Below are 70,697 nucleotides of genomic sequence, written 5' to 3'. Positions count from 1 at the left end.
TGATGCCTGTAGGTCAGCACAGTAGTTCCATACATTCCCGCAGAACATGCCACTAATCCCATCTCCAGCTGATGGGTTTAGTCAGTCTGTGCGGGGTTGGTCTTTCTCAAGGCCGTGATAACGTCTATATCTGCTATCCCTTTCATTGCCAAAAGTCTGAGGTATCATATACCTAGCGTAGAAGATTAAACCGTATATTTGTAGACCGGGGTCCCCCAGGGCCGCCTCATTTTCTCTGTCTAGTCTAATCTCTACAATTTACAATTAGAATTGAGGCATTCTGAAGACGCTCTTATCCAGATCGAGCGACTTACAATAAACAAGGTAATTAATCACATAAATAGAATGCATAGAAAACTGTTCAATGCCTCAAGAAAGTAGGATACCAGATAAGCAATGAATCAAAAGTCTGTCAAACTCTAAACAACCTCTTATCTAAATAACATTCTGGACATCAAAATGATAAGATACCAGGCAAACATGAACCTAGCATCAGTCTAAATAGCATGCTATCTCACGTTCTTGATGCCATCTCTAAATCACATTTCTTTGGTCGAGAAAAAACAGATCTAAGAAGCAAAAGACGAAAAGTGAGTGACCACTGAGGGTTAATTGTTTTCTGCTTGTTTCCTGTTATGTGGTCAGGTTCAGTGGTGCAAAAGTATTAATACTGAAATGTAAACAACTCTGGAATTGAAAATATATTTGAGAAAAAATACAAAAGTATTGGCATCAAAATGTACATAGAAAAAATAAAAGTAGAATCAGTGGTTTGTTCTACCATTATGTAGTATTCTGACTGCAAAAATAACCTTAATAATAGAGAAAATATATCATAAATAAATACTGAAACCAGATATAATCATTAAGGAAAGTGTATGCATGTACTCTGTGTACTATGAAAACTCTTAATTTCCATTTTCCAGCCATTCACTTGCAAGAAATAATAATATTTGGCTCTGAGATGTAATGGCGTAGAAGTAAAAGTACAGAAAATTGGAAAGTAAAAAATACCTTAAAGCTGTACTTAAGTATAGTACTTGAGTAAATGTACTTTACTGGTGGTGTCTCTGCCAGTGAACTGGACAGGGGAGGAAGGAAGTGATCCCACCAAGATGGTCATCTCAATCCAAGCTCCTTCACTGTCTCACGCTTCAAAATGACAGAACGTCCAGCCATAAGAACACTCCCAGGTGGTGGTGGGTGGATAGGCAATTTCTCATAAACTATTTGTTTTTGTGTTTGTGACAGAGAAACGTGTGCATCTTTCCTTGGAATATTCAACCCTTGATAAATAAAATGAGCATCATTCTCATCTCCAGGCTAGTGGGTGAGTTTACAATTTAGGTTTTTAGCAGACTGATGCTCTCTAGATCAGGGTTTCTCAAAGTAGGTGGTGTAACTGTTTTTGGGAGCAACACTCCAGGCTGCTGCCGTGACACCAGTCCAGTGGTGTAAAGGAATAATTTGATAATATTTAGCTTTTTCCAACATCACTTATTCAATTATTTTATATTACGTTTAGTGTGAAATGTATGCTTTCAAATGTGCATTTTCAGTTCAATGTGGTCAACATCATCATCTTATAACAATACATGTAGTAAACAATACTAATGATACAAATAAGTATAGTAAAGTAGAGCTAGTAGTTCCATGCTGTTTTTTATTACAGTAGTTGCTGATGATTGACTGAAGTCAGACCTGGTTTGGCATTTGTTTACACACGAAAATCAGTTCAGTGTGGTTTGTTTTACCCCAAGACTTAAGTTTCAGTTCACACGAGAAGTGCTGAGTCAAAACTGAAGCCATTTTATCTAATTTGCAGATAGCAAACTGCTATCCAGGGAAACCTTATTTTTTTATTAGTTCTCAGAAGTATTTTTACCTAAATTCTAAATTTTTGTAAAGCCATCAAAATAGTTGTTCCAATGGTTTTCAATTTGCCAAAATCTTAGCGAAATAGCAGATCTACAAGCTCCACAATACGTCACGATGCAAAACGTTGTGAGCTTGTAGATTGACTAGCCAATGTCTGAAATGGCGCTTAATTTGTTAATGTATGTTTGTGTTAATAATCTAAAAGGAAAGGAAGGGAAGTTTTCACACTGTAGGTCAGAATTCATCTTTATTGTCACATCACAGATTTACTCAAAAAAATGGGTGAAATTTGTTTTTTTGTGCATATCTCCTATCGTTTGTTTTTCTCCAAGAAAATTGCCTGAGTCTGAGATAATACATATTACAGTGTATATAAGGACACACACACACACACACACACACACACACACACACACGCACGCACGCACACACACACACACACACACACACACACACACACACACACACACACACACACACACACACACACACACACACACACACACACACACACACACACACAGCACTAGTGTATTTATTGTATATTCCTCCAATGTATGTATTGTTGTTCAGCACTTTTTTGGGGGGATGTCCGTGCTTCCTTGATGGAGCAGAAGATTATTGAACACTCAAGTGAATTGAAAGTACCTCAAAATTGTACTTGCAGATGCATATATCTGCCATTTTTACACAATCTTGAAAGTGTCTGAACTAATGATATAAGAATTAAAATTTGATACTAATAATTAGAAGGCATTTGTAGAATCTGCCTCTATGGTCTTAAGTACTTGAGTAAATCTACTTAGTTACCACCGGAGCTGTCAGACAGGAAGTAGATCACACATGTTTACATTCCTGCTTAGACCCACAGGACAGACAGACAGCCATCTCAAGTCTCATCAAAACACTGAATGACTTCCTCTGACGTAGTGCATGGCAGTGCTGTCACTCTGTGTGTGTGTGTGTGTGTGTGTGTGTGTGTGTGTGTGTGTGTGTGTCAATAGTTCAATGTAAAAAAACAGATGTTTTATGAGTTTGGTGGAAATAGGGGGGTTTGTGTTGAATGTTGTGTGTGTTCTTTTATATTGCAGGTCTAACAACATTTGTTATCCAAGTTGCTTCATCTAAAGGTAGTATGGCACACACACGCTGCGCACACACGTACAATCATTGCACATGCATACATGCGCACGCACGCACGCACAAACACGCACGCTCACAAAAACGCACGCACGCAGTTTATTAGAATTTGTTTGTGTGAATTCATTGATATATAAAAGAAAACTTGTGTTTCACTATTAGATTAACCTCAATGAGCATGAGTTGGTTATTGGTTCTAACTGTGTTTTCGGTTAATTTTCCCCAATAAGTGGTTAATGAGTTTCCCTTCTGTTGCAGAGTCTCCCAAGGCCATTCTATCAGTATGGCCTCCAGGGACGACCGTTTATGTGGGAGAGTCCGTGTTCCTTCAGTGCAGAGTGGAGCGGGGGGGCACCGCCGCCTGGACATACCGCTGGTCCCGAAAACAACCCCACGTCCCTCTGACCACGGGCCGAGGCCTCTTGGTCTCCGGTGACAGCCTCTCCATCACAGGGGTGAGCAGGGAGGACAGCGGGCTGTACTGGTGCCAGGCGGAGACGGAGCGCAACAACGTCACTGTGCTGGTGCAGAGCGACCCGGCCCACATGACTGTGTCAGGTGAGCCAACACCAGGGGTTTAGTAACTACTAACTACAGTGTATAGTACTTTAGTAAGTAAGTACAGTACATTAATCGAGTACTGTGCTTAAGTACAATTGTTTGGTACTTTGCTTGAGTATCTCCTTTTTCCATATTTTATACTCCACTACCACTACATCTCAGAGACAATTAAATGTTACTATTTACTACACTATAATTATTTGAAAACTTTAGTAGTTACTGTGCAGAATATTGCTACTTTGTGGTAGCCTATTGATTATTTTACTTAAGTGAAAACTCTGAGTATGCTGGAAAATACATAATTTCCACCTCTCTGCAGTGGTGTCATGTTTTGTGGAGGTGCACAGTGTAGAGTAAGCTACAGTAGTACTGTGCAAGGTTGGACAAGGTTACTCCTACAAAATGGGTTTGATTGATTGAATAGCGCCTTTCTCCAAAGAACATTTACCCATACATTCACACACCGATGGCACAGGAAATCGTGCCGACACCAACCTGCTCATCAGGAGCAGTTAGGGGTTCAGTTCAGTGTCGTGCTCAAGGACACTTAAGCCAGGAGGAGCTGGCGATCGAACCGGAAACCTTCAGATTTCAAGATGTCTCTGTCTCTCTCTCTCTCTCTCTCTCTCTCTCAGATCTGGCCCATTCCATGCTTACAGTCACTCCCAGTAGCAGACAGTTCTACAGAGGGGACCGTTTCGCAGTGCAATGTCCCATGTCTGAGTCTAACAACTCTACAGGCTGGGTACTCCAACAACTGACCAAGGACTTTGGACTGAGAACTGCTGACTTCCAGAATGGATCGTGTTCGCCACTGGAGGGCACCGTTATCCCGAAGACCAGGGAGACGTGCATCTTCTCCAGTGTGTACAGTGGTAATGGTGGGCTGTACTGGTGTGAGAGGGCCGGGGTCCGCAGCAATGCGGTCAATATCTCAGTAAGCTGTGAGCCTCCTGGATGCTTAATCTACTGTATTATCTAAATCTTTTTTCATTTCAAGGACTCCCGTTTTGATATGCGTTTGGCCACGACCCCCATTTGGTACAGTTTAATGTTTTGTTTGCTCTTTTCTTTGCTATGCATATGTTTTATTTATATGCATAGCACTTTTCAAAAACACCTGTAAAATCTGAAAATACACCTTGGTATAAACATGACCAAACTGGGTAATGATTATTTATCGTTTGATTAACTTATCGATTACATTATCTGATTAGTTCGATTGACTGAATGATCCTTTTCCGACAGATGGAAGCATCATTCTTGAGAGCCCCGTCCACGCTGTCTCAGAGGGAGACGTGGTGGTCCTGTCCTGCATTTACTGGAATAAGAGCCGCAGTGAGACCACCTTCTTCAGGAACGGAGTGGAAGTTGTCACTCTGAGCTCCTACAAGACAGACAAAGTCATAAAGATGACTATTGACAATGTGACGAGCGCCCACCAAGGCTTTTACAAATGTGCGTCCAGGGATCGACAGATGGAGAGTTCAGAAAGCTGGCTGGCTGTGAGAAGTAAGAATGGTTAGTTGGTGGGAGCTGGATTATTGGATACCATAAGAATTCATTATGGATACCACTTGTCCTATACCACAGTGCTAACACACTGTAAACGATGCATCTACAAGTTGTACAATTGTGCAATGAGCAATGTGATTGTTATGTCCATATCAAATAAATAAACATAAACATAAGAATTCATTATGGATTGCCGAAAATGAGCCATTGATATGATATGAGTTTTTTTACGCCCTCATTTTAGGTAACTCAACATCGACAGATGGGTCGACAGATGCCACTCGTGATGGTAAAGTGATATCAGAGAGTTTTCAGAGCATGTACCAAAAGATGTCTTAGATGTAAAATGCTGTCAGTGTAATCAGCGGATGTAATATGGGACAGTTTCCCCCTTGTATGAAAGGCAATCTGTTTCTGAAATATGCCTTGCCATCATACATGGTTTTCTTGTAGTTTTGTATAATTGGCTAATAATGTTCATATTTAAAAGATCAGTATAGGCCTATTTGGTGTTTACATAATAAGTTATCAATGGTGTCGTATTAACCTCAGCATACAAAACATGACGAAAAATAATAGGAATAGTAAAGTCTTAACCTGTTAAAACTGGGAAAGCATCTATGTCATTTTAGAACGATCCTATCGGCGGGGCAGATTGTTTAATGCTGCGATGGCTGAGGGAGGGGACAAAACTCCTACTCCCTTTTCCACGCTAAGGTTCTGTATCTTTGTCCTGATGGCATCAGGTTGAAAAAGCGATACAGGGGATGATCAGTGTCATTTGATATTGAAAGTACTAACCGTGTGATGGCCTTATTGTTCATATCAAGTGTTCATCTGATGATCTTGGAAGCAATAGGCATAATACTGAAAAATTTGTTTCTGTAGGCATGGACAGTATGTTGTAGAAACATGCGGACAGTACAACAGAACCGGTTGAATAATGTAGACATACTGCAACGTGATTTGTCATTTCCTTGTTCAGGTGTGTGGAAATGGGCCTCCCTCACGTGTTTTATTGTGCTACTCCTGCTCCTCATTCCACTGACTATCTGGCTTGTTTATCGCCACAGGTTAGTTCCACTCTCTATGATATAATATATCATAGTACTTTGGTTTACCTATTCTACAAAATTCATAATTCAATGCGTTTTTATTAGTCACTGACTTATACAGGTAAGCTGTGAAATGTAGCTGGGACTTTGTGCCACGTATATGTGCTGCAAAATATTTTTTGTTAAATTAAAACAAAATGAAAAGGCAACTGACACACCTACACGGAGCCTGCCAGAAGCGTAGAAAGTGTAGATTAACTTTTGTCTGGCAGCCCGCCAACAGCCTAGCCTACGTTTTATACGCTTTATGTTCTTTAATCCATGTTTTGATCGGATCGCATCGATAGCTGTCTCTCGTTAGCATCCCAGTGTAAAGTGTGACAGTGGACACGGTCATTTTGAAGATGCGCGCCATCCACAGTTTGCACTCTATGTGCAAGTGGTGAAAGTGTGGTGAAAACAACGGCCGACAGCAGCCGCTGTGATACTCGTGGTCGGGTTTTTCCTGCACCGAGCGAGAGAACAACAACCGGTCAAGACACCACACACAGCATTACGTCATCGTAACACCCGGTTACGGATATTTGGCTCTTCAAAATAAGGGTTGAAAGGCGAAAAACCGTGGCAATGCGCGATAAATAGATTAATGAATCCTGGCGGTCAAACGGCTAAGAGACAGCTGTATCCTCTGTGTCTATGTGTCTTCTGTGTGTCACAAGCTCGCAATTCATTTCCAATTGGAGTCACGTGGTTTGACGAGACAACCTTGTTCCATGGGGGGTGGGGGGGGGCAAAAGACAGCCAGGGAGCAAGCTTGTCTCGTCAACGTGACTCCCATTTGGAAATGAATTGCGAGCTTGCAACACACAGAAGACACAGGAGACATCAAGGAGACAGCTGTCAGGCGCCTAAGGTGTGTCAGGTGCCTTAGACAGGTATGTAGAGCAGAGGATGCCAAAGCAACAGGGTCAATAAAATGTGCAAGTCTCACGTATACATAGCATGATTGAGCAGCATTTCCTAGCTTAACCACATGAACCTATTCTGGTTCATGGGTGAACATTCGATCTACAAGCTCACTGGTATGTGAATTGTGATAGATCTGCTATGTTCTGCAAAGAGATTTGGTGCAGCAGGCATTGGGAAGTAGTTACTGTAAGTGCATTGAGCTCACTGAATGCATGTTATTCTGCTGGGCCAAAGGTACCAAATGAGCTGCACTTGTGGCTGTTGTCCGAGCACCAAGGAAGGAGCAGCGATGGCTCTGCCCAAGACCAAGCAAGATGTGTCCGAAGTGCAGTGGGATCTGTCCTGGATGGAGATGTCAAACCTGCTAGATAAACAATTATATCCTGGGAGCAGTGGTGGAAAGTAACTGGAGTATTTCCAATATTCAGTACTTTTACTTCTACTCCACTACATCTCAGAGGCAAATATTATACTTTTACTCTACTAAAATCATTTGACAAATGTAGTTACTAGTTACTTTAGATTTTGATTATTATTACAAAACATACATTAACCACTTCAGCTCTGTATACATTTTGGTCATTTGAAAATAAACCATTGCGAGTCGTGACACAATTTACTATTTACAATTTAGGCATTTAGCAGACGCTCTTAATCCAGAGCGATTTACATTAAGCAAGAACAAAAAACATGGTAATACAGCACATACATAAAAAGTAGTTATCATGAATCATATACCTAAGCTAAGAACGTAACAGGGAATATTTATATAATGGAACTATGCATGTATACTTTATAGTGCTAAGTCTACATAAAAAATTCAGGGCTAGGGCAAGTGCCCTCCATGGGTTTCTTTTCTCACTTGCACATAGTTCTCTTTTATTGATACTCTTTTTATTGTGCGAATAAACTAAACTAAACTTAACTAAACGTGTGGAGCGTTAATTACCTTTGGTTGCTTTGAATGCCAGCATCAGAATGTTTTATTCTGTGCGGGCAGCGACCGGGAACCAACGGAGGGACCAATCGAGCTGTGGCATGACACAATGTGAGCTTGTGCATAATCTATTTTCAAAAGATTTTAATTTTATACATTTATACATCGATAACTTTTCCGTTGTTTAAAAAAATATTCAACACAAAAAATTTCCCCGCCTGTTTGGATTAAAGATCTTTGAAGTACATTGACTTATGTAAGGTCATATCACACTCCCAAACCCAAACCACCTCCCAGTATTCAGATGAGTCTCTTTGTAAAAACAAATCATGTGATATAAGAAGAGCACCTGATATATAATGCACTGCAGTAGGTTAGGCTGTAGTTTGAGACAGTCGAGCTATACAGTCAGATCAGCACAATGACTGGGAGAGTAATATTCTGTAAAGTTTAATGGTGACGAAGAAGATCTAAACTGTTTTGACACTGAGGCTTAGCTGACGGGAGAGGCTGAAATCAATAGAGCTCTGGGAGACAAACCTTAACAGCGCCTCGGGTTAGGAAAGAAAATGATCACAGAAATGGAAGACGATCTTGGTGAGTCTTTCAAGATGGATTATGATATACTATAATATACTAGTACAGTATAGTAGAATTGTTGAAGTTTAAACATTTCCAAGATATTTGTGGAATTAAGGTACAGTCAAAAGCTTTGTAATAATAAAGATGCTTTGTGAAGACACGCTTTTAGTGCATGAATCCTATTATGGGGTGACATTGGGGAAATATTAGATCTACAAGCTCACAATGCACTGTGTAGCAATAAATATCTGTGCCGAAAGAGCACTAGTGGTAAAATAAGTATTGGGTTTAGCATGCAGGGCTGATTATTTTCCCATTTCTGTAGATAATGCTTATAAAGTTCTGGGAGGTTAGAGGCTGCGTATCTCTATAGGAATGCTTGCAAGAAAAGTCTTTCAGGGATAATGTTAAAGGTTAGGGCACTGCCACACACGAATGGCACACTTTGGCACACAGAACCCTTCCTACTTCCACACCTAAGTTCCACACCCCTTCCCTACTTCCTTCACAGGTGTTCCTGATTATACTAATGAAGGATATGTTCCATTCTGTTCAAACAGAGTCAGGGTGCTACTGTGCTGCTATTGTTGTGCATGTTGGCTCACTGGAAGAACTCTGCTAAACAGTGCAGCGGGTCTCAAAGTGTCCTTAGAGTGGGTTCCACATGGATGTGTAAATCTGAGAGTGTATAGTGGTTCCATTTGTACACTTAAGCAATATTACACGAGAGGGTGTGGTTTAACGTGATTATTGCCACGACGGTGATGCGGTCAGGAACGAGATATAGTAGAGTTCCGCAAGCATAATTGAAGTGGCAATAATCACGTTAAACCACACCCTTGAGTGTAATATTGCAATTATACAACAGTTACCCTTAAAACTAAGAAAATCGCTGAATTCTTTGTTTTGATTAGGTGGTGAATGGTGCTGGTTTAATCCACGGCTAGAAGGCTGTTTCAACCAATCAGATTGCTTCCTCGAAACGACCTGTGGTATAATCTGAGTTATATGGGTCCTTGAAATGAAAAGGTTTGAGATCCACTAAATGGAACAGAGCCTTAGTATCATCGGTAACACCTTTGAAGGATGTACTGTAGAGTGTACAAATAGTTTCCTGACCTCCAGGAATGAGGATATTTTGATTATCGACGGCCATTCCTTACTGCTGTTATAGTAAGTATATTCTAGGAGGTAAAACATTCTCATGAATCTAAAACAAATATGACATAAGAAGGAGTGAAGTCTGTTGAAATCTATTAACAAAGGGGTCATTCACAGATGATTACTCAGAGCATTTATTTATATAACAACTGCCTTGGCTTTTAAGTCTAAGATTATATATACAGTGTAAACATATTTGTTGACATTTTTCTTCAGGAATCAATACCCTGACTGAGACACTTTGCTACATAAAAATCACACCCTTGTAAAGTGAGGGGCGCTCTTATCATACATCATCATACATCATCTCATTCCGGCCAATCAGAATCATTGGACGACCTGCTCCCTCTTGAGCCACAGTCGCCCCTCATCTTCAATGTTTGTGTTTACACAATGTTTGTGTTTACACAAATTTACCCTCAAAGCTGGACATAGGAGCTAGGGACTAGTGCCCCTCAAAAATGACTGCAGTAGTCTTCCCTGAGAGGATTTTAGAGATGGCACAAACAACATGTTATTGAGACTGCATGTCGCCGTTAGCTATGAAATCGTCCATTTCCCGTCAGTCAGTCAGTTAGTCACCGGCATGAAGATCACAACACTGACCTCATCAAACCCTGGAAACTAGATAGCCATACATGGAGAAGACTGGATCGTCACCAATGTTGATCTGACTTCATCAAACCCTTACATCTCCATATGCATGGAGCTGACCTGTTCTGACATTCCAAATGTTGATCCTCCCCACCCGTCCTTCCTTTTCGATGTCTCCCTTTTCGACTGATACCTGTCCATTCACTCTATAGACGGGCTGTCCCAAAGTCATTAGGGCTCGGCAGCCGGCAAAAACTATAGTTATATACACACACACACACACACACACACACACACACACACTCTCACTCACACACTCACACTCTCACACGCGCGCGCGCACACACACACACACACACACACACACACACACACACACACACACACACACACACACACACACACACACACACACACACACACACACACACACAGTGTATACATAAATAGTGTGTAAATGTTTTAAATGTGTTTTATATGTCTTGTTTTTGCCTTTCACCTTTTTTATTTTGTGGAATGTATGTATTTATTTTGTCTTATACAGAGACAAAAGCGAGCATCACTCTGTCCGAGGTTAGAATCATTCTGATCGGTGGGATATGGTCTGGAAAGAGCTCATCAGGAAACACCATACTGGGAAGAGAGCGGTTTGAGTGTGGCCGTACCAGAACCACCCAGTCCGAGCTGAGACACGAGATGGTGGACGGGAGAGTGCTCAGCGTGCTCGACACCCCGGGATGGTGCACCTCCCTCTTGTGTGCCGAGATCCCAGAGGAGGACAAGCAGAAGTTCAAGCTCCACGTGTCCAGGTGTCTGCCCGGCCCGCATGTTTTCCTCGTCGTTGTTCCTATCGACACGCCGTTCACCAAGGCACAGAGGAAAACCCTAGAAGAGCACATGAATCTCCTGGGCGAGAGGGTTTGGGCGAACACCCTAGTGCTGTTCACGCGTGGGGACTCCCTCGAGGGCATGAGCATAGACCGGCACCTGGAGAGTGGGGGGGAGGAGTTGTTTTGGTTAGTGGAGGAATGCAGGCACAGGTACCATGTCTTCAACAACAAGGACAAAGGTGACGTGTCCCAGGTCACCTCACTACTGGGGATGATAGATGAGATGGTGTGTTACAACGGTGGTTACTATGAGGTAGACGAGCCTCTCTTTCAGATGATTGAAATCAAGCAACGGGAAGCAGCCCAAAGAGCAGCAAAGAGATGTCAGAGGGCCCAGGAGCAGAGTTTACAGATTCCAGGTACGATGTACAACAGTCAAAATAGATGTAGGCCTTGAGGACTATAGGCGTAATTCAGACCTAATTCATTGTCTCAACAATTACATTTTTACGGTATGCTCCCGACACCCAGATTACCCAGATTAAAATGCTCCCTACACCCAGAACAGACTAGATCTACAAGCTCAGTTTCTAGATCATTTTCACGTTCTATTTTCAGCGTGTGACACCATCATACGATACGATGAAGTGCAAATCGGGCTTAAAAGTGTCATCTCGTCACAAATCTTTGGCCTGAACCAGGCATTCGTTACTGACCCCAACAATACACGTTCAACTTTTATTTTCATTCCTAATAATGAACATTCTGCATTCTTATATCACTACGTTTTGTCTAATTTGCCAGAGGTCCCGAGTCGACTCCCAGAGCTCAGACTGGTGCTGCTGGGAAGCCGACGTGTCGGGAAGACCTCCGTAGGGAACACCATCCTGGGGATCGAGGAGCAGGACGACGAGAAGAGCACGGCCCTCTCGGTGGTCCGCCAGGGTTTCGTCAACCAAACCGCTGTGATCCTGGTGGACACACCGGGCTGGTGGAAAGACTCTTCTGTCCAGGACACCCCTGGACTGATCAAACAGGCAGTCACAAGCAGCTTGTTCAAGTGTCGCCCCGGACCCCACGCGTTCCTGCTGGTAATCGATGCGGACGCGTCGTTTGACAGTAAGCACAGGGAGGTGACGCTTGGACACCTGGAGCTGCTTGGCGAGCACATGTGGAGGTATACCTTGGTGGTTTTCACCAGAGGGGACTGGCTGGGAGCCAAGACCATAGAAGAGCACATCGAGGGAGGAGGAGGAGACCTGCAGGCTCTGGTGGACAAATGTGGCAACAGATACCACGTCCTTGACAACACGAATACACACGATGGCACCCAGGTCATAGATTTGATGGAGAAAATCCACGGAATGCTTGCTACGAATGGCAACAATCCTTTTGTTCCAGATAAGATCATCTATCTGAGCATGGAGGATAAAAGAAAGGCAATGGAGGAAGGGGTGAAACTGCGGGAGGCTAAAGTCAGTACAGAAAGAGAGAATCGCAAAAGTAAGGTTTAGAATTACTTTTCAAAATTAATGTTACTTTAGTGTAAAAATAATTTGAAAATATATGAGCTTTTAAAGGAAAACTTCACCCTTTTCAACTTAATGTCCATCTATGATGGTCAATAGAGATCATGTTTATTCTGGTTCCGTGTCTCAGAGATGGCCCGTGGTAAGCTTGAAATTCCCAGCAAAGACATAATCGGCAGGTAACTGTTTGAGCTGTCCACATTCATCATCTGAGACACAGTGAACAGACAGAAAAGGTACCACTGTGCACCTTTAAGTGTTCCTTAAATATAATTTGAATTGAAACATAGAAATACCTGTATGTAACATGTCACTGTTTGGTTTCAAGTAGCTACAGCATGCACGTTTCTCAGTATATAATGGCCTAGTGTTCTTCTCTTCTCAGGATCCAGAAATGAGCTACAGGATATCAGGGTAGTGATGCTAGGCCCGAAAACAGCAGGAAAGAGTGCAACAGGAAACATCCTCCTTGGCAGGTGTGTCTTTGCCACACACAAAACCGAGCGCTGCCAGGACAAGACGTCAATAGTTGGCGGCCAACTCATAACTGTGATCGACACCCCTGGCTGGTGTAATGATATTTCACTGCGCACTCAAGAGATGGACAGAGAGATCGTCCAAGGTGTGTCTCTCAATCCTCTAGGAGTCCACGCTGTTCTGCTGGTCGTTTCCATGGACGTGACGTTCACAGAGGCTCATCGGAGGGCGGTGGAGGAACACATGGGCCTGTTCGATGACAGTGTCTGGATTCACACGCTGTTGCTGTTCACCTACGGAGACATGATGGCGGGTGTACCAGTGGAGGAGTACATAGAGAGGGAGGGCTCCTCCCTGCACTGGGTGGTAGAGAAGTGTCAGAACCAGTACCACGTCCTTGACAACACGAAAACGACAGACGAGGCCCAGGTGACCAGGCTGTTTGAGCTGATAGCGGAGATGGTGACAGTGAATGACAGCCGGCCGTTCAAGCCTGACATGAACGATGTCCACCAGAGGCTTGAGGAGAAGTTTAGAAGGAAAGAGGTGAAGAGACAGGAAGAGACGAAGGAATGTCTGGAGCAGAAGTACAGGAAGAAGGAGCTGGAGCTGATGGCAGGATTCAGGCGAACGCTTGTCAATCTGCAAAGCGAGATCAGTGGAGGAGAAACCCTGCCCACTCCACGGAAATTGTCCACAATCGGAGGGGGAGGACCAAGGCGGAAAATGTCCAGTGAGTATAGCATAGTGGGGACTGGGGGTGGTTTTTCATTATGAATAAATGTAAATTCAACTGTTTTTTAATCATTCATGTTGATGATCTGTTTGCAGTTGTTGACATGGCCAAAGCAATTGGTGGAAAGAAAAAAGAAGAAGGCACCGAGAAGAGAATTGCTGATGAAATTGAAACTTTGGACAAAGAGATGCAAAGCCTCAATACTAGTAAGTAATACCAAATGTATGTGCTGTAACATCTTGTAGATCAGCTACAGTATTTTCGGTGTAGGCCTATAGATTGTCAGACGACGAACTCTAACTCAGGCTTAAGATCACGTGTTAGTTTGTAGTATTCATGACCATGACACAAAAATACTTTACTGTGTCTGTGTGCCTTGGTTTATTTACAGTGATTGAAGCCACCACTGGATGTTGTCCGCAGGACACACCAAAGCCAGCCGTCCTACAGCAGCGCCGACTGTCGAGCATTGGAGCCATTGGACTGCTGCCACCCGCAGCCGACCCACAGCAGCGTAAAATGCCAGCCATCGGACCACCACCCCCAGTCAGCACAAAGGAGCGTCGAATATCGGCACTCATTGGACTGCTGCCACCTCAAGACAAAAACTCAAAACGTAGACCTAGTCTTTTGACTGAAGAAGTTGCAGCAATGTAAAAAAAAGTCAAATGTGATAGTTTGCCTACAGCAGTGGTTCCCAACCGGTGTGCAGAGCCAGAGGACACACTGGTGTGTGACCTGTGAGACAAGTCCAGGTGTGCCTTGGGATTTTGTGTCAAACTCATATTATTCTGCAATGTACAACTATACAAATGGTTCTGACTTATCTTTTAATTTACTATATCGGTACGTTGTGCATCATTTACCAATACAGTCTAGAGGGGAATTATATACAGTACCCCAAAATGTCAACCTATTTTTGGCATGTCATTATAGATAAATATTTATTTTAGGTTTTTGCCACCAATTTGTAAAAATACAGAAAGAAGCCGCAATTGTTGCTATACCAGTTCTTCCTTTTGACATGCCCATTAGTGTCTTAACACTGGCCAACTCATGAGTACAATTAGTACTTTATATTGTTTGTACCAGACACATAACAATAACATTACATAAATAACAAACAACATAACAATACATTAGTGTTAGCACAAATAAGAGGGAGGGAAGGGAACAGAAGTATGAGATGCTATAAAAGTTCTGTAAAAGCAGACACACATTTAGCCTACTGTGCTTTCTCACTAAACGTTTAATTCACACTGTTAACATTGAAGCTGATTTTAAACCAATGTACACTTAACTTGTGCACTCAACAATATTCAAGAGCATTACAAATGTATAAGTCTACATAGCCAACTACAAATCAATCTTTTCCCATTGCAATATAAGTTAAGGTTGGTTAATAGCTGAATACAATAAACAAATGCAACTACTCTGTCCATTGTGTTTATTACCATTCAACAGAAATATAGACAAGCTTACTGCTTACAGCTATACAAACTCTTCTTCCGGCTAATTCACATCAGGGTCACCACAGCGGATCATCTGTTTCAATCTACTTCTGTACTTCTGCATTCAGCATCTTCTTCGGACGACAACACATCCACGAACGTATACTAGGGACTTTAAGCAACGACTAGGGGTGTCAAAAAATCGCGATTCCCGTTATGAAGGATTGAAAATCGATTCATAATTTCCAAAAAAAATGTTTTGGTTACAGTTACAGGAGTTTTCACTACATGGTGTTTGTGATATGAAATGTAAGCTTACCCTAATCACAGTAAACAACATGTCTTCAGTCATTTTCAAGTTACTGTAGTATAGTCACTTCAGTTGGCTGGAGTAGATTGTGATGAAATCCTATGTATTGAATCGAGAATCCATTTGAATAGAGAATCGTTTTGAATGCTTTTGAATTTAAAATAAATCGTTTTTGGATTGAGAATCGAGTTGAATCGAATCGTGACCCCAAGAATCGGAATTGAATCGTGGGACAGTGTTCATAATGCGTTATAAACGTGGGATGCATATAGCAACTGTTACCACAATCTTTATATATATATATATATATATATATATATATATATATATATATATATAGCCAACCAGGCTGAAACGCCTGGTTATATAAATATAATATATATATATATTATATATATATATAATATATATATATATATATTTATATAACCAGGCTATATATATATAGCCAGGCTATATATATATATATATATATATATATATAGCCAACCAGGCTGAAACGCATACGTTGTCCACTCTCGTTTTGGAAAATATATATTTTGGGTTCAAGAAAATGCTTTTGATGAATTGTCTATTAAAGCCAATTGATTTCGAATGTCCAAAACATGCCCCTCAAAGTACCCCCCCTCCCTAGAACTATTAGCCTAACCAAAGTTTTCAAATAAATGTAGTGGAATAAAAGTACAATATTTGCCTCTAAAATGTAGTGGAGTAAAAGTACTGGAAATTGGAAATACTCAAGTAAAGTACAAATACCTCAAAATTGTATTTAAGTACAGAACTTAAGTAAATGTACTTAGTCAATTTCCACCACTTGTGTCTGTCATTATTACTGATTTATAACCTCAAAATCCCTTTCATATCTGTTGTTTGCTACTTTGTCCACTAGATGACGCCAGAACACCATCCTTGCCTGCTTGAACTACTTGATGACGTCTGTTTTGTGAGACGGAACACAGAGAAATTGTAGTCACATTTACTAGAGTGACACAGACAAATCTAACCGTATTACGAAATAAAACATAAACTAAACGGAGACAATTCAGCTGTGTGAATTTGCGTAAGTAATCTTACTTTCCTAGATTCGAATTAGTTTTGTTTTTCTATATGGACACATGCTAACGTTACTGTTATTGAATCTAAATGTTGTTGTGAATGAGCTGCTTGAGAGCCCAGCCCAGTGCTGTATAAATGGCTGTGGGGGGTTGTGTCATGTGCATTAAATATGTTAGACATACCTTAAGTGATTTTCTTTTTGTTCAAATAAGTGTTAATAGGTCTATATTCTGATAGTAATCATATAGTGTTTCTTCAGCTCTCCAACTCTTTAAATAGAAAATTCATTTTCAGCCTTTCTAGTCTGGCTACTAATTTGATACAATCATTTAGAGAGAACATACAGGACACAGGATAAACAAGTGAAATGACACAAATAAATTAACAGTAATTCGTATTGGAACACTAAAACTGAAGCTGATAAATGGGTACTCCATCCATCCTTATTGGGTGAAATTGGCAACCCACCTGGAAATGTATTTTCTGTTCATTAAAGAGCTGGATAGATGGGACATGGGAGACCCTAGCTTTGGTCCATAGCGTTATGGACCAGAGCTAGGGAGACCCTTAATACTGAACAAACAACTGATTACTATCAAAATATAGTGGATTTTATGTTTTAACCAAAATAGTTGCCATGCACTGTGGGTGCATCAATGTACCATCAATGTAGGCCTACACAGTTAATGCTCAGTGTTCATTTAAAGGTGACCCCCCCCCCCCCACCACCACCACCAGGAGTTCCCGGATCCCTTAACCCACAAGGATGGTAAGAGATTCATTAATTCGATTTCAGATATTCTGTATCGTGATGTTCGTCACAGTATCATATTGTGAGTTACTGTACTTGGCCCACCCCTAGTCTTGTTTCTTTGGTGTTGACATGCCTACATTTTGATTGCCCAAGACATGGCATTCATTCTATAATATTGTGCATAGATGTGTAATATAGCTCAGTTGGTAGAGCACTCGCCTTTAGACCACAAGGTTCTGAGTTTGGACTTCCAACTCAGCGTATGAGTAGCACGACTTGGGTAACAAAGTAAGTAAGTACTGGAGTGGGAGCTGATGGTAGGTGTTGTGCTCCACCTCAGCAATCCATCTCTCAGGTGTCTAGCCACAGGTGTTCACAAGCACTTGTTAATACTTTTCATTGGTTAAAACAAAAGTTTATAAAACCCGGCATAGACACAGTTATCCACTTACTTATCACCGACATGTTTCTAAAATAGTGAAAATTACTGATTAAGCTAAGCTTTCCATGACACTCTGATACAACCAAGTAGTGCCTACATTTATTTAACCAGTAAGACGCCTGAGGGCGAGAAGCGACCTCACCCTTTAAGGGTTGCGTGCACGCATCTGCCTGGGTGACAGCAGGTTGCTGGGTGAGCGCTGGTGCGTTGGAATGGGGGGGTCAGATCAACAACATATTCGCCTGGGTGACAGCAGACTGCTGGGTGAGCGCTGGTGCTTTGGCATGGGGGGTCAGATCAACATAATGGAATGAATTCCGTACTGGCCATATATGGAGCGTGTCTTGAGTCTACAGGGTTTGATGAGGTCAGATCAGCATATGGAATGTCAGAACAGGTCAGCTCCATATATGGAGATCTAAGGGTGGCAGCGTCTTGAGTGTACAGGGTTTAATTGAGGGCCCAGGTAGGGCCGGGCCTTAGTTTTCTGGCCTGTTGAGAGCAATAAATATAATAAGTTGAAACATGTACATATGGTTTCTGCCCAACAGCAACACTGTTACTACAGCGCAGTAGTGAACTGTAACCTGTGCCTTCACCCTCTCAACCCCACAGCACGGTCGAGTGAAAATCAAATCCACCGCTCAGCAAGAGGAGGAGAAGAAGAAAGAACGAGAGAAGAAATTAAAGATCTATGTGGCTGCCAGAGATGCCTGTTTTTCGAAGGTAATTTTTTAATGCCTGCATTTTAAAGCGGCAATCCGATTTGAACCTGCGTCTGGCAAAGATCTACCGTGGCTCAATGGAGAGGCAATCCTCCCTTGTTCAGGGGAGATATAGCCTGGAACTCACCTTTGCTTTCTATGGCATAGGCAGCTCCCGGCAGGATCCGCCGGGAGAAACTATGCGCAGCTGCGCAACATGAGACTTATTACTTAGAGCGACAGAGAGAGAGAGGAGTGTGTGTGTGTACATGTGTGTGTGTCAATTTAACAAAGGTGCAGATCAGAAATCAGCAGAGAGTGAGCGATGTTTGCGCTACTCTATGCCGAATTGAAGTGGACTCGGACCCAGACTTTTTTTTTCTCTCCCTGGAAATAAAAACGTCTGGGTTTCCGAGGCTAGGGGAGATATGGCACTTATGAGCTTCATGAAGTGCTACTTTTCAACCAATCAGTAGGTTTCTTACTGCAGTGGTTCTCAACGTTTTCAGGCTGTGAACACCCCCCTAAAATGAAGTTGGGAAACCCCCACCCTGACAAGCAATTTAGTTTGATTCAGTTCCACAGATAAATAATGTGAAAAATAGAAGATCTACAAGCTCACAACGACTAGTCAGTCAGACCACCTCCAACCACTGCAAATGTGATAGTTATATTGTATTTACATACTCTACCATACAGATTGGTTAAAATAATATTTTTTCCGTTAAAACAAGTTCTGTAGTGCAGCTTTAATGAATACGAGAGAATGTACTGGTTTAATCTTCTACATAAAGACAGAACAATTATTTGTCTCTTTTATAGCTTCCCATAATGCAAACCACTATCTATTTGAAATATGTTTATAGTACCCACACAAAGTATTTTCTGCTGTCTAAATGTCTTGTCTTCTCTCCTCAATTGTGTATAATTATTAGAGGAAGGAGGGTATCCTGGATGAGGCGGGTATTCAGCTGACCCAGCAGCTGCTGTCGTCCAATCCTGACTTTGCCACCCTGTGGAACTACAGGAGAGAGATCTTAACGCATCTGGAGACTGTCAGGTTAGAACTACAGGAGAGAGATCTTAACGCATCTGGAGACTGTCAGGTTAGATTCATCCTGTGGAACTACAGGAGAGAGATCTTAACGCATCTGGAGACTGTCAGGTTAGATTCACCCTGTGGAACTACAGGAGAGAGATCTTAACGCATCTGGAGACTGTCAGGTTAGAACTACAGGAGAGAGATCTTAACGCATCTGGAGACTGTCAGGTTAGAACTACAGGAGAGAGATCTTAACGCATCTGGAGACTGTCAGGTTAGATTCACCCTGTGGAACTACAGGAGAGAGATCTTAACGCATCTGCAGACTGTCAGGTTAGATTCACCCTGTGGAACTACAGGAGAGAGATCTTAACGCATCTGGAGACTGTCAGGTTAGATTCACCCTGTGGAACTACAGGAGAGAGATCTTAACGCATCTGGAGACTGTCAGGTTAGAACTACAGGAGAGAGATCTTAACGCATCTGGAGACTGTCAGGTTAGAACTACAGGAGAGAGATCTTAACGCATCTGGATACTGTCAGGTTAGATTCACCCTGTGGAACTACAGGAGAGAGATCTTAACGCATCTGCAGACTGTCAGCTTAGATTCACCCTGTGGAACTACAGGAGAGAGATCTTAACGCATCTGGAGACTGTCAGGTTAGATTCACCCTGTGGAACTACAGGAGAGAGATCTTAACGCATCTGGAGACTGTCAGGTTAGAACTACAGGAGAGAGATCTTAACGCATCTGGAGACTGTCAGGTTAGATTCATCCTGTGGAACTACAGGAGAGAGATCTTAACGCATCTGGAGACTGTCAGGTTAGATTCACCCTGTGGAACTACAGGAGAGAGATCTTAACGCATCTGGAGACTGTCAGGTTAGAACTACAGGAGAGAGATCTTAACGCATCTGGAGACTGTCAGGTTAGAACTACAGGAGAGAGATCTTAACGCATCTGGAGACTGTCAGGTTAGATTCACCCTGTGGAACTACAGGAGAGAGATCTTAACGCATCTGCAGACTGTCAGGTTAGATTCACCCTGTGGAACTACAGGAGAGAGATCTTAACGCATCTGGAGACTGTCAGGTTAGATTCACCCTGTGGAACTACAGGAGAGAGATCTTAACGCATCTGGAGACTGTCAGGTTAGAACTACAGGAGAGAGATCTTAACGCATCTGGAGACTGTCAGGTTAGAACTACAGGAGAGAGATCTTAACGCATCTGGAGACTGTCAGGTTAGATTCACCCTGTGGAACTACAGGAGAGAGATCTTAACGCATCTGCAGACTGTCAGGTTAGATTCACCCTGTGGAACTACAGGAGAGAGATCTTAACGCATCTGGAGACTGTCAGGTTAGATTCACCCTGTGGAACTACAGGAGAGAGATCTTAACGCATCTGGAGACTGTCAGGTTAGAACTACAGGAGAGAGATCTTAACGCATCTGGAGACTGTCAGGTTAGATTCGAGCCCCCGGAATTTTTCAGAGACATTCTTATTCTCCTAAACTTCATCAATGTGTTTTTTATGTTAAGGTTTGTCTTTCTGTTATGTTGGTACGGTTCAACTTTTACTACTACAATGTTACTGCAATGTTAGCTCACGTGATGTGACAAGACAACGTGAGCTTGCATATCGTCTGTTTTCAGCCTATAATGACCTAAACCTAGGGACACAAGGTTGAATGTGGTTAAATTAAAAGAAATCTCTATAAAATATTGGGATTTTTATTTAATTTTTTTCTGGATGACTGGAATAACTTTCACAATGATGCGTTGCTTCAGGGAGGAGGACGAGGTGCAGAAGATCTATGAGGCTGAGCTGTCCTTTCTGGAGTCCTGTCTGAAGGTGAACCCCAAGTCTTACGGCAGCTGGCACCACCGCGGATGGGTGTCCACCCGCCTGCCTCGACCCAACTGGGCCCGGGAGCTGAGCCTGTGCGACCTCTGCCTCAGTCAGGACGACCGCAACTGTGAGTGCTGGACTGCTGGTGGATTGAAAGGAAATGTATTTTGTGTACCTGATCTCTTGATCAGACCTGGACACCAAGTAAGCATATTAACCGTAGCGTTTCATTTTATCAGCTTGCAAAGCTGATCAATGATATCAGTAGCCATGTAGTGGCGAGATTTTCATGATTGGCTGGCCTCTAAGCCAATGGGAGACTAGCCCTATACGGCTCATGGCCAATGGGACACTAAGCCCGCTCTCCTCTCCCCCACCGCACTGAGACTAGAGACTGCAAACGCGACTACAGAAATCCCAGCTAAGAGAATGGAATGCAAGCGGATATATAATGACTTGAGTAATTTCTTTCTTTTTCTTTTTTAGAACATTTGCCCCAAAATAGTGATAGTGGTTAACACTTCCAGTGCGCCGGGAATTCTTCAAAATAAAGGTGCTAGAGGCACCATTTCCCCCCGAAACCGGGAGGTATAATTTTCCATTACTACCTCGCGATGTCACATCTGATCTCTCTTGGAGAGAAGCGTTAATATTCCAAACGAGATGCTTGGAGAAATGAGGACAGAACATTGCCATTTTGATCAAAACCATGAACAGTGACGTAGATTTAGAGAGAATAGACAGTGTTGTCGGTTTTATATCATTAAAAAAGACCCTAAATTCTAAGCTGTTAATTTAAACATGAAGCTATAAATAGGCAGCCCCTCATATCGTACCATGTTCTCTCGCCCAGTTCACTGCTGGGACTATCGGAGGATGGTGGTCAAGATGTCCGGCGTGCCCGTGGACCAGGAGCTGCAGTTCACTGATCGCCTCATAGGCTCCAACTTCTCCAACTACTCCAGCTGGCACTACCGCAGCACCCTGCTGCCCCTGCTCCACCCGGAGTCCCCTGAGCCCCCTGAGCCCTGCCGCAAGACGCCCCACGCCTCGCAGCCGCCCTCCCCGCAAACCCACTCTCACCGTGTCTGCGAGGAGCAGCTGCTCAAAGGTACGGTCGTTGAATTGAACAGAAAAACTTTACATGACACAACACTGAAATTGATGATCTTTGATGGTCAATAATAATATAGTATTTATTGTTGTTTATTTACTCATCAATTTGATCAATGACACACAATTACAATCCCACAATACAGATAAATCCAATGTGTTTTTTTTTTCCTCTTTTCAGAATATGAGCTTGTACAGAACGCCTTCTTCACCGACCCCAACGACCAGAGTGCCTGGTTCTACTACCGGTGGCTGCTGGGCAGAGGTGTGTGTGTGTGTGTGTGTGTGTGTGTGTGTGTGTGTGTGTGTGTGTGTTATCCAATTCATTACAAAATATTTAAAATACAAATTTGTTTTACAATTAATTAAAGAATATTTCAGACTTTTCTATTTTGTTCCCCAAAAAAACGTTTGGATCAGACATCAAATTTCTCTTTGAGCTCTCGAGCTGAACGAGTGTGGGAACCCCTACTTTAGCCAACACTGTGGCATCATGCTGGTTCTTTTGCACCCTGTTTCCTCCGTTCTGCAGCGGAGCGCGAGGAGATGATCAGCTGTGTGTACGTCAGCCGCGAGGAGGAGAGAGTGGCCGTGGCTTTATCCGGGCCCGTCAATGTGGGTACTAAAATGGAGATCTCTCAGACTGTACCTGATTTATTTATACCTACTGTAAAATCCTCAGTGTAAAGTTACCATCTGTACCTCTTTTGTTTCCCAAATGCCTTTCCCAGTTTAAAGTAGTGAGGCAGCTCATCTACATGCAATGCTCTAAATGTCATGCTCTAAAATGCTCTAAATGTCATGTATTGTACTGCATGTAGATGAGGCACCTCATCTACAATGCAATTCTCTACATTTCATGTCCTGTACATACCTGCTACTACATACTGTATGCTATCTGTATGTTTATTTATACTATATAGTAATACATTTATTATTATTATTATTATTATTAAATAATAATAATTACAAATGTATTTGAAATGTACATGAAAACCACACCCACTTCTTTACACCTGCAAACCTGTGATGTGGTAATCAAGATTGATTCTGATTCTCTGGGATTGTACAAATGTAATGTAACCTAATTACATTTGTACAATCCCGGTGTTAAATGTACGCTGAGGATTTTTGACCTACATTCTCTTCACCTCCTCCCGTCCGTGTCTTTGTTCCTACCAGCCGAAGTCGGTGGGGCTGCTGCTGGTGCTGGACGGCATGCCCCAGAGGGTGGAATGGAGGAGTGTCCATCCTCGCTTCAAGTACAGCCCTGTCTGGGTATCCTTCGCTTTTATCACACACTAGGTTGACGGGTTTAGTAGTTAGAGTTATGTCGCTTATAACAGTCTTAACTGTTTGAACTTAAGACACATTTCCATTATTGCCTGCATTGATGGACTACCGTATAAAGTTTTTGAACTGTGAACCTTGAAGCTATGTCCTCTTCGGAGAGTTGCAATTGCAACTGTAATACCCAGGATTCCGAACACGGAAAACCAAACATCTACTGCTCCTCCAAGAAGGAATCCCCCCCATGACCAAGGGAGATACAACAGAGGCTTATGACCTTCAGCCAGTACTACTTGTCAACCCATACTGTAGGTGTACTGTCCGACACCAGGGTCTAAATGTATCAATGGAAGAGTAGGGACACCGCCTCCAACCACTGCTGATGTGATAGTTATATTGTACTAATATACTCTACCATACAGATTGGTTAAATTAAAATATCAATTCTATCCATTCAAATAAGTCACAGATTACAGCTTTACACCAAGCCCTGGGCGTCTTTGTTTAAACCTTTTATGTTTTTAAATATTTGCGTAGCTTTCCTTGTCAAACGATATGAGGGAACTATTTCTGCTGGATGTATTAAATCTTCCGACTCACCTCAGCTGAACTTTTATGTACTGACAGCATTTAATTGGACATAATTTATGTCCAACAAAATCAAAATGCTTGTTGCATGACTCCCACGATACTGTACAAGCTACATTCTGTTAGTTATTACCTTCCTTTGTTTAATCATTCTTTGCATGCCACTTGCTCTACCTATGGAGAGTGAAATGGAGAAAGACTATGCAATGCTGATTGATTTATGCGAATTGGCATTATCATTTTCTGAAAATCTCTTCAGTTGGAAATGCATTGTGTCAAGAGGTATGTTTTACTTTACTGCAGTATTTCCAATTTTGTACTTTTCCTTCTACTCCACTACAAATTAGTGGAAATTAATATACTTTTACTCCACTACAATAATTTGACATTTTGAGTTACTAGTTACATTGTAGATTTTGATTAAAATAAAACATTTCAACACAAACAATCAACCCTATACACATTTTGGCCTTTTTAAAATAGCCGATCTGCTTGTAGATCTGCTATTTTCTAAATATTTGTATACATTTGAAAAGTTGTGAAATACAACATTCTGCACAATGAATACTATTTTCTACTTTTGGTACTATTAAGTAGATTTTATACCAATACTTTGTACTTTTACTCAAGTGAACTCTTGGGTATTCCTACATGGCAGTATTGAGTATATGAGTACCATTGAGTATATAGTATATTTCTACCACTGGTTTTGGGCCAGTCTGTTGATTCGTGAACCTTAACCTGGCCTCAGATATGTGACCTGCCCCCTGGGACCATCAGTGACCTCAACAATGAACATAACATTACTGTACACTGGACTGAAAAACATAGACATCGAGACTGTGCACTCTACATGGGTATATATATATTTGCATATTATGTATATGTACACACACACACACACACACACACACACACACACACACACACACACACACACACACACCATCTGTATGTTGTGTACTTATTGTCCTGACCTGAATCATACAATCCCACTAGCATTATCTTCAATGCTCTTAACGTCCCTAGGTCGAACTACGAGCTGGTGTCGTGATTCTGCCACTGACCAGGAACTTTTCAGGTACGTGCACATGCATGTGTTTGTCTGGTGATTCTGCACGTCATATACTTTGCTGAAATAATTTGAATTCTGTGTGTGATTTTCTTAATTTGCAGGAGTGAACTGTCAGTGGAAAAGACCTCTGTCTTACAGTCTGAGCTGCAGTCTTGTAATCAACTCCAGGAGCTGGAACCTCTCAATAAATGTAAGTACGCTACCTGCTGTCATTTAATTTGAATGAATCAGTGACGTGTTTGAAGTCGGTCGGTCGGACGGTTCTTGATATACTGTATGAACTAGTAACTACAGATGTACAAACAGACGGGCGGAGAAATGCATTTAATAATAATAATAATAATAAACTTTATTTATATAGCACCTTTCATACATAAATGCAGCTCAAAGTGCTTTACAGAAAAACAAAAACAAAACAAAAGCAAAAAAAAAAAAAAAGAACAGATATTTTAAAACTCAACTAAAAGCATGCGTGAAAAGGTGAGTCTTAAGCTGTGTCTTAAAGATGTCTATAGAGGGTGCCTGCCTGATCCGCAGTGGTAGCTTATTCCAGGCTGTTGGCCCATAAAAGCAGAATGCTGCCTCACCATATTTTTTAGTAGCCACCTTTTTGGGGAGTTCGAGTAGGCCAGCAGTGGAGGACCTGAGGGGGTGGTTAGGGACATATCTTGGCAGACAATCATGGAGATAAGAAGGTGCAAGACCATTAAGAGCTATGTTTTTTAAACATGGGAAACAAAAAAGGGAATATTGTTTACTTCCAGTGAAACCATAAACGGATCCTGTCACACTCCCTTGATGATGATGTCGTCTTTGAACCTCTCTCTCTCTCTCTCTGTCCTCTCCTCGGCAGGGTGCTTGTTGACAATCATCCTCTTGATGAGAGCGCTGGACCCGCTGGGATATGAGAAAGAGACCCTGGCTCACTTTCAAACACTCAAAGTAAGTACAGTCTCGTAAAATCTTGTGCACCCGTTGTGTGCTTGTGCAGAAAGCCCATCCAGCCCTTTTTGCCCTGTATTGTGCCTTAGGAAGTGGATTCCATGCGCTGTGCCTACTACGGTGACCTGTGCAGTAAGTTCATGATAGAAAACACCATTCTCAAAATGGAGTACGCCGAAGTACGCGTCTTCAGCATCTCTGACAAGGTTAGTGCGTTAATTATGGCAAATAGTGTTTTGTTAATCGATTGACACACAAATATTAGCACAATTTTAGAATATATATCTTTATATAATATAAATATAATATAAAAAGCAAATATTTTTGAGTAGGCCTACCACTAAGTGGTTTTATACAATTTTAAGCAACTTCAAGATATCCATTTGGACTCTGATAACTATTTACCATTTATAACTACCTTATTATTTACATTGAATTGTATCATCTAATTGAATCACATACAGTAGTTGTAAATAAGCATTGCAGCTCTAATGACAATTTTACTACTTTCACTTCTGTTGAAGTGAAAGTAGTCAAGTAGTAGTAGTAGTAGAAAGTAGTGAAAGTGAAGTGTGAGTTTTATTTGATGTAAATTGTAGTCTATTGTAAGTACTACTGTAAGTAATTTGTGTCTTGTTTATGACAGCACCTCACAACCTTATGCCACCTGGACCAGCTGCTATTGGTTACCCATATTAATCTGTCCTCCAATCAGCTCCTGAGGCTGCCTCCTCAGTTCGCCATGCTACAGTGCCTGGAGGTAAATAAGCTTTTGTTTCAACACCAATATCTGTCACACATAGAATGCTGGCAGCTCATTCCTTATCTTGTTCATCATTTCATTGTGGTCAGATTATTACAGGGAAGTTGTGTTTACATATTGATTTATTTTCTTGGGCAATAAATCGGATAACAAGTGTGTCTTCCTTTCAGGTGCTCGAGGCTAATGATAACTCCATACAGGACTTGGATGGACTTTATCACATGCCCAGACTGGAAGAAGTTGTGTTAAAAAACAACAGTATCCTTGAATTAAAATCTCACATTTTCTTGACCCAATTTAAAACATTTTCAAATATCAGATCTACTAGCTCACAGGTCACAGGTCAGGTCTGCTGCTGCAACTGGTCAGTCCAGAGCGCAAGTTGTGACTAGTTGCATTGGTGTGGACTGGCCTTGAGAGTGTACACATGACATAGAGAAGGGCTTAAATGCATTAGAGGCCTTGAGGCAGGTTCAGACCCACGATGCATAGTAATGTCATGTGAGGCTGTCATCAGGTTCAGGTGGTAGCAGTCAGCTGCATGGACAGAAGACCATAATAGAATTGTAAATGAGTGCATATAGGAGTAGGAGCAGAGGGCTGTTCTCTGTATGGTTCTGATATGGCACGTACTTTTATTTATTTATTTTATTTAGAAGGGACACCACATATGAATTAACAATGCATATAAATGTAATGTAAATACACCAGATTTAGCAAAGATGCTAATTTGCATCCAAAGTCCCCCCCGCCCCCCAATTAAAAACATAAAAACAAGCACACAATACATTAAATTACACAGGGAAAACAAAGCATGATACTGTACATAAATTCAAAAACAGAGGTACGAAACGGGTACTAAAGGTGCAGTATATCTATTTTTAGGCTCATTATATTATTGCACTGATAACAAATTCACTCTACGCTCTATATTATTGTGGTATGGTACTTGACTCTAATAGCTGCATGATTCCCTCTATACCTTGTTGAAAAGAGTTAGGAAACAGGATCATCGCTATAAGGTATGTACATTTTACTTTCATTTTAGGATGGTCTTGAGGCTGCACAATGTCTCTTAGAAATATACATTTCAGAGACCACATAAAAAATACAGAGAAAACTCACAGCAATAAGTCAGAATGATCCTGTAACAGGTTGGCTGAAGACGGCTGATTGAGTCTCATGAGATTTGAATCGGAACTAAGCATTAACTGTCTGAATCTATACGTCACGGCCACTATTATGATTTTTCTCCTGTTTATCTGTTACATTCCCATATCCCGCAGGGATGCTCTTCCAAAGTCACAGCACTGAGTTAAGGTTGACTTGATGTGGCAAGCTGTGTATATGGCAATCTGTCTCAGATATTTGGTGTGGACTGTCCAGTTTGATGATGTTGCAGTGAATTATGTTGCAAGTCTTTGCAAGTTTCAACTTGGTCTGTCCTTCTCGCAGCTGACCCCGGTTCGAATCTAACCCAAGGCACTTTGTGTGCATGAAGTTCTCAGTCATTGTCAGTCATTTGGATTCCATAGAGGCCAACAACTTTAACCCTGCTTCTCTGCACGACTGCACCTTGTTTGAATTGTTCAAACTACTATCTTCAGAAGCATCGTCTATAAACCCTAATGTTCTTGGATTTGAATAAAAAATTAAGGTTAAAGCCTAAATCTGAGATTTCTACAACTTGTTGGCTGTACGTATAACAGCAAGAACATACATTTAGAGCGATCGTAATTCTACATTACTGTGCTAATTGTTTAGGAGAGTGAACTGCCGAATATGCATTTTTTGCCACTATTCGGCCGAATAGTTTTGATGGCCAAATACTCGGTGCATCCCTACTAACAAACAATTTCAATTGCGAGGATATCTTTCCTGTCACTATCTGAAAAATCATAGTGTCTAATACACATCTTTAAACTAAAGTTGTTATGAATTAACTCAAGCATACAGAAATAGCCAAGCTGGCTGACCTGCAGCCCCTGGCTTCCTGCCCCAAGCTGACACGCCTCGATCTTCGTGGCAACCCCGTCACTCAGACTGCCAACATCCAATCAGAGCTGGCCGAGCTGCTGCCCTCGGTTACCGACCTCCTGCTGTGACGGGGACGGCCGGCAGGGGGCAGCACTGCCATCAGTATCCATCTGTTTGTTTTTAATCCATGTCTCTGGGCAATGATATCTGTGAAGAACAAGTGGCTGTTCTATTTCCAAGCGTCTTGTGACTCACTCTTCAACAACTATTTATTCCACTTGTTCACTTGTTTGGAGAATCTGTGTAATGCCCGACCTGAGAGAGTTTAATGCCTGCTACATTGTAGCATAATGTTGAGAGAATGTAATGCCTGCTACATACACGGGAGTATACTGTCAACGACCTCACTTCATCAAATGGACCCTAGTGTCCCTTTTCTGGGAATGTCACAATATATAGCAGAAATATCAGATCTACAAGCTCACAACACATCATGTTGTGAGCTTGTAGGGAGGAGACAAAGTATAGACCCCTGGGGGACCGAGGTCATACTGTAGTAGGGTTTAAAGTGCTTAAACCCATCCTCACCAAAGTCCAAAGTATGAATGTGTGCGCTCATGTCCGTGTGTGTGTACACGTAACGTACTTGTTTGATTTGCGAGCACGTCATACTCTGTTAAATTGGTTCGATTATTTACGTGGGTATACAGATGTGGTGCACAACACGACACACAAATGCATGTACATAGAAACCCCATCTATAGGAGGGCATCACTGCCACTGTACTGCTTCTAGTAAGCTTCCAAAAGCAAAACGGTTGATCTGGGGATAAGATTTATGTTAGATAATTGTCAGCATCGTGTAGTTCGTATAGTTTTTTTTCTTTTTACAGTTGTGCAAACCATCTACAAATACATTATAACATTACACTCACAGTAAGGCACTGATCCCATAATAAAACGGCACACATCATGTCACTGCCTCCCAACAAGTCTTCTGTGTGTTTCTTTTGTCAGTGAAATGGGATTATTAAACATTTAGACGTTCTATTGAGAACCTGTACGATATCTATTATTTGACTTTTTTGACTATATGGTTCTTGGCAATTATGCAGCCGATGGGCCCTGATTTTTGACCTCTTTCAACCTAGCATCCCTATTTTGGGCATGTATGTGTAATTTTTCCAAAGTTTGGAATATATCTACATACCGATCTTCAAGCTCAACACAAAGTAAAGACATTTTTAGTTTTTCAAATTAATTGAACGATTTATCAACAAACTGCCTTTGGACTGCCTTTGGACCCCAAAAAAATATCTGCATCGGACCTAAATACCTGGTGCCACTCAAGCTCCAGGTTCTCTGATCTGTCCCTCGGGCAACTTGAACATCCCCTGAAATTACAATGACCAGACCGCCCAGTTTGGCCCGGATTGTTTCAAGGTCATCCGATTGTCTGTGTCCCAAGTCCTGACAAATATCTGTAAAACACTTACACTACAATGTTCTGGTTGTGACTTTCACCACAACCAAATTGTCCAAGTTTACACCATAATTAACACTTTTTTGCGCTTATATATTTCTGTTTTGTTGAAATGTACCATCACTAGGATAAGTTCTAAAATAATTTCCCCCTATCCTGATAAAATTTGAATTTAATAAACAAAATGTCAAAAGAATTGTGAAAAGTTGTGAAAATAGTTGCTCTAGAAGCTCATAACCTGGCACATCGCAAAGCATTGTGAAGACTGTAGATCATTCAGCCTTTGACCCCTGAGTAACTTTGACGACAAGGTATGTTCAGTCTAGTTCCATATAGCAAACTGACGTGAAGAATTTATTTGAGATGTCTCATGTAAAGTTCAGATGAGGGTCGAACTCCAAGTGGAGAGGTGAATGTTCTGGTCACAAATGATGAGATGGGAACTTGTGAGACTAGGATGCCAACCAACAGGACCTTAGTTATGGAGCTGTTTAGTTGTGGGACGATGTGTCATCCAGTCACTTATCTCCTCAAGGCAGGTCAGGTGCCGTGTATGATAATAATAATAATAGCTCAGATTTATATAGCGCTTTTCTAAATAGCCAAAGCGCTTTACAAGGGAACACTAGGAACAGACTTTGTTAAGAGAAAAAAAACAAAGTAAAACATAACAGATACAGGGTTAAAAAGATAAAAGGATAAACGAGACGTCAACTGGGGAAAGCTATTTTGAAGAGGTGGGTTTTGAGTGAGGTTTTGAAAGAGAGGATAGAGGGAGCAGCTCTGAAATGGTTGGGGAGTTCATTCCAGAGTTTGGGGGCCGAAACATAGAAGCCCTGTCCCCCCAGGTGCGGTACTTGGCCTTGCGGACCTTCAGGAGGTTGGCTTCACTGGACCTGAGGGAGCGGGGGGGGACATAGGGTTCAAGAAGATCGGAAAGGTAGGGGGGAGCCAGGTTATTGAGAGCTTTGTAGGTGGTGAGCAGGATTTTGTAGTGAATTCTTTGTTTGATGGGAAGCCAGTGTAGGTCGTGGAGGACGCGTGTGATGTGGTCTCTGGAGCGTGTACTGGTGAGCAGGCGGGCAGCGGAGTTTTGCACGTGTTGTAGTTTGTTGAGGATGATGGATGATGTTAGTCCGGTTTTTCAGGTGTGTCATTATCAGCATAGAATGACATTCCATGCCAGCTGATGACATTAAGGTGGAGCATGTAGGATTGTAGGTGAACAGGCTGGAGCCAACAACTGGTCCTTGAAGGACACTGTACTTGTAGGTGACAACTTAAGGTGTGTCACCTTGCAACCCAGAGGAGGAGACGTTCTCTGTTTGGCTCAGCTTTAAAGGTGATAAATGCATTTTGCAACAGAAGATATACAGTACAGTATGCACTATGCAGTTACATTTTTCATCGTTAATTCTACCCAACACTAATGAGGTTAGACATAAAGTGCAAAAAGTAGCAGCAAAAATTAAGGATGTTTTTCAGATCTTCAAATTGAGGCGGAGAATAATTGTGGACAAGAGAAGCAGAATGATGTTAGGACCTTTGTGCGTGGCGCTGTTACACAAGTCTCCCTCACAGCACTCCATGGCACCTCCACACGCTATGCTGCTCTGACAGCCCTTGGTAATGATGTCATAACCTGCAAAGAATAAATAATAATTATATAATAAGGAGGAGAAGAAGAAAAATACTAAGAGTAGGCCATTGTTTCTCTATGTCAGGTCCGGGGACCCCAGGGGTCCAAATCTGTATAACTTTCATCGTTAAATAAACTCTGAGGATTTAAAAGCGTAAATCAGAATCCCAGAGTTAAAAGAAATCACACCCGTGTGAAGTGAAGGGCGCTCTTATCATCGTACAACTTTGTGAAGTTTGTGTAGGACGAAAATAGCCGATTTGCTCACTCTTATCATCGTGCATCATCATGACGTAACATGTCGATTTGCTCAGACACATACAGTATGACGTACATTCTCCATTCATTGTCAATGGGAATATGACAAAATAGCCGATTTGCTCCAATTGGTCCTTTTCATGAAAACGGTTGAGAATCACTGGGCTACCAGACACTTGATTAAACAGAGAAACATACTGTACATACCTGTTTGATGTATGATAACAACAAATGAAACATTAAGTGTGGCATGTTATCTTACCATCGACTTTTATAGAGAAACAGCGGTTGAAGATGACAGGACATGATTTGGTGTCTGTGCACGAATGGGCTTCAGTTGCTGTACATGTGAAGCACCTTAGTCCATGAACTATAGGGAGACAGATGTTACTGTTATACACAAGCTGAGTAAGAAAAGGCCTTGTCATTGCATGGATGCTATATTCATCATCCCAGGCTAGCATGGACAACCTCTGTAGACAGAAATAAGACAATAAGACACCATTAACTACTAGTTTTGTATTGGACTGGTTTATGTTCTGTGGTATTTTATTTTATTATTGTTATATGCCAGGGACTACTAACATTCTTGCTGACTCCTGTACTGCACTGTATTCATTCTGGTTGTACTGTGCATTATGCCTACTGCCCCCTCAAATGAACAAAAGAGAAAAACAACAACATCAACCATTTGTAACCTTTAATGATTATATATATATATATCTGTTCTTACCTGCAGGTGTGGTCATAAACAGAAATGCCAGGGCAGCTGCACACAGCTTCATGGTGCAGAGATGGAGTGATGTAAACAACAGAATTAAGGAACCCCTGTACCTTTAAAGAAGGGAAGTGGATTGTGGGTCGCGTCCATATTACCCCCCCCCCCCCCACCCCCATTCCCCCTGTGGAACTTCTTTGAGCTGCTATTTTCGGCGATACGATACCATCCTGTGACGAAGTGTAAATCAGGCACTGGTGAGAGAGAGAGAGAGAGAGAGAGAGAGAGAATGTGTGTGTGTGTGTGTGTGTGTGTGTGTGTGTGTGTGTGTGTGTGAGAGAGAGAGAGAGAGAGAGAGAGAGACGTGTGTGTGTGTGTGTGTGTGTGTGTGTGTGTGACACTATGTGTGCGTGTGTGCGTGTGTGTGTGTGTGAGTGAGTGAATGAGAGAGGTGTGTCATGTCCTCAGTGGCGAAAAATAAAACTTCTGGGAACTCAGATTATGTCCTCACTGGAAAGTTGAAAGCCCCGAGAGAGAGTGCAACATTACATTCTGTAAACTAACTCCCATGCGATCGGAGTAGAACAGAAGTGTCAACTTCTGAAACAAGTGAGTCTTGATTTGATTGTTTATTTGGTTTGTAGCTACTGCTTTTTTCACATGGCAGGATTGTTAATTATGATGATTATGATTATGAATGACGATTATTTCTGTGTCAGATTCCACAGGGTGACTAACCAAAAAAAACTAATAAAAAACCTTAGTTGAGTTGTAGCTCTGGTCCATAGCTCGCCTCTAATGCGTTGCATTACTGCAGGGCAGAAATTCGCAGAATCGAAGCAGGAAGGCTATGGATCAGAGCTATAGTTGAGTTGTATGAGTTAGAGGCTATATATGCTTTAAATGTTAACCTAGAATATATTTGCTCTATTACACAAAATGTAGGCTGATGAAGCCTACTGTGGATTCAATTATCTATTTAAATTTCCATATAGGCCATGGCTCAGATATATAGGTTTCAATTACATTTATATAAAAAAAAAGAAAATAAAGGAAAAAAAACGTACCAACTAAGTTATCATCTTAAATTGTACTTGATCCAGTTACAATTTTGTATGCTCATTCATTTCTTGTTTGTGCGGTCACTTCCAAATGCTCTTCTTTATCCTGTAGTGGAGGAGACTCGCATACAGACACATAATGAGTCAGAATGTATAGCAATGTATCACTTATTTTAACAAAGAAATATTCCCTAAACGAACCAAAGTGGAGGTATACATCTCTGTGGTTTACTAGTGTTTTGCACAAGACATTTGGTGCTGATTGGTCCAGCACCAAACACTCTCAGAGTTAAAGGACAACTTTAGTTTTTTTCAACCAAGGCTCATGTTTTAGGTTGTTATTACAGAAGTAAAGTATGAGTGTTAATTGTTTTTTCATTTGCTGCTTTCTTTCGTTTTAGGGATTTTAGCTGTTTTTGACAGGGGGGGGGGGCTAAATATGTATTTTTTTACAAAATATTATGCAGATTTATTTTTTTATTATTTACTACAGTCCTAATAGACCCCAGGAAATTACATCTGGCCACAGAAGGTCACATGATCTACTGAATGTGAAGGTAGCCTACTGGGGGGAAGCCACACTGTGTGTCATTATTGTCATATAGGCTCAATATATCAGTTTGACACATTCAGTAGATCCCGTGATCTTTTGTGGCCAGATGTAATGTATTTGGGTGTAGTAGGGCTATAGTAAATAATTTAAAAATAATTGCTATAAAATTAGTCCCTCGAGGCACAGGTCTCCACCAGGATAGGACTGTTTTTTGAGTGGTGCAACTACTCCAACGAACAGCAATGTCCGTCCTAACCTATATGACTATGTTTAGAGTACCAGTAGGTGCAAAAGTGGCGCTAACTGATCTGTCCAGCATGACCTTAAGGCCATCTGAACAGTGTCTAATGGGTCATTCCTCGGATCAGGTTAATCACCAAAGGTGACAGAGCCTTTCAGTCTGTAGCTCCCTAGCCTCGGAAACTGCAGGTGTTTAGCTCACAGACTCTGGAATGCCCTTCCTCGGCTCTTAGAGAGCTGCAGAGTCTGTGTACATTTTAAAGAAATGAGCTAAAACATGCGCAGAGCAAGTTCTGTCAGGAAAATCTGTGCAGTTGCTGGCAGCCGTCCAGGTCCATTGGGTAGCCTCAACTCCACGTCCACATCCATTCATCTATTCACACACTCATTCCATTCTCAGACCACATTATTTAATCTGCAAGCTCTGTCAGGAAAATCAGTGCAGTTGCTGGCGGCCGTCCATTGGGCTGCCTCAACTCCACTTCTACATCCACTCATCCAATCAATCTGGTATTTTGCACTGCTCATTCCTGCTTGCTTTTTGCTGCTGTCATTCTGCTGCTGCTGCACACACCACTGCTTTCTTGTCGGGACTGATGCGCTTTATCAGTGTACATAAAAAGCAGATCCAATTGTCCTGACAGAAACACTTAAAAACAGTTTTTGAAAAACAGAGAATTTGGGGCGGCGGTGGCTCAGGAGGCAGAGCAGGTTGTCCAACGATCCGTGGGTCGGCGGTTCGAAGCCCGGCTCCTCCTGTCCACATGTCGAAGTGTCCTTGGGCAAGACACTGAACCCTACATTGCCTCCAGTGGTTGCCACCATTGGTGTGTATGTGGGAAGTGGAAATGATGCTGGCATTGACTGTTTGCCGCTTCACCTCCCAATGTATGGATGAATGTACCATTGTAAAGAGCTTTGAGTAGACACATGCACATAATGCATAATAGAAAAGTGCTATAAAAATGCAATCCATTATTATTATAAATGCCACTCAGCGTTGCAGTGCATACTGCAGTATGTACTAGAAAAAGTGCACAGGTCTCCACCAGGAGGATCATGTTTTTTGTGTGTGTGTGTGTGTGTGTGTGTGTGTGTGTGTGTGTGTGTGTGTGTGTGTGTGTGTGTGTGTGTGTGTGTGTGTGTGTGTGCGTGCGTGCGTGTGTGTGCGAGAGACACGGCTTGGCCTGTTGTAGCAGGTGGATCATTTGAATATATATCAATCGAGAGAGAGAGAAAAAACACTAATTAATTAATAATTATTAATTAATTAATTCATTAATTCATTCATTCATTAATTCATTCATTCATTCATTCATTCAGAATTTTGCAGTGTGAGGATGAAGTGGGTTTCCCCAACCATAACGCGTGTGCGTGTGTTTATACATGATTGCTAACATGTAGAGCACATTAGTCTACCATTCCATGCAAACTTCTTCCTCGACCATCCTTATATTTTTGGCAGCGAGGTATTAGCTGGGGACTGGGAGTACTTTCTTTTCTCTTTTTTGATCCAGCTAGCTATATGTCTTACATCATAGTAACCTTAAGGCGAGGGATACGTTTCCCGCACTGTCCATCTGAACTGACTGGTCCCCTGATAGGAGACACCTATCACCTGACGGACAGGACATAGGAAACACCCTATAGACAGTAGACCCTATAGATTAGTAGGTAATGCCTATTCACCTATTGAAGACAAAATAAACACAATATAAAAGTACATTTGGTTACAATAAAACAGTGCAGAATAATTTATAATAAATTATACTCTGCCACACTAACACATCAATGCGTATACATGACCAATACAACGTCTTTGAGTGTTTTTCAGGTGCCACTTAGAACTTAGATGATTGTGATTAGAGTGACACTCCCTATTCTACTCTCCTCTGCAGTCTGCTGTCAGTGCTTTCTATTGTCAGTGCTTTCTATTTCTGTCTGTGTGTGACTTATCTGATTGCATTTCAACCCTGGACTTCTTTTGAGCATTCTCAGCACTGGCATAATGTTTAAGGAATGAGTCCTGGCCTTGGTATTGCCTCATCGGATGCCGTTTAGTCACCATGTGTGACAGTCGCTGCAGGACTAGGAATGCAGAGACAGAGAGTGTGGGAAAGGCATTCAGGGGGACCAGAGCGATAGCTGTTAAGATGAGGAAGTCCACAAAGAGGATTACTGCAGCGCAGCAGGGTTACTACAAAAATTGGTTTTGTTATATTTTGGGGTAATTTCCTAGCCATATGCCAAACCATTTTAATTCTCTCTCTCTCTCTCTCTCTCTCTCAGAATGCCTATAGAATCTGTGTCAGTCAGACGCAGATCGGCGGGGATCGGCAGGTTTCCAGAAGTCTCTGGTCCAGGATGGATGGAGGAGGACCTAGCGGAGGGAAAGAAAGAACCAGAGGAGGACGCCGTTAAGGAAGGGCTGTGTCGCAGGTGCATGTATTATGTCTGCCCCTGGTGCCGTCCCAAACTAGACGACGACGATGACATCACAGACACTGAGGTGACGGGTGTTGAAGACCCAGACAAGAAACCCCCAATCGATGGTATTGATGGGCTCAGTGGTATGTTTTCTGGGGCAAATTATGGCAATGTTCTTCCCAACGTAAAGTGAAAGACTCAGTTATGGAAGACTTCCTTCCCTCACGTATTAGGGCTGGTGGTCAATATGACCACCAACCCTAATTAATTCACTATTTCGGTTTTCATTATTTACTTTTCCCTCGAATTACAATTAATAAACAATTACTAAAATAAAATAATGAAAATGGCACATCTACACACTCACAAGGCGTCGCATCTGGGTGTGAAATTAAATAGGCTACTTTTGCTATTTTTGTACGCCACCACCATTGTACAACTGTCTAATGGCTTACATGGTGTATCAGACGTGTATTCAATTTTTTTTCCCCGTACCGATTCATTGATGTACTGTACAAGGAAAAAACTCTATATTGGTTCTAAATGTCAGTTTTGATATATTTTGCCCTATCACGTCCTACACATGTCTCTCTCCACAGAAGACGTCTTGCTGCAGGTGCGGTCCATAGACCTGATGAAGGCCCAGGCGGGGCAGAACCGCACAGAGCATCGCACAGATCGTTACCATGGTAACAACCTCATCATCCGTCGCGGGCAGACCTTCCAGATGTGGCTTGAACTCTCGCGACCTTTTAGTGCAGAAAATGACAAACTTCACCTTGAACTCAAAACAGGTCAGTCTCAAGAAATCACAAAAGGTCACGTACCGTATGTAACATGCATTGATGGGTCTTGAATGCATATAGAGAGGAGAAGAGAGGAGGAGGAGAGTGGAGTTGGTGAGCCATGGGAAGTCTAGACGAATTCAGAAACGAGTCTCATGGTCGCAGCTTACGTATTTCCTGTAGGCGGAGCCGACATAGCTGCAGGGTAAACCGGCACCTCTTCTACTACAGTGAACTGTAGAGTGACTGATGTTAGTCTGCCTCAAACGTTACTCTTTTACCTGCTTTTTACTAAGCTAACTAAGCTGCTGTACTTTATAACTCATACTTTAAATGCTTAGTATGAGGTATAAATTACAGCAGCCTTGTGTTCATAAAACAGAAAGATTGGGTTTTGGGTACTCTTTTACCTGCTTTTTACTAACACTAACATTACAAAGATGCCCAGAACATCAGGATGAACCTGTGTAGTTTATGGCTGCTCCAACAGTAGTGGCAACATAAAAAATATATAAACAGAATGTCAAAATATCCACCGCAGTGGCTGAGACCAGAGCCATAGAGTAATGGTTGAGACGAAGCAGTGAAAGATACATAACGTCAGTCTTACCCAAAACCCAATCTTTCTGTTTTATGAACACAAGGCTGCTGTACTTTATACCTCATACTAAGCATTTAAAGTATGAGGTATAAAGTACAGTAGCTTAATTAGCTTAGTAAGAAGCAGGTAAAAGAGTAATGTTTGAGGCAGACTAACATCAGTCACTCTACAGTTCACTGTAGTAGAAGAGGTGCGGGTTTACCCCGCAGCTATGTTGGCTCCACCTACAGGAAATACGTAAGCTGTGACCATGAGACCCGTTTCTGAATTTGTGCGTCCTGTTAATTTTCCCCATAGACTTTTCAAAAAGTATTTACTGTATTTAAAGACGTTTACGGCACGGACAAAGCCAATCATGACAATAAACACAATGTTTTGGACAGATTAAATAATTAGTAAGAAGAAAAAAAGCCTTTTTGTTTTGTTTTTCTTCTTACTAATTATTTGATCGGCCTAAAACATTATTTATTGTCATGTTTTGACACAACAAGAGTTGGCTTTGTCCGTGGCATAAATGTCTTTAAATAAATGAAAATGAATGGGGAATTATTTCCTGGGATCTCGTCGTTGTGAAAGGGGGCGGGACTGCGACGGTCTATAGCAGCATAGCTAAGGGCTACTGTAGTCCCAGGCAAGCCAGGGCCAGCCCTATAACTACAGTACTGTGAGCTACCGAGCTACAGGCCTTTGGAAGATAACTGACAAAAGCATTGTCCAATATTAGTATATTCCGAATGTTTAGTGTAACCAGTGTAAATATATAAATAAAAACTAATAATAAATATGGCGACATAAAGATGTTCATTTTGGACACAGACAGAAAGGCAGGAGACCATGTGAAGCATGCATGCATGTGATGCACATGATAACAGGAGTCATGAGACCAGGGGGATTATAGGAAGTGGGTTATGTGAGAAAAACAGATACCCAGGAGTGATTTGAAACCGGCTTGTTTGTATTCATGGCTGGCATTACTTCATTGTAAAATCCTCAATGTTTAATCTTCCTTTTTCTTTTTTGGGGGGGAAATGAATGCCCTAATTTATTATACTACTCACACAAAAGTAGCAAACCTACGCCACCCACAATCTTGAAATGCGTTTTGAGCTTGTACATCTGCTACTTTTGTAGATCTGTTACCCGACAGAGAGGATATGTTCTTGCATGCTACTCGTGTAATTGAGTGTTTGTTTATTCTAGATTGTGTCTATAGTGTCAATATTTTTTGAGAAAAAACACAGAGGCCAACCCGGTGTTCACAGGAGATAAAAATGACTTCTAGGATCAGCGGGAATATAAACTTAAAAGGGAAGAGGAGAGCACTCAAAAAATGTGGAGGAGAGGAAGTGAAATTAAAACAAGTTTTATTAATTATTCTATAAAAATGCCAACATGTTCTGACCAGTTAAGTCTTTTTGAGTGGTGCAACCACTCCTACAACCAGCAATGTCCGTGTACCTGTGTACCTGTGTGTATGAGCACGAGTGGTGTGCGCATGCGTGAAATTGGAACGACACGAGTATGTGACTTATTAATACCAGTAGGGGGCGCCAGAAACAGAGAGAGGGGTATGCTGTGCCTGCTGCCTGCTAATATGAGAGAGAGAGAGAGAGAGAGAGAGAGAGAGAGAGAGAGAGAGGAGGGGGGGGGGAGAGAGGGGAATTGCACCACTCGGTTCACACGTGTGATTTTTTTATTGATGCCAGTGTTCACACCCATGGTGTGTATGAGTGCCTGAGTGTCTGTGCTGAGTGCTGACATTTTGCTATAATTATAGTTGCACATTAAATCAGACCCGAAGCTGCTTTTATTTATAGTAGCTGCATGCAGGAAAGATCCTCAGATGCCGTACACAAGACTGCACAACACGTTATGTGTGTTCCATTTAAATCTTTCCATTTATATAGGTATATTACGTTGAGATATAAGTGTGTGTGTGTGTGTGTGTGTGTGTGTGTGTGTGTGTGTGTGTGTGTGTGTTTGCTTGCTTGCTTGAAAGAGTTCCAATTTTCATAAATGACATTTTCACGTCATTTTTTTCTCTGTAATGTGTTCCCACACACACCCTATGATTAATTATGGAATGCAGGTCTGGCACAGTATACAAGGGATTCAGCGTTGAAATGATACTCAGTGAGCATTGTGCTAAACTGCCATTCATTCAGACCATGATTTGCCAATATGGTAATGTAACCTTATAAAACGTTTACGATGAACGTTCTCAGAGATGATCATTGTGTCAGTGGGTTTTTATAAATATGGGACTAAATAATAACTACATTGGATTCATTTGAACAGGTGTTTACCATTGGTCCGATATCTCAAACCCTCACCCTAACCCTAACCTCCCACGGGGCAGCACACCTAAACCTAACCATAACCCTCTCCCAACCCTTAACGCACCCCTCACCATCTTAATCTGGCTGTTTTAACGCACCCCTCACCAACCTTAATCTGGTAGTTTTAACGCACCCCTCACCAACCGTAATCCGGTCGTTTTAACGCACCCCTCACCAACCTTAATCTTGTTGTTTTAACGCACCCCTCACCAACCTTAATCTGGTTGTTTTAACGCACCCCTCACCAACCGTAATCCAGTCGTTTTAACGCACCTCTCACCAACCTTAATCTGGTTGTTTTAACGCACCCCTCACCAACCGTAATCCGGTCGTTTTACGCACCCCTCACCAACCTTAATCCAGTCGGACCAATGCTATGTCTAACCAATGGTATGTCCTCCCTTTTTTCCTTTCATTTCCTGAAAAGTAATCGTTTTAGACATACAGTCGAAGTCGGACCGAAGTAGCTAAACCTACTATTTGGAGATTTTCTGTTTAGTTTAGTTTATTTCTAAATATGTATAACGATTTAGCATTGCGCAAGGGCGTTCCCGTCCATTGGACACTACACACCTGTGCTAAATAAATAAAATGTACTTACTCTATCTAGCCTTACAGCCATAAGATACGTTTAGGGACAGCGCCAGCTGCCTTGTACGTAATTCACGGGTAGCGGGTAAGGCTTCGCCCATGATAGGTCCCACAAGGTTTCTACCCAACAGCGATCATATTTATTTCCTAATTATTTATTCACTGTTACAATTTACCAAGCCTACTATACTACAGTACTCCCATGGCGAGAGGAATTCAAAGATGCTCCTTCTCCCCACTTAGTGTACTGATTATCAACATGGGTAATTGCTGGCACAGGCTCAGTTCCTCATGTTCATGAAGAAAGATTTCCCTGGGTCCCAATGCTCTCTGTCGTTACATCTGCTATGACTTGTGTCTCTGTACAGGACCCATGCCTACAGTGGCAAGGGGAACGCACGTCATCATTCCACTGGTGGACGGATTGGAGGACGACCGCTGGGAGGCTAAAATTGTGAGACAGGACGGCAACAAAGTCCAGTTGTCAGTCAACTCGACACCCGCGGCAATTATCGGCCTCTACCAACTCACTGTGGTGACACAATGCCCGAAGGGTGATGCCACCTCCAAGCATGACCCCACCAATGACATATACATGTTGTTCAATCCCTGGTGTGAAGGTAATTGTCTGATTTGCTTTATTGAGCACCATTTATTATATATTTTTATTTACTTATTTATTAAGTGAACTGTGCCGTGCCACAACATAACTTTAATATTTAGTTCAACTATAGCGATCAGAATTCTCCCTGGTTTTGGTTATAATGGAAACATGAACAGGAAACCCACTCATAGAATAATGACTAAATTGGGGAGAAAAAGGGGGTCAAAAATGTATTGGCTACTTTAAATAAAAAAAGAAAGAAAATAAATGAGAAAATACATGTACAGGCAAACACCCCTGGATTACTGTAACTAAAGCGTTTGAGGTGCGGCTCAGTGTGGATTACTGAACCGTAACCTCACCCTGGGCTGAGCAAGAAGGGAAATAAACTGGAGGTCACAGTCACATCTCTGACATCAAACAATTGATTGTCACCACAAATTGTCTATTAATAATGTCCTGGTAGGACCGTTTGTCACCCTCAAGCTGCCGTTCATACAGAACACAGCGAGTTCTCAACAGGCCTGAAAATGAAGGCCCGGCCCAGGGTTCTGTACGAACAGCAGCTTGGAGTACTGTGTCCAGGACACTATTTGTGAAAAAAAGAAAAGAAAAAAGTTTGGAGATACTAAAATACCCACATTAGAATGAAGACAAGTAGCTTTCTATCATTCTAGCTGCATTTTACTTTGGGAGGGGTGGGCAAATGGAGAACAGGGGACATATATGAAACAATTTAAGGGCAACATGTATGTTGGGACAGGATTATAGTCAGGGTACATGTTTTGGTGTGGATTTCTCCTCTAAGGGTGGGTACTCGGGGACCCATGGTGCGCGAGGCACCGGCGGAGAAATGCAATCACATTTTCTGGTTAAAATGTTACAGGCTTGATTGTTGAATATTTCATAACAGTCCCTTTCCTATTTTTCCCTCAGTGCTTCTTGTCTTTTTATACACAGTATGTGTACAATATATTTTGTACAGGCCTGAACATTTGTATGAAGGTTATTAAGCCATAATGTTGCTGCCAAACATGTGTTCCTTTCTAAAGCATGTTGTCAGTCTGGCACAACAACTTGTTATAGCAATTCCTGAAAGGGACAATGTAGTTTTAAGTTCGACACCATGTTCTTGGATTGCAGTATGTCTGGGTGGCAGGTCATGTTTATCTATGAATGTCACAACCACAAGGAAACAAGAACAAAAAGTGGAAGGGGAAGGTTTTCCAGCTAGTCACCATCTTTCATTCTCTCACTGTACAATGTGTGTCATGGACCCTTCCGTGAAAACACAGGGAGAAAGCGCACTCCACCCTCAGCTCAAACAAATGACATCAAGTGAGGGCTTGATTTCAAATGTTACACTGGGGGAATTCAATCATTTCTGTTGTGGGGCTGGGCGATATGACATGAAATTAATATCACGATTATTTCAAACTTACGAATAATATTCGTAAGCCACGTCAAATATATTAACCCACATGAGCAGGGTTATTGGTTCTAAATATAGGTTTAGATATACTGTATTTTCGGTTAATTGACCATCCCAACTTATTCCCTCTCTGACTATCAGGTGACGCAGTGTTCATGGATGATGAGGACGAGAGAGGAGAGTATGTTCTGAATGATGTTGGCAGGCTCTACTACGGCACACAGCATCAGATTGGAGCGAGGACGTGGAACTATGGCCAGGCAAGTGAAAAGCCCCGTTTATAGACGGAGGCTGTAGCTTAGTGGGTGGAGAGGCTGTCTGCTAATCAAGGTCACCTGTAATAATCAAGATTAAAACAAAAATAAATATATTATATAAATATATATTTGAAAAAAACAAATATGGGCAATGAATTTTGAAGATTTTATTATGGAAACAAACATGGGAGAAGAGAAAATGTGCTCATCATGACATTCTGAGCAGTCATCAGCTGGGTGAAGCTGGCCCTGGAACTGAATATCCCCAGAGGGATTAATAGTACAAATAAATAAACTTCTTTGTTCCCTGTTTGTGGCATCAGTTTGATGATGGAATGCTGCCAGCATGCCTGTACGTCCTAGAGAAGAGTGGAACACCTCCATCCGGCTGGGGCGACCCTGTTAATGTGGTGCGAGTTGTCTCCGCCATGGTGAGCCTTTCATTTACTGTGCATGCAAAGGATACACGATGCAGGTGTTTAGTGCACATGCAGGGGTGGAAAGAGAACTAGAATATCCTGTACTTTGTACTTTTGAACACTTGATTTCTTTAAAGCAAGTATACTCCAGTCCAAGTACTAGACCAGAACTGCCTGGCTGTAACTTTGTCAATATGAAAACATTCTACCAACCAATCTCTTCATTTCATCGATGCTCTCTAAAGTGAACTAACTTATTCTTTTATAAGAACACTTTCTCAAAGGTTCACTCATGAGAGAAAAGTTGTTCTTCTATAAAATAATGTGAAATAACAACATACGTAATTGGCTGCTCTGTAATACTTTTCTTTGAACACATTTAAAGAAGCATTTAGTTACTTTCCACCCCTGTGTCGGTGTTACAAATGTTTAATTTCAATTCTGTCCTCATATTAACATCCTCATTATGCGTGAATCTGTCTTCACTATTTGTGGTCATGTGACCATGAAATATAGCTGATGTTTCAACTTAAATGAAATAAATGAATGCTACTACACCTCCTGAATCCAGATCAACTCCATTGATGACTTTGGTGTCGTGGTGGGGAACTGGTCAGGGAACTATTCGAATGGGACCTCTCCCACCGCTTGGAGTGGCAGTGTGGAGATCCTGAAGGCCTACCACAAAGCTGGAGGTCACCCTGTCAGTTACGGACAGTGCTGGGTCTTTGCTGGTGTTACCACAACAGGTTACTAGTCATTTATTTTACAGTGATGGAAGAAGTAGATGTTTTACTTAAGTAAATGTAACAATGTAAATATACTCTGTTACAAGTAGAAGTCTCGTATTCAAAGAATTGTTTGGTGAAAAATATTCCTATATGTTCACAGATTTTCAATGTTTTTTTTAATGATTTAAATTAGCTTTGAACAGACAGGTCATATACTGTAGAACATCTTTATAAACATTTTCTAAACTAACCTTACAAAATTGTGAAAATATATCAGATCTAAAAGCTCACAGCGCATTGCAAACTTGCAATGTGACGCATTGAGAGCTTGTAGATTTGCTGTTTTTGCTATTCATCATACATCATATAGCATTATAGGTCTTAAGTGGTTTCATGTTTTTTCTCAAATGTCATGAACCCATGTGCTTTTTCAGTGATGCGGTGTTTAGGCATTCCCACTCGCACTCTGACCAACTACAGCTCAGCTCATGACACTGACACCTCCTTGACCATCGACGTGTTCTTTGATGAGTACCTGGATCCTTTAGATTACCTCAACGCAGACTCTATATGGTGGGTGGTGATGTCATAGTTTATGATGACAGCACCTTTCTGCACTGAAACCTAAACAGAGTAAAAGGTATACTCAGATTATTATTTCTTGAGGGGCGCTAGACCTCCAACGTCTGGCTTTCAGATGACATAAAAAACAGCACCACTCATGTGGAAGCCAAGTCTATGGACTTTTAATATTTTAATGATTGCTTAATAAACAGCAGCCAGAGTACTGCACGATGTTTGTTTAAAGAAGTGAGGCACCCCTCACTTCACACAAGTGTGATCTTTTACCTAAAGGAGCACTTCATGCACCCACTTTCAACCTTATATACTTATACCAACAATATATAATTGGTCCTCAATAATGCTCTTTATAAGATGGCACCATCTTCGTCTACTCACGCTGTGTCTCATTGGTGGCCTGTGGACAGTTCAGAAACCTGCCCACCAATGACATCTTCGATGGGGATATGCCGATAGAAACTACAGCCTTTCTATTCCTCTGTATCAGTCTGAAATTAAAGCCATTGTTCTTGCATTAACAAATATTTTGTTTGAAATGACCAAATCTGCCTAGCGATAAAGTCACTGGTTTCTGTCCGAACTGTCCACAGCTCTCCTCTCAAACGCTGAGCGAGGAGACAGATAGTAAAAGCAGCATGTATTTTAGTCATAATGTGCATTGTGCTTTAGCTCAGTGGTTTTCAACCCTTTTCATATCAAGGCCCATTATTTATTCTGCATTTGAGCCACAGACCACCATTAATGACATTTTGCCTCTCAGACCCAAAACTAAAGAAAATGTTGTTGTCGTTGGGTAAGATTTCGACCATAATTCCATGCTGTATTGATGTTGTATACCATTAGGAGAGACAACAGCCAAACGTTGAACAAAATAACAATTCTTCTACATTCTCTAATTGTGTAGACTTCTTGAAAATTAAGTAATGCAGATGCTTAACAATAATGTAACTCTTGAGAGCGTAAAATGAAACCAAATGGACCCGTATGGGTCCATTTGGTTTCATTTGACACTTTCAAGAGTTAAAGATCTAATAAGGGTCCATTTGGTTACCAACTTTCCATCATTTAGCTGGGGACCACCTGGAACCCCCTCAAGGACCACTGGTTGAAAACCACTGCTTTAGCTTATAAAGTATGCCCTCCTCCACTCTCCCTCTCTGTAGGAACTTCCACGTATGGAATGACTGCTGGATGGAGCGCAGAGACCTGCCTCATGGCATGGGGGGCTGGCAGGCTGTGGACGCTACTCCTCAGGAGACCAGCCAGGGGACCTTCCGCTGTGGTCCCGCCTCTCTGACTGCCATTCGCAACGGCCAGGTGTTTTACAAGCACGACTGTCCCTTCGTCTTTGCTGAGGTTTGTGTGACACACGTTTCCTTGATTTGTCAAGTTATTGTGACCTCATTTTGGGCCATAATAATAATGCCTGTTTTTGGGCAAAATGTTAATGTCAATGAATGTTACAAAACATAATATTATTTTTTTTAAATCTTCAAACATTTTCAAAAGAAGAATAGCAGATCTACAAGCGCACAGCAACTTGACTTAAGCCCTGCAACAGATAGCAAAAATAGAAGATTTACAAGCTCACATGTCCCTTGTGGATGAGCTATAATAGATAGGCCTATAACATTAGGACTTAAGTGGGTAATCCAAAGTATATTTGTAGACATGATTGCCATCATATCCACATATCCAGAACGTGTGTTGAGTCATTCCCCTCTCTGTCCTCACCCGCAGGTGAACAGTGATAAGATTTACTGGCAAAGGCAGACGGACAACACCTTCACTCAGATTTACAGCGAGAAGAACATTGTTGGTCACAAGATGAGCACCAAGGCTGTGGGTTCTGACGAGCGCCATGACATCACGCATCTTTACAAACACCCCGAAGGTATCGACAAAAATAAACCATGGGTACAAATCATCGCTGTTGAGCGGAAACCTTTTATGCACAAAACCTTTTCAGGAAATGAAAAAGCCTGTGTTCCAATGAATCCAATTAGCCTAGTTATTATTTAGTCATAAGCTCTTGCTAATACTTTTCATTGGTTGAATATTTATAAAACCCAAAGACAGATTTAACCACTTGTTAGGTGAAAACATTCAAAAATAGTGATGTACTCATAACACGTCACGATCGGCTATTTTCACTCCATTTGCGTGGCATTATCATATGATGAAGTAGGGCATTCATTACCAAAAATAAATCAAAAGCTGAAATATTGAGATACAAGGTTTCTGCCCAACAGCGATGAAATGCTGGACATGAGGGACGTGACTTAGACCTTCAAGTGAGGGAATTAATAATATTGCCTATTGTTCATAATATTGTCCTCCCCCAGGCACAGAGGAGGAGCGCATTGCGGTGGAAACGGCTTCTCGCTACGGCACCAAGCCAGAGACATATTTGGCGGCCACAGCAGAGGACGTGTTTCTAGAGGTGACCATGGACGGCGAGGGCCCTCGCATGGGGGACGATGCCGAGCTGACCATTGTACTGCGAAATGACAGCTCGCAGTCGCGCAATGTCAACCTCCACAGCCAGGTGGCAGTCATGTACTACACAGGCGTCCACAAGGCCACTGTTAAAACGGACAGGACACAGGTGGAGCTGATGCCCAATGAGGGTGAGTGAAGAAGCCTAATTTTGCCACTGTCGAGTTGGAAACCTGTCCAGAAATGCCTCCTGTGCAGAAAATGTGAATAGGAACCTGTCTTCCAATGGATGAGCTTCACTATAGTATGTGACACTATAGTATGAGGAAGTAGGCCGCAGCGGTCCCCAAACATTTTTGGCCATGCACCCAGTTACCTCCTGACCTAGCTGACGCACCGCCCATTTGGCCGAACATTATAAACTTTTTAATGATTATGGCAAATAATCACAGAATGACACTGCACTGAGAGACATGCACCTGCTGTATACTCCCACAGCTGCTCTATGAATCTCCTTACAACAGTGTTTTACCGGATTTTGCCATTTGTGTTAAATAACACCATGAAACCACAATTACCCTTTTCATGTCACGCAACCCCTAGAGGGCGTTTGCGCACCACAAGGGGTGCACGCACCACAGTTTGGGAACCCCTGAAGTATGGAATTCATTTACAAAAGAAAAACAGAAAAATGTGGAGATAAGGTTTCTGCCGGACAGCAGCAAATTGATACTTGATACTGTGTACTCACTGTACTGGATAAAATAAGGTATATTTAATGGTTTTGGTTCCTCAATATTGTAGCAGCAATAACACAAATAAAGAATGAATTATAAAACAATTAATAAGGTAATAAAAAGTATTAATCAAAGCACACTTGGAGGTGATTGAAACTGCTATATGTGTACATTAGCATCTATTTGTGTATGTACATTTTTGTGCCAGCTCAGTCTTGTGGTTTGAGTGTAGGCCCTGAGATTGGGAAATCAGGGGGTTCAATCCCGGACGAGACATACCAAAAACTAATTTAAAATGGAACCCAATGCCTCTCTGCTTGTCACTCAGCATCAATGGTTGGTTTAGGGGTAAGTCCCTGTGACATACTAGTCACAACTAGTGTCATGTCGAGGGGGTGTACATGTATCAAGGTGCCTGAATGCAACAATCCATGTGACCTATGGGCCACGTGGCTGTGGAACCATGTTCACACGTACAGACAAGTGCGCATCGTTTCCGTATCCGCCCTAGAGTCTAGATCTAGAGCGGATCAGCAGCCTGCAAAGCAACTTGACCCCCTACCATTATGAATAAACACTCAAACCCACAGTTCCACCAAGGCTCGTGAAAATAGTAACATGTTACTTTTGGAAAAAAATGTGAAAGTGACTAGTTACGTTACTAGTTACTGGAAAAAAGTGATAATATTACTGAAAGTAATATATTACCGGTACTTAGTGTAATGTAAAGTGCCAGGAGCCTGTTTATGTGGGGTGTGTTTAAACTTTACATTATGATAGGGGACTGTCTGTGTGTGTGTGTGTGTGTGTGTGTGTGTGTGTGTGTGTGTGTGTGTGTGGTAGGCAGATACTCCTATAGTGTCAGTTACTGTCGTCAGTTGTCACTCAGTATAACTGAAAGACATCATGACATTGTAATTTGTTGTATTCTGAGGTTTATTCTAATCTAACCCTTACAGTAAAGTCTTTGGATTGGTCTCTGGAGTACAAACACTACCAGGATCAGCTGGTGGACCAGGCTGCTCTGATGCTGACACTGTCAGGCAGGGTGGAGGAAACGCAGCAGGTCGTCGCTACGCAGTACAGCTTCCGACTCAGAACCCCAGACCTCATCATAAAGGTGAGCCGAGAGCCCGAGACCATCACAATGAAAAGATTGCCAGAGAGTGATGGCAAAGTCATATTATTGCACCGGGTCCCGATGGGATAAGGGGTTATGTGCTTAAGGAATGTAGGGAGCAGCTCAGCCCTGTACTGAGACACATGTTACAGGTATCGCTAGAATCTAGCTATCTAGCGGCTAGATACACACTATAATCCGACTATCGGCCGGTTGCCTTGACAACATTGTTAATAAAAAGCTTGGGGAACATTATCTTAAATAACCTCCTTAATAATTAAATGGACCCCTTGCAATTTGCATATAGAAAGGGATGTTTAGTACAGTCAAACCAATCTATACAAACCGGGTCCCATCCCAACCAACCAATACTGGGGTGGCAGAGTATCACTTTGACAAATATTCATTATTCACACCTCCAAAAATCCATTTTTTTCCCATTTTGTTCATTCAACTGAATGTGTGAATGGACCATCATACATTCATGATGCCGGCCCATAATACACACATTCAGAGTGTTAATTGCGTTTCTCGGCATTGATCGAATACAACAGAGAATTCAACTCGCAGTTGCAGTGACTTTTCTTCTTCTCTTTATTCTTTTTTTTTTTAATGTTTTCTTGTGGCCTTTTTTTATATTTTTTATGGAGGGACAGACAGTAGGCTGACAGGAAATGAGGAGAGAGATGGGGGGTCAATCCCCCATCTCTCTCCCCATTTCCTGTCGGGATCGGGAGTAGAACCCGTGGCACACTGCCAGACTGGAATACCAGCCAAGGTGCCTGGACCGCTGAGCCATGGCCCAGGCCATTTCTCTTTATTCTATCATTTCTCCAGGATCCGCAGAGAGGTGTGCCGCGGTGGTCCGGTCGTGGACTGCGGTCTGCCTGTCGTGGACCGCGGTCCGCCTGTTGAGGACCACTGATCTAGATAAACCTAAAAAAACCCGATATGCTCGGGTACTCTTTGTAGACTTCTCCTCTGCATTTAACACGATGAGACCTCATATTTTGATGAGGAAACTCAACTAATGGGTGTTAACACCAATATCATCAGGTGGGTTGAGTCATTCCTGACTGAGCGGGTACAACACGTCAAGGTGAATAAAGCAATATCTCTCCTCATTACGACCAAATTGGGGGCTCCGCAAGGGAGCGTGATTTCACCAGTATTGTTAAATTTGCAGACGACACAGCTATTGTTGGTCTGATTGAGGATGATGAGATAAGCTATCGAAGAACAGTGGATGAGTTTGCCGGTTGGTGCAGGACTAACTTCCTTCAGCTGAATATCAAAAAATCAAATAGCTGGGGTACGATGATTTGAGAGTATGACCTCAATGTATGAAAGAAAGGGGAAAGCTATTACTAGGGACAATACACCCGTTACACAGCCAATACCATCTTTTACCATCAGGGCGACGGTACATCTATCTATCTATCTATCTATCTATCTATCTATCTATCTATCTATCTATCTATCTATCTATCTATCTATCTATCTATCTATCTATCTATCTTATTGTCTGTATGGCCATATCGCTTGACAGAACAGAACTTTAAGCTTGTTGTGGCGTTTTTCAATTTAACTGTTATTCTTTCCCTATAGCGTCGCAGTCCCGCCCCCTTTCATGACGACGCCTGGCCCAGGAAATGAATCAAAATGCATTTTTTCCATAGACATTTCAAAAAGTACTTATTTAAAGACCTTTTAAGCGTCGTACGAAGCCAACTCGAGTCGTGACAAATCACGACAACACACACAATATTTTGGACAAAACAAATAATTACATAAAAACAACAAAACATTTGTTGTAACCTGACGTTTTTTTCTACTTTCTAATTCTTTGTTTGGCCCAAAACATTGTGTTTATTGTCATGATTTGTCACGACAAGAGTTGGCTTTGTCCGCGGCGTAAACGTCTTTAAATAAATACTTTCTGAAAAGTCTATGAGGAAAATGAACAGCGATTTCTTTTCCGGGTCTCTCGAGGGGGCGGGACTGCGACGCTCTATGGCTTACACATTAAGCCTGGTGTCCCTGATACCCTGCCTATTTGCTTCATTTATACACGTTGTACACTTAGAGTATATATGAATAAAGACACCCGAGTTCTCCTTCCATCCACTCCTCCTTCCTGGTAGGAACAGAGTGCATTCTGGGACGGATTGTAATGGTGAGTGGCCCCAAACACATGAACGTGCTGCCGTTGAACGCGCACGAGCGTCGTCCGTCGTGAACGTGTACAATGATAGTCAACGCACAGCACGTTCATGTGTTTGTGGCCAGGCTGCAATACCTTCATTCGGCCACTATGTCCATTTCGCCTCAGGGTTTCCTCTGGGTGCCTTCTGAGTAGGACCACTACCAGTTGACCTGTAGTAAGTCTCATGGTCGGGGGGGTAGGACCAAGGGATTTGGGATTTGTTTATAAACATTTTGGTATTTGTTTATAAACATTTGTGATTTGTTTATAAACATTTGTGATTTGTTTATAAACATTTGTGATTTATTTATAAACATTTTGGGATTTGTTTATAAACATTTGGGATTTGTTTACAAACATTTGGGATTTGTTTATAAACATTTGGGATTTGTAAGTCTCATGGGGGGGGGGTAGGACCACTACCAGTTGGCCTGTAGTGAGTCTCATGGGGGGGGTAGGACCACTACCAGTTGGCCTGTAGTCAGTCTCATGGTCGGGGGGGTAGGACCAAGGGATTTGGGATTTGTTTATAAACATTTTGGTATTTGTTTATAAACATTTGTGATTTGTTTATAAACATTTGTGATTTGTTTATAAACATTTGTGATTTGTTTATAAACATTTTGGGATTTGTTTATAAACATTTGGGATTTGTTTACAAACATTTGGGGGGGTAGGACCACTACTACTGGCCACATGAGGCCCCCACCTAGCTTCTTAATTTTGATCTCAAAGTGCACCAGATTGAAGCATTTTCATGGCAAATTTACATTTATTTTTATCCGGCGTGGCAAAGCAGGAGGGGGGGGGGCTCTGTATAATATGTTGCCTAGGGCCTCAAAAGGCCTAGAACCGGCACTGGCCTTCTCTATTCATATATACTCTAAGGTTGTACAACAGTGTCATGCGGTGAAAATAGCTGATGTACTGTACAAGCTCACAACCCAACACTTGTCTTGTTGGAGATTGTCTATTTTCCTTGTACGTCAGTGTCAGACTTAAACAGTCAAATCTCGTTCAGGTTCTGAAATGGTCTGACATGATCATTATTTTTGTCCTCCAATGCAGCCAATTGGAGAGGCCGTGGTAGGGAACAAGATGGCGGCAGAGATTTCCTTTACCAACCCGCTGCCACGGGAGCTGAAAGATGTGGTGCTTCGTCTGGAGGGCCCCGGTCTGCTGACGGTCCGGAAGATTCCTGTCGGGTAAGGAAACACATGACCTCAGTGTTTCCCAAAATATGGCTTGGGACCCATTAATAAAAAATAAAAGAAAATATATATATAATAAATGAATTAAAATATATATGTTTTAAAAAATCCATGATGAAAAGCTTTAAGAAGAAATCCGGTCTACTATCGCACAACGCATCGTTTCGCATGCGAGCATGTAGATAGATATTATTAGTGATGGGAGATTAATCAGCAAACACATCGGTATCGGCCGGTTTGAGTTGTTTTTAGATTAATCAGCATCGGTTCGATTAATCAATCAGAGCGATTAATTAATCGGACTGTCTTTACAGATAAACAAGCCCAAAGTAACAGCCTGAACAGATCTACAGGCTCACAATATTAAATATAAAGGTATTTAAGTTAAATCTGACTTGCCTATAGCCTGCAGTGCAGATACCCTGTTACATTTATTTTTCAGAATGGACACAATTATTATAATTTTCCAATACAGAATCAGATCATATCGACATCGGTAATATCGGTTATCGGCCATAACAGCAATTAATTATATCGGATTTCAATATCGGCCAAAATGTCCCATCGGCACATCCCTAGATATTATATTCACTATGAAAATATTGCTTAAGTGATTAATTCACGTTGCTTTTACCTCTTCCTGTCGCGTGCCCTCAGTCTGACATCGCTGTCATTTTCTTTCCCACAGAAACATTGGAAGTAGCGCCTCCAAGACCTGGACGGAACACTTGGTCCCATCCCTGTCTGGACCCAGGAAGCTGCTTGCTTCACTGGACTGCAAACAGCTCACTCAAGTTCATGGCGTGGTCGACATTACTGTGCAGGACAAATGAGATGGTCACTAAATTAGTAAATGTTTTATTACTAAAGATAAGATTAACCTTATTGATCCCTGTGTGGGAATTCAGATATAGTAGCATTTTATAAGTATCATGTAAGAGTTGAGAGATAAGTATATACATGTGATACTCTAAAACAGGGAACTTTGATGATATACTATATTTCCACACTCTAAATACTTTGAGATGGGGGGTCCATGGCCAAATAGATCAACATTGTCAAAGTATAGTGGCAGTGGCAGGAATAATAGTATTCTGTGAAACTCAGTATTATCCTATGACAATTTATTAGTTCTTGAACTAATAATTCCAGAGATTCCAAGTCTGTGTAGAGTGACCGGGCAAAGGATAGCCAAATCTGAGATCTCAGAATTAAATTGGTATTTATTTATTTTTTTAAAATCACTGTTTTGTTTATTCAAGATTCAGGGTATACAGTACATCAAATGACAGTATATGTGACACACCCATATGAAACATATAAAAGATAACAAAATGTTGTGAGTCCATACACAAAATATTGTGGTAGCATAAAATAAAAATAAGAAAATAAAATAAAAAGTTGCATAGTCCTATGCTAACATGGAAGCGACACTAATACAAACCACATAACCTGAATCAAGTTTTGAAACAAAAACAAGACAAACGTATGACAAGACAAGACAACATGGCATGGTCATTGGTCACCCAAAACATAATAGACGTGGTAGTGCATCCACACATGGCTCCTAATAATAAATATACTGAACAACCCAGCTGCGTCGGGAATCTACAGTAGCATGCTCAGATCCAGGATTAAACTCATTCAATCTGGAATTGCTTGGAACTGCAAGTTATTTACTAGTGCGAGGAAGGGGCCCCATGTGTCCTCACATTTGGATACAGAGCCTCTCAGGGTACATCTAATTTTTTCTAATTTAATAAAGTGGAGTACATCTCTAATCCAGTGAAGATGGGTTGGGGGAGCAGAGGACTTCCATTTCATCAGAATCAGACGCCTAGCTAAGAGAGTGGTAAAGGCCACCAAGTGAGCTTTGTATTTTGACAGGAATAGATCAGGGGGAGAGATTCTGAAAATAGCCATCATTACATTTGGTTCAAATGGTACCCCAACACTACTCGACATAGTGTCAAAGATCTTAGTCCAATACCTACGTAAAGAAGGGCATGACCAAAACATATGTATATACGTGGCGGGGGCCGAACAACACCTATCACACAGGGGATCAATATCACCATATATTTTGGATAACCTAACTTTAGTGAAATGCACACGATGGATAATTTTGCATTGGATTAGCCCATGCCTCGCACAAATGGAAGAAGAGTGGACAAGACGTAAAATATCTTCCCAATCATCGTCTGAGATTTCTTCTCCCAAGTCCTCTTCCCACCTGTTCTTAATATTTTCTATTGAAGTAGGCCGCAAAGAGAAAATACAATTGTACATAACCGATATTAGGCCCTTCGTGCTCGACAATGGAGTTAAGAAGGAATCAACCACAGTGGCCTCGGGAAGGTTTAGAAATACAGGGTTAAGGCTACGCACAAAACTGCGAATCTGAAGATATCGAAAGAAGTGTTGATTTGAAAGGGAATATTTCCCAGACAGCTGTTGAAAGGAGGCAATACTTTGTCAATATACAGATCACTGAGCTTTGTAATACCAAGTGATGACCATAAAGAGAAGGCATTATCACTCAAAGATTGATGGAATAAAGGGTTTGCTGTTATTGGGGCAAGGAAGGACTGAGCTTGTAGACCAAAGTGGCGCCTGAATTGATTCCAAATTTTCAGTGTGGATTTGACAATAACATTCTTAGAATAAGGGGTAAGAGAAAAACGAATAGGGGTATGAATAAGAGCAGTTAACGAGGCAGGCCTTACTGAGGAAGATTCCATCTCAATCCATGTTGGACGTAAAGGTGATTTCTCAAATTGGTATTTTTTAAATGAATGTACATATTGTTATGTATTTACAAGCATATTTGTATTTTGCCATGTATTTTTACAAATGTTTATGACATTGTGTTATTAAATATTTTACCCAATCATCAACATATAAATCAGATCATATAAATCACATTCTATCTGTGTGGTCTGATTTATTTTCCACATAATGCACGCACGCACGCACACACACACACACACACACACACACACACACACACACACACACACACACACACACACACACTCAATACAGGTTGTTGCCTGTGGTAATGTGGGAGGGGTAAACTGTTTAACTCCGCCCACAAACCGTGGCCAATGTTGGAAGACTGAAGGGTCAAAGGCATAGACTGTAGGTCACAGGTCACAACTCACAAGTCACAACCACATAACATGCTACAAGTACAACCTAGGCTACAACCTAGCTCTGGTCCATAGCTCTAATGCGTTTCATTTACTGCGCAGGGCAGAATCGTAGAAGCAGTAAAAACTATGGATCAGAGCTAGCTACAACCATAGACATATAAAGGTAGACACCTCTTCTGGCTCTGGGGCGTCTGTATCTCAACGGAAGGCAACATGGACTATGGAGGGAACTGGAGCCAGGCGATGGCGAAGCGTGATTGCATTGGTAAGCTTTCACGAAGGACGTTCGGTGGCGCGTGCCTACTTACAGCCAAAAAATAAGTGAATTGTGCATGCCGCATATTAGGCACTAAACTATCTGCACATCCTGTGGTGCACTAACGTCGCGTCACCAGGCTTTTAGTGGTGCAGTAGTAGACTAGTAGTTAGTATTAGCCTGATTATCAGACTTTCTTGAAGCAAGAGATGCAGTCCACTCAGAGAGTGGGCGGGGTCTTTGGGCTGGATCCAGGCTAAGTTAGTATACCTGTTGAAGAATTAAGAACAAGCTAGAGACCGAAAAATAAATTACTTCAATTTATCCTTAAACACATCCTCCTCCTGCTAATTCATTGTATTATGTGGCACAGTGACAGTGGCTCAGAGTGGAGGAGAGAGTATCACATATTAAAATGTAGGTGGATTGTAAGGTCATATCTAGCCCTAGAACGGCTCTTGTTGTTACACATACAGTATGTATGTACAGTACAAAGTATAATTAAATGATCACAGGCATTGTAAGTCTAGGACGGTCATATCCAAAATCTATATTCTAGACAATAACCTTTCTTTCTAAGGTTAGTGATGTGCACAATTGTTCCAGTGAGTAAGCTTCACATATTTGTTTGTACCATGCAGATTAAATGAAAACGTTAATCAATCAATGTAATAAAAGTAAACATGTAAACGGCTTATGATGGTGACATGCAGTGAAAAGCCAGGTTGTGAGCCTGTAGATCTGCTTTTCTCTCTTTAGGCCATGGGTCTCTCTCTAGGGTCTTCTATGCCATTTCCAAGTATCCCCTCATCCTCGCAACACTGATAAGCATAACATTACTTAGATGGAACTATTTGTATTAAAAACGTTTCAATTGGCCTGGGCCATGGCGCAGCGGTCCAGGCACCTTGGCTGGTAATCCAGCCTTGCAGTGTGCCGCGGGTTCAACTCCCGATCCCGACGGCCTTTACTGCATGTCACCCCCCCCCCCCCTATCTCTCCCCATTTCCTGTCAGCCTACTGTCTGTCCCTCCAAAAGAAATATAAAAAAATAGAACACAAAAAAACATAAAAGTTTCAATCAAAGTCAGTTCATAGTAAAAATGAAGAGAGAAATATTCCCGCACACTGTCTTCACTTGAGTTTAGATTTTATTGAGCAACGTTTCGGTCGTCAGACCTTCATCAGGCGACTGAAACGTTGCTCAATAAAATCTAAACTCAAGTGAAGACAGTGTGCGGGAATATTTTTCTCTACTTATCAGCTCCAGTTATCCGACGCACCTGTCCATTGTAGGTGTGCAGAAGGACTTTTTCTTATAGTAAAAAAGAAACCAGTACTACAGGGCTATTCAACTAAATTGTTCAGGGGCCACATTGTCAGAAAGGCCCTCGCAAGCTATTCATCTCATATGCACACTTGACACAATGCACTGGCTACTTGACAGTGCAGAAATATAATTGCCTTCCTTGATGCATTAAACGACTGTCAACGACCATCCGCTAGTTACAGACACAGACACACTCCTCCCCTCTGCTGTGCTTTAACTAGAAGTGACTTAGTTGTGGAGTCTGTCTCATTTCATCCAAAAGCCCTTGAATATGATGGAATGTGATTAAGGATTACTGAGGAAACTCAGTATCAGGAAACTGATTATGGCAAGCTCACATTTCATATCACTCACACCATAATTCACTAGCAAAACAAAAACCCACTGCTATTTTTCCTATGTTTTAAAAACATTTTAAAAAATTGCCTGTAAGGACATGCCCAAACTAGGAACCCCAGTGTTAATGTCAACTGGATTGTCTGGACATATGTCCATCTGATTTTTGTTATAGACCAAAATAGCATGCCACAAAAGGGGGAGCTGGGGAGGAGCATTTCCTGTCAGACATCTCCAGGCAAGTAAATATTTATAAAAGTGCTAATGCACCCATGTGCAATCGGTTCCCATATTAAGTGGTGACTGGCTGCATGCGTGGGCTGTGGATGCTTTCAGGATTTGTAAGTGGGCCCTGATCCAGAAAGTTTTGGAACCACTGGCTTTGTAGTGTCATCATGAAGAAAGTCAAGTAGGCTCAGCTCTGCTGTCTGTCTCCTTTCATTACGTGTCCCATGCTGACCGGACAACCTCTGTGAGGACACTGCATGCTCTGACGTCAAGACCAGAAAAAATAATGAGCACGTAGGTGACTGAAGGTCATTCTACACAGTCTCAACCATGCATCTTTATATTACTCAAAGCCCCACATCAGAATGTGTTAGGCCGAATATATTCAATGTAGTCTATACTTTGTGGATCCATTTCCACATTCTAAGAGTTAAATTAATAGTCTGGACGTTACTGTGTTGATACATATAAAGTTTGTCTTTTGTATGGAAAATAACTTATTTGTGGCTATCTTAAAGGAGAATACATCAAAGTACATATACAAAAATCCATTTTACTTGATTTGTAGTTTCGAAGTTTGAAGTTGATGCAGGCTCAAATTGTTGTATAACTCATAACCCATATGGTCTGGGAACAAAAGCTTGTTTTATATGAGCGAGTGAGAGGGATCGAAAAACATTTCCTCCTTGAAAAACAGAAAGGGTCAATGGCATTTGCACATAGTGGGTTGTCCACTGAGCCCCTCCGCCATAGCCCCCCCTCGGACAGGTCACAGGAGGGGGAAAATAATAATAATTTTAATCAAAATAGATTTCTGTTACTAGGCCTAATAAATGTTCTGTATCACAGTATCGGCGCCCTATCCTGGTTAATTGCCTGTGTCAGTTTGTTCATATATAACTTTTCTGCATGAAAATGCACAAAGATTTCGGGTTTTCACACTCCCTACTGAACATTCAGCACCTCCTACTGTAATGTTCTCTCAGCCCTGTGAATGTTCACATTGAAATGTATAATTTATTGCCTTCCTTTATCGTTCTCTGCTGAGAACATTCTCTTCAAAGCCTTTTTGTTATAAGGATATCTTGGGATATTTTTGTGTCAATATTGTTTCTTTTACTTTCATCCACCTAGTGATGTCTTTCAGTCATTATGTAGAAAATAAAAAATAATTTAAATTCGCTCTTGCCACTGTTAGTAAGGCGGCATAGCTAACCTATTGTCCATTTTGTGTTAAAAGCGCCAAAATGTGTGTTGATAATTATATTGGGAACAAATCTGGATATTTTGGTGCAGTGCAAATTCACACCCTAGCCGCGTGGCAGCCAATCTTCGAAATGGCCCATCCGGCGGTTGGTCAAATCTTTCTAAACCACCCTCTAGCAGCTACAATATTTTCCGTATAGGAGGCTGAAATGTTGCATGAAGGTCAAGTGTGTTCATTTAATTCCAATTGGCTAAAAGTGGTCTGGCAATGGGAGCGGCCTATCATAAAAATGTGCATAACTTCCAAGTAGACTGGACAAGATAGGCTGGGGACACACTGGAAAGGAGGGTCTGGCCGATTCAAGAGGAGCAATGTGGATTCCGTCCTGGCCGCGGAACAACTGACCAGATCTATACTCCCATATTCTGGAGATGGCCTGGGAGCATGCATATCCGGTCTACATGTGGTAGGTTGGTGCCTTGCATGGTTTCCTCCGCCCATCGGTGTGTAAAGCGCCTTGGATAAAAGGCGCTATATTGCATTTGCATCTCCAAATCTGAGGCCATGGTTCTCAGCAGGAAACCGATGGATTGTGCAGTCCAAGTAGGGAATGAGACATTGCCCCAGTTGAAAGTGTTTTAAGTATCTCAGGGTCGGAGAAGGAGAAGGAGATCAGCTGGAGAATCGGAGCAGCAGGGGCGGTATTGCAGGCACTGTACTGCACTGTTGTGACGAAAAGAGAGCTGATCCAGAAGACAAAGCTCCCTGTCTACCGAGAAATCTTCGTTCCTACTCTCACCTATGGTCATGAAGTGTGGGTCATGACAGAAAAGAATAAAGTTGTGGATACAAGCGGCCAAAATGAGTTTACTCAGACGGGTGGCTGACATCTCCCTTAGAGATAGGGTGACATTCAGTCACATACCGAGAGAGACTCAAAATAGAACTGGTGCTCCTTCGCTTGGAAAGGAGCGAGCTGAGGTGGTTCAGGCATCTGGTAAAGATGCCTCTCAAGCGTCTCCCTAGGGAGGTCCCCCATGCACGTCCCACTGGAAGGAGACCCCCGGGCAGACCAAGGATTATATCTCCAAAATGGAGATATAATTCCCCCAGAATGAAGTTACTAATGTTGCTCTGGAGAGGGAAGTCTGGAGCTCTCGGGTGGAACTGTTGCCCCCGCGACCCGACTACGGATAAACGGTTGAAGATAGATGGACACAGGTGAAATAAAAATAAGGATAGAAATCAATTTGTATTTGTTACTTGTTATGCACCTTTTTATGATAGGCCACTCCCATTGCCACACCCTGAACACTTTAATTCATGCAACATTTCAGACTTCTACGGAAAATATTGTAGCTGCCCTCACTCACACCTAAGACACACTTGTGTCCTGTGTCTTCTGTGTGTCATGGCCGCCTCAATGCATTTCCAATGGTAGTCACATTGAGCTATGCCGCTTCACTATCTAGTTAAGTACCTTTGTTTTTTCGTGCCATTAAGCTCTTGCCATTACCTGCTCTGAAACTAGAAAGTTTAGAAAGTTTAGAAAGAAACAAAGTCAATACCATAATTGAGCAATTTGTTTTCACTTTGTACTCCTCTTTCAAGTCTATGGATAGATGTGTCTATCATTCTCAACACAATTTAGCTGTCCTTTGTAGAAATGCCTCAAAATGGATTTTGCCTTTGCCATTTTTCAAATTAGTATTCCATTCACACTACAAGAATCAAGAGTCATGAATCAGCATTTAAAGTGGGGCGATTGAATAGCTTAGTGCCTAGTGCCCAGTTGTCCAGGTGCCCACATGTCCCTAGTGCCCAGTTGTCCAGGTGCCCACATGTCCCTAGTGCCCAGTTGTCCAGGTGCCCACATGTCCCTAGTGCCCAGTTGTCTCCCACCTCCTTCCTATACAAACCCATTGTAACTTCAAACTCCATTTTAACCATGATAGTTCATCGAAAGCTCACAGATGCTAGATGTCAGGCTTCAAGGCAAAAATCAAAGAGGAGAAAACGTTACAATTGTTGCCTTCAATAAAGTAAGTCTCGGAGCTCTATAGAAACTAGTGTGCAGATGTTTTTTCTCCTCCTTTGAGATTCATTGGAAACACCTGTCCCTGGCCATCGATCTTCACTCCCAAGGGTGCTTGTCTGGACCTTTCTCAGATTTCTATATGAAAATATTTAATAGTCAAAGACATCACATTAACTTCTGACATGCCTTTACTTGACCTTGACATCTGATAATAAAAGCTGTGCAGCATTCTTGAAAACGAGTATGCCTTGTCAGCACTGGCCGATGTGTCCTTTCTAGTAAAAAAGAGCTAAAGGCTGCACACTCGTAGCCACGAATCTGCTGTATATTTATTAGTGTCCAACGTTTCGGCCTTCTTCAGGGAATACACCTATTTTCTCTTTTTTACTTGTTTACTGCCTTAGGCCAACACCTCAACACTGGTGTGCGCCCTTTCCTGTTTTGTCTACCGATGTGTCTTTTCTCCCTTTAAAAATAAATGTCACAGGCAGCTTGTTACACTTTCATCAACCTTTCTTAAAGTATGCTGTTTTATTCATGGACATTTTATATTTCGTATTATTTCTCGTTCAAAAGTTAAATTGCTAGGTGTGACCTGTGGGCAGAACAACCATCCTGATAACAGGACAGATGAATGCATTTCCAATACGGAGACTCCATTCTGCATACTTATGCATGCTTATCTTTTGACCTTATCTTTTCTATCTGGCTGGCTCTTATTCTTATCCGTTCTTGTGTTTTTATTGCCATGGCGACTGAAGTTTCATATAGTGGGATCAATAAAGGACTCTATATCCTATCCTATGCATTTTCTGTTATCACGCCCTGCCAAATGAACTGGACATAATGACCACCATTTATGTTTTTAGGACTATGCACCGCCTTCACACATACTGTATGAGAACTATAGAAAACAGCTAGTTCTGTGAAAATGCAAGATTTATGCTTGTGACAAGATTGCTGACGTCAGTGGTATCCGCATAAAGTTGTTGGGAAACAATGATACAATCTATCCTTTGGCTTGTTTTGACAACCTTGTTTACAAATTCACACTATTTTGATTTGTTGCAATCTGCATGCCACGCAGGAAGAATCCAGCTGTGTAGGAGTTTGTGATAGTCACTGTACTAATTTAGTACAGTGACTATGATGTTTTCTTAGGTCTCATAATGGACTGGATAAAGTGAGTGTTGAGTACAAACCAATGACGATCCTTCTTTAGTTCAGTGATTCTCAACCTTTTAATTTCAAGAACGCCCAGGTTGATATTCATATTAATAGTATCTCCAATTCTCCATACATTTGCTTCACATGCTATATTTAACTTTAATGATGAAAGTTATGATTGTGCATTACATCCACCCATTTACACACGCATTCATACACCGATCATATCTGTTAGTCATTGTCAGTCATCATGTCAGTCATCTCCAAACTCGGGCAACAAAGGCGATACCATTTACATGCAAGTGCCTTTATTATCATTTCGGTACATCGAGGCTCTGCAAGTGACACTTTGTCTACATCACAGTGGCCATTGTACAAATCTTAACATGCAAAATGCATAAAAACAGAAACACTAGAAGCTGCGGATTGTCACCACATGAAGTCAGAGATGGGAGCCATGCGGTTATTAGACCGCTCTGGTCCATAGTGTTAGTTAGAAGGAGTTCAGGAGTCATAAGGTGACCTTATGACCACATCACCTAAACCTGGAGTATGAATAGGGCTTAACGCTATGGACCAGAGCAGATCTAGTATTGTTTAACTGTGCTGCAAAGTGCACCAGTCTGTAAAAATAAGTTATATACGTATATATCTTTTTGTAATTTTGAAGGACAACTACCCTTTTATTTACAAAATAAGCCACTAGAATATGAATTCTACAGTGGATAGCAGTGTTTTTCATTTTGAAGGACAACTACCCTTTTATTACAAAATAAGCCACTAGAATATGAATTCTACAATGGATAGCAGTGTTCATGTTGTACTGCAGGATGATGAGATGCACCCTAGAACTTCAATCACATTAACTGAAGGTAAAACCTTTAATACAGTGTCAATTTTCTCAAAGTAGTTTTTAGTCATTAGTCAACGCCTTCTGTTTTAAATACACACACACACACACACACACACACACACACACACAAACACCCACACAATTTAGTAACCCTTTTGGTTTCTTTCTTAACTTCACAGTCATGGCTGTCGGCTCCTGAAACTCATTCCAGGGAATATTGAAGGTGATGGTCTGGGTTAACTTTAAGGGTTCTGCCACAAAGCCTCCAGTCCTGTGCAGCAGCATGCCTGTCAAATACAGCAGCAAACATCCATCTTCGAGTTCAATATAAAGGTACTCAATATTGTTAGTCTTCAACTGAGTTTCACTTCGAATCTCTATTCTTTTCTGTTTTCCAGATTTTCTTTGCTTTCCTGTCAGGTGTGTCCTGACATAGATTTTTAGCCCCGCTAGCAGTGAGGCTTTAAGCCTAGGGTTGTCCAGGTCTGAACATCCACCACTTTGGTCATCAAGTAAACAATATATAGTAGCTCAACTACTGGCTAGAATTTTCTGTGAACCTTTGTGCACCCATAGGATGCCCCCTGTTGAATTTATTTCACTCTCAACCAAGATGAAAACTACTGCCGGGATTGCCATGGAATTAATTGTGCATTCTCATCAGATGCCTTTAAGGCCAAAAATGTCCACTTGCATACCAGATATCTGAAAATATAATCGGCAGATTGCCAGAAAATTTTAATTATACACATTTCTCTATTCTAGCACCACCCATCAGCCCATAAGATCAACTTTGATTCATCATAAATAGGCAGATATTCAAGTACTCTTGAATATCTCATTATTTAAGGCAGATTGTTCCTTTACCTTTTTCTCCCATCAATAGGGCCCCATTAGTGAGAGCATGGGATTCTAAGGATGGCAAAGTTGTTGGTTCAAATCACAAACCACCCCTTGGGGATAGCTGCTATCAGGGCTTTTACACTCTGTCTTGTTTTAGAGTGTTTGACCGGCAAACATTACTGTATTTATAAAAAGGCAAAGTTTATTTAACTTGATCTAGTGTAACTGTGAGGTTGGACTGAATGTCTGTTAGGACACAGAATCTTGGCAAAAGCCCTTCGGAAGCTGCTGTGGCAGAGAGGGTACAGGAATGGGTTGATGGCGGAATTCAGCCACAGAAGCCAGAAGGTGATCTCGTACCAGAAGTTTGCCACACATGTACCCCTGCAGGCAGCGCGGATAATCATCAGTAGCGTGTAGGGAGCCCAGCAGATCCCAAAAATGCAAACAAGAATGGCCAGGGATTTGGCAATCTTTTTGTCACGGGAAAGACGAGACTTCTGCGTTCTAAGAGCAGTGGCCCCACATGGGACCTTGGGTTGACAAAGCCTGGACGATTTCTTGCCAGGTGAGATGTCGTTCCTATGCAGAAAAGCCTGGCTTATGATAGGCTCGCCACTGGACGAGGGCAACTGCATCTCATCATCCTCGACCTCGATCACCGCAGAAATAGCCGTGTTCTTCTCGCTGGAAGACACCTTCCGAGTCTTAATGAAAAACACAGACCAGGTGTCCCTGTCCTGTGACGTCTCCCTGTCCTGTGGCGTCCCTCTGTCTCTTGGAGTTATTGCGGGGTCCTCTGCCCTGGGCCTGCTCTTGTTCCTCCGGTGGATGTTAACGTAGATGCAGAGGTTGAAGAAGGCCACCGAAAAGAACGGCGAGAAGAACTCAAAAGTGGAAGCGCTCAGGAGGAAGTACCAGGTGAAGTAGAAGTCAGCAAAACACTCTTCCTCCGGGACAACGCTCTGGCCCGCGATCAGCTCCCAGAAGATAATGGCGGGGCCATAGAGCAGGAAGGCCAGCATCCACACGACCACCATCTTGACCACAGCCTGACGGATCCTGTTTCGCTGTGCTCTGTATTTAACCTGTAGAAAAAACAAAAGGACAAAGTAAGACAACATAGGACTTCAAAACAATTACAATTACACAGTCTGAGTCTGTCACAGTGCAACTCGTGAGCAAATTACAATCTGGTTTGAGAAAAGGTCACAGCACTGAAACAGCAATTGTAAAAGTAATTAATGATAGGGTGTCTGCCGACAACAACAATGTGTCTGTTCTCCTCCTTGATTTAATGGCTTCCTTTTTTCATTGACCTGCAAAGCACTTTGCTCAAATAATAATAATAACAATAATAATAATGACCAGTAAGAAGCCTGAGGGCAAAATGGCTATAGCACTAAATTGAAAATGCAAACTTTAAACAGGCAATAGGCATGAACCGGTTGACGGTCAGCAATGAAACTTGGATACACATATGCGTCTCAACTTTCGTGTTCTGAATTTTTACCTCTGACCTTTAGATCACCCACTATTTTGAATTATTTATTCTGTCGGCACTCCAGGCCAAACCGTGCAGTCGTTTTTTTACAAAATGTGGCAATATGGTAGAGGGCTATGTCATGCTGCTTAGACACTAAGCCCACAACCATTGGCCAAAGGGTGGCACATGTCTCGAGCAGGCGCAGATTTACTGTAGGCAAATTCAATTCAATTCAAACTTTATTCAAGACACTCACAGGGGGGTCCATAGGGCAGAACACATAAAACATAAAAACACAAAAGTAAACAAACTATAAATAAAATAAACAAAGCAAAGTAAGGCATGTGCCTTACTTGTTTACGTGTTTGCCTACCCTCAGTCGAGTGGCTTTTCGTGTATTATTTGCTATGTATTTTGCCCTATTCAAGGCTGACGGACTCACGGACTGTATCAGACAGGAAAATACACATCTATTCTCTCGGTGTCCTGCGTGTCTGGAAGGTGTTGGTTTTCTAGGGTAGATTGAGAGCTGCACTCCTTAACAGCAGTGCATGAAAGATAATATCTGTATTCAGGTTCCATCCTGTGATTCTCATCACCATAGTCCTCTTTCCTCCCCTTTCGATCTCTCTTCATATTCAGACTACTCCTTCGTCTCTTTTTTGTGACATTTTGTAATACATTGTTGAAAGTGGAAAATATTTTTTTCCACCTGAAGTGTAGCCTCGGAAACCCAGACGTTTATTTACTCTGTGGGTTCCGTTCAGATACCTTAATAGGATTCAGGAAAGGAGAATAAGGTGGAAGGAATAGAACAGAAATATGTTCTAATGATGCCAGCAACTGTGTAGTGACTGAGAGTGGCTGTAGACATAGATAGCATTTGATACAGACTTATAGCATGTTATGTAGACAGCACTATAATTGCATTGTATGTAGTCATAGCATGTCATAGTACATATGTATAGTTAGTATATGTATAGTTTCATTATATAGATATTCCACCGTTACTTTCTTAGCTTACGCATGTTTCATGATAAATGCTTTTTATGTGATGTATTTCCATGCTTTTTTGTTCTTGCTTAATGTAAATCGCTCTGGATTAAGAGCGTCTGCTAAATACCTAAATTGTAAATTGTGAGATTGGGTTGGACCATCAACTCATGTCAAACCATGATTGAGCACATGTTGACCACAGTTGCCTGAATCTCATTAGATATGACCGTTCTCCTTCTTCTTTCTCCTCTTCCTTCCTCCTTGTCCTCCTCTCCCTCCTCCTCATTCTCTCTCCCTCCTCCTACTCCTCTCCCTCCTCCTCCTTCTCTCTCCCTCCTCCTACTCCTCTACCTCCTCCTCGTCCTCCTCTCACTCTTACCCCTCTCCTTCTCTGGCTGTCGATCTCTTCAAGGTTCTCCATTGTTCACTTCGAGTTTTGTGTGTTAACAATCGTGAAAAACTGTATTACAAGTAGGAAGCAGAGCTGACTGAAAAGGCCATACAAAACGATAATAAATTATAATGTGGCACTAATGTTAACGCATACACTGTGTGTGTGTGTGTGTGTGTGTGTGTGTGTGTGTGTGTGTGTGTGTGTGTGTGTGTGAGCAGCAAATGTACAATTCTTTGTAAGATTTCCCTCACTTGCAATAACAAGTGATGTGTACATATAATTTCTATTCCCTTTCAATTGCACATACATTATTTTGTTTTGATTGTGTTGTTCCACTTTGGCAATGTTATATGTTTGCTCATGCCAATAAGAGAGAGAGAGAGATCTTACTGCTCTGGTGACAGACAGGAAGCGGTCGTAACTAATCAGGACTATGTTGTAGACGGAGGCGGTGCAGATCAGGTAGTCCATAACCAGCCACAGCTTGCACAGTCCTCTGCCCAGCGTCCAGTGGCCCGTCAGGGTGTAGGGGATGTACATAGGGATACAGAAGGCACCTGCAAGCAGCGCTGGAAAGTAACTTACCTTAGAACATAATTTACTCTACTTTAGGCTACTGTGCTTACAAGTCCAACTTTGACGTACTTTTACTCTACTTGAATATCTCCAATTATTGTAACTTTTTAATCAACTACAGTTGATTGACATTAGTTAGATACTTTGCAGATTTAGATTATTACCGTAATACAAAACATACAATCATTGATAAATGATGAGGAACTATACCCACAGATAAATTACCGGCGGCAGCCTCACCTTCACCAGTGATGAACACATTAATGCAGTACTAATGTCAAATCAATAATATGATTATGAAATGAAGCATTGTGCATACCGGTAATAGGCTTTTGTGGTTAGGCCTATTATCTATAGTCTAAGTACCGGTAGGCCTATATTTTATTACCAATATTGTATAGCCTACTTTCACTCAAGAACTATTTCGAATACAGGACTGTACTTTTATAATGATTTAGTTGTTTAGAACCTCTGCACTGTTTTCAAACCATTTTCCTGGTAAAACTGAGGAAAGAACACCTAAGACACCATTGGTGGCTTCATTACAGACTATAGCCTATAGGGCAATGTTGGCGCTGTGCAGGCAGTGCATGCCAACATTGGCACAACGGAGGGTGATCACTGGCACACTACGTGTGTGAGAGAGTAGGCTATAGGTTTAAAATAAACTATTTAAAAGCATTTAGTCAAATAAATAAATGTCCCTCACATGTGTATATATGCACACATCCTGCACATAATTCCACATCATTAAAATTCTGAACTCTGACTGGCAGTCAGGGTTGTTTCTCTGAGTAATGATGTGAAAGAAAGAAGGAAAAACTATAGGGGACTATATTCGTGGAATCGTGGACAATCAAAAATATGTTGGAATTTGTATATGGTGCCATTAAAATAAAATGAATGTTGATATGGCACACTGACTAAAATAAAAACATGGCACCCCATATCCAGCCATAGACATTGGAAGGGGTTTATGTCCATTTGAGTTTATAGGATATAGACAAGTTTAGATGCAAATGTGAATGAACTCAACTCACCCACAAGGAAATCTGATACAGCGAGGTTGAGGAAAAAGAAGTTACTTTGATTTCTCAGGGTCTTGTCCACAACAAAAGCCATGATCACCAGAGCGTTCCCTGCCACAATCACCACGTCCAGAAGGATCATGAGCCCCGCTAGGATCACCAGCAGGTACGCCGGCAGCTCGGCTCCGGATCCGGTCCGACCTGCTGCTCCATAGTCCGCTGGCGCTGGAGTTGAGTTTACGGCGCTCCAGTTAAAACGCCAAACGTTCGTCGCACCCGTTTCCATTTCCAACCCCGTTTATAACAAGTGTGATTGTTGATTCCACAACGAGTCCACGCAAGAGATCCATCGATTGATGTGGCGCGTCGTTTCGTTACATAGTAGCCCTACTCGGAGTAAAGTGAGAGATGAACGGGAATTGAGATCCATGCTTGCCTAAACTCAATTAGGAGCGTTTTCGGAAATCAAATCTCAGGCTGGGTGGAGGTTCCGTGACTTTAAAATGCGGATCCTTTCCTCTCGTTGGGACCGTTCTGCCCCCATGTAGCTGAGTGCGTAATATGGCTCAATGGCTGGATGCGCTTTTCCCACAGAAGAATGAGTGAGTGACACGACGCGCATGTAAACAGTTTACTAAAACAGACTAGACTGTCCAACTTGGACTGTCCATAGGCTATTGTTTGACCTGCCTATTCAGTATTCACAACAACATCTCTGCTTTACAATCATCATTTAATTAGCTGATTAGGCTGCATGGTTATTGATGTGGTCCAGCCAGGACGTCAGAATTCAAACCTTTTGTTTATAGAAGTAAATAATGGTTCCACCACAATTCACTGACTTTGATTGATTGATTGAAATATGTATTAACAGTTTGCAGAATTACAGTACATTTCAAGCACAAACTCAATACAAAGACTGTTAACTGTGAGTGGACGACCCAATTAAGCATTACACTTGTTTACAACAGGGTCCACCATGTTCAATTCATCAAAACATTTAGAGACGTACAAATATACACTTCTATATAGTTAAAGAACAGAAC

The 70,697-nt window shown here is 41.7% G+C and overlaps 6 protein-coding genes and 1 long non-coding RNA gene across 10 annotated transcripts; 5 read left to right on the top strand and 2 right to left on the bottom strand.

The window, feature by feature from the left end:
• Positions 1-1,158: 1,158 nt before the first annotated feature.
• Positions 1,159-7,951, top strand: LOC308320560 (inactive tyrosine-protein kinase 7-like). Of its 3 annotated transcripts, none has more exons than XM_080771071.1 (8): positions 1,159-1,330; positions 2,970-3,008; positions 3,277-3,576; positions 4,215-4,442; positions 4,828-5,091; positions 5,339-5,383; positions 6,080-6,167; positions 7,353-7,951. In XM_080771071.1, the coding sequence occupies exons 1-8, from the start codon at positions 1,300-1,302 to the stop codon at positions 7,522-7,524; spliced, it is 1,167 nt and encodes a 388-aa protein (XP_080627197.1). In that variant the 5' UTR covers positions 1,159-1,299; the 3' UTR covers positions 7,525-7,951. The 3 variants fall into 3 exon arrangements, with proteins under 3 accessions (XP_080627197.1, XP_080627196.1, XP_080627195.1); XM_080771070.1 differs by having other exon boundaries at positions 4,215-4,454; XM_080771069.1 differs by having other exon boundaries at positions 4,215-4,523.
• A 3,030-nt stretch (positions 7,952-10,981) lies between these two features.
• LOC308320555 (GTPase IMAP family member 8-like) lies at positions 10,982-15,396 on the top strand. Of its 2 annotated transcripts, none has more exons than XM_080771063.1 (5): positions 10,982-11,641; positions 12,027-12,725; positions 13,137-13,961; positions 14,060-14,170; positions 14,356-15,396. In XM_080771063.1, the coding sequence occupies exons 1-5, from the start codon at positions 11,089-11,091 to the stop codon at positions 14,619-14,621; spliced, it is 2,454 nt and encodes an 817-aa protein (XP_080627189.1). In that variant the 5' UTR covers positions 10,982-11,088; the 3' UTR covers positions 14,622-15,396. The 2 variants fall into 2 exon arrangements, with proteins under 2 accessions (XP_080627189.1, XP_080627190.1); XM_080771064.1 differs by having other exon boundaries at positions 14,388-14,591.
• A 2,097-nt stretch (positions 15,397-17,493) lies between these two features.
• Positions 17,494-30,809, top strand: rabggta (Rab geranylgeranyltransferase subunit alpha). Its single transcript, XM_080771066.1, has 16 exons — positions 17,494-17,550; positions 18,593-18,703; positions 19,617-19,741; positions 21,518-21,705; positions 22,432-22,689; positions 22,873-22,956; positions 23,224-23,306; positions 23,874-23,969; positions 25,321-25,426; positions 25,599-25,650; positions 25,746-25,834; positions 26,498-26,586; positions 26,676-26,792; positions 27,233-27,346; positions 27,520-27,607; positions 29,306-30,809. Exons 1-16 carry the CDS (start codon positions 17,548-17,550, stop codon positions 29,452-29,454), a joined length of 1,752 nt encoding a protein of 583 aa, XP_080627192.1. The 5' UTR covers positions 17,494-17,547; the 3' UTR covers positions 29,455-30,809.
• Positions 30,810-32,077: 1,268 nt separating this feature from the next.
• Positions 32,078-33,499, bottom strand: LOC308320564 (uncharacterized protein). Its single transcript, XM_080771077.1, has 3 exons — positions 33,439-33,499; positions 32,968-33,075; positions 32,078-32,450 (listed from the first exon to the last, which is right to left on the bottom strand). The coding sequence occupies exons 1-3, from the start codon at positions 33,488-33,490 to the stop codon at positions 32,290-32,292; spliced, it is 321 nt and encodes a 106-aa protein (XP_080627203.1). The 5' UTR covers positions 33,491-33,499; the 3' UTR covers positions 32,078-32,289.
• Positions 33,500-33,886: 387 nt separating this feature from the next.
• LOC308320556 (protein-glutamine gamma-glutamyltransferase K-like) lies at positions 33,887-56,648 on the top strand. Its single transcript, XM_080771065.1, has 14 exons — positions 33,887-34,032; positions 37,567-37,847; positions 38,304-38,498; positions 42,389-42,640; positions 44,198-44,316; positions 44,637-44,744; positions 45,304-45,481; positions 45,898-46,036; positions 47,209-47,401; positions 47,786-47,939; positions 48,391-48,675; positions 50,181-50,341; positions 53,616-53,752; positions 54,447-56,648. Exons 2-14 carry the CDS (start codon positions 37,568-37,570, stop codon positions 54,589-54,591), a joined length of 2,346 nt encoding a protein of 781 aa, XP_080627191.1. The 5' UTR covers positions 33,887-34,032; position 37,567; the 3' UTR covers positions 54,592-56,648.
• A 391-nt stretch (positions 56,649-57,039) lies between these two features.
• On the top strand, positions 57,040-59,991 carry LOC308319747. Its single transcript, XR_013964483.1, has 3 exons — positions 57,040-57,315; positions 57,603-58,084; positions 58,568-59,991. It is a non-coding gene; the product is annotated as an uncharacterized lncRNA (long non-coding RNA).
• A 5,213-nt stretch (positions 59,992-65,204) lies between these two features.
• Positions 65,205-70,173, bottom strand: LOC308319371 (histamine H3 receptor). Its single transcript, XM_080769410.1, has 3 exons — positions 69,664-70,173; positions 68,438-68,604; positions 65,205-66,259 (listed from the first exon to the last, which is right to left on the bottom strand). The coding sequence occupies exons 1-3, from the start codon at positions 69,935-69,937 to the stop codon at positions 65,378-65,380; spliced, it is 1,323 nt and encodes a 440-aa protein (XP_080625536.1). The 5' UTR covers positions 69,938-70,173; the 3' UTR covers positions 65,205-65,377.
• Positions 70,174-70,697: the final 524 nt, after the last annotated feature.

This window comes from Protomyctophum bolini, assembly GCF_963924005.1.
Source record: "Protomyctophum bolini genome assembly, chromosome: 8".
Taxonomy (NCBI): domain Eukaryota; kingdom Metazoa; phylum Chordata; class Actinopteri; order Myctophiformes; family Myctophidae; genus Protomyctophum; species Protomyctophum bolini.
Note: the sequence above shows the minus strand (reverse complement) of the source record. Positions and strands in the feature narration are given on the sequence as shown.

Bases quoted from the DNA above. Each gene is read 5' to 3' on its own strand.
- LOC308320556 (XM_080771065.1), top strand. From the start codon at position 37,568: ATGCCTATAGAATCTGTGTCAGTCAGACGCAGATCGGCGGGGATCGGC. The intron at 37,848-38,303 runs GTATGTTTTCTG...CTCTCTCCACAG, and splicing joins TGGTATTGATGGGCTCAGTG to AAGACGTCTTGCTGCAGGTG. The intron at 46,037-47,208 runs GTGGGTGGTGAT...CCCTCTCTGTAG, and splicing joins CTCAACGCAGACTCTATATG to GAACTTCCACGTATGGAATG.
- rabggta (XM_080771066.1), top strand. The intron at 22,690-22,872 runs GTACGGTCGTTG...TCCTCTTTTCAG, and splicing joins CGAGGAGCAGCTGCTCAAAG to AATATGAGCTTGTACAGAAC. The intron at 25,427-25,598 runs GTATATATATAT...TAACGTCCCTAG, and splicing joins AGACTGTGCACTCTACATGG to GTCGAACTACGAGCTGGTGT.
- LOC308319371 (XM_080769410.1), bottom strand. From the start codon at position 69,937: ATGGAAACGGGTGCGACGAACGTTTGGCGTTTTAACTGGAGCGCCGTA. The intron at 68,605-69,663 runs GTGAGTTGAGTT...CGCTGCTTGCAG, and splicing joins TGTATCAGATTTCCTTGTGG to GTGCCTTCTGTATCCCTATG. The intron at 66,260-68,437 runs GTAAGATCTCTC...TTTTTTCTACAG, and splicing joins TCCTGTCTGTCACCAGAGCA to GTTAAATACAGAGCACAGCG.
- LOC308320555 (XM_080771063.1), top strand. From the start codon at position 11,089: ATGGTGGACGGGAGAGTGCTCAGCGTGCTCGACACCCCGGGATGGTGC. The intron at 12,726-13,136 runs GTAAGGTTTAGA...TTCTCTTCTCAG, and splicing joins AGAAAGAGAGAATCGCAAAA to GATCCAGAAATGAGCTACAG. The intron at 14,171-14,355 runs GTAAGTAATACC...GTTTATTTACAG, and splicing joins GATGCAAAGCCTCAATACTA to TGATTGAAGCCACCACTGGA.
- LOC308320564 (XM_080771077.1), bottom strand. From the start codon at position 33,490: ATGAAGCTGTGTGCAGCTGCCCTGGCATTTCTGTTTATGACCACACCT. The intron at 33,076-33,438 runs GTAAGAACAGAT...GTCTCCCTATAG, and splicing joins GTTTATGACCACACCTGCAG to TTCATGGACTAAGGTGCTTC. The intron at 32,451-32,967 runs GTAAGATAACAT...TATTCTTTGCAG, and splicing joins TTTCTCTATAAAAGTCGATG to GTTATGACATCATTACCAAG.
- LOC308320560 (XM_080771069.1), top strand. From the start codon at position 1,300: ATGAGCATCATTCTCATCTCCAGGCTAGTGG. The intron at 5,092-5,338 runs GTAAGAATGGTT...CCCTCATTTTAG, and splicing joins AAGCTGGCTGGCTGTGAGAA to GTAACTCAACATCGACAGAT. The intron at 5,384-6,079 runs GTAAAGTGATAT...TTCCTTGTTCAG, and splicing joins GACAGATGCCACTCGTGATG to GTGTGTGGAAATGGGCCTCC.